At 40.4% G+C, this 72,089-nt stretch overlaps 1 pseudogene; it reads left to right on the forward strand.

Moving 5' to 3' along the window:
- The first annotated feature begins 20,409 nt into the window (after nt 1-20,409).
- Nucleotides 20,410-55,963, forward strand: LOC110300862 (interferon-induced transmembrane protein 2 pseudogene; annotated as a pseudogene).
- The last annotated feature ends 16,126 nt before the right edge of the window (nt 55,964-72,089 follow it).

The following is a 72,089-nucleotide window of genomic DNA, read 5'->3' on the forward strand; positions in this document are numbered from 1 at the left end:
TGTAGGGAAAGCAGACAAGGGAGTAAAGCAGGGAACAGCTCAGGAAAACCCACTTAGCCCTAAAGTCTGTTGAGTTTTGCTTATTATTTGTTTTGTCTTTGTTTTGTTTTTTCCTGGAAAAATTTGTCTTTTGGGGTTTTTTTTGGTTTGGTTTGGTTTGGTTTGGTTGGTTGGTTTTGAGACAAAGTCATGTACTCCAGGTTAGATTCCAACTTTCTGTCACTAAGTGTGATCTTGAAGTTAGAATTTCAGAGATGCACACTACCCAGTTTGCACAGTACCAGGGATCAAGCCTAGGGCCTGGTGTATGCTAGGCAAGCACTCTACCAACTGAGCCAAGTCCACAGAGCAAGGTGTATCGGTAATAGTTTCAGATGTAATAAAAACCCATGTATCTTAAACCACCTCAGCTATAGACATTCACTTGAGTGCTGATATTTTAATGGCACAAAGCTTAAAATGAAAAGATGAATATATCCACATGTACAATTGATGGCAGATAGTAATTCTGCCATCGATGTAGAGCATCAAAGACTGCCCAACATACAACACCCATACAAAGCCCAGATCAGGAACTCCACCCTGGCCCTGAGGAGGCTGAACTTCCTTTTATAAAATTCTAAAGTCCCAACTTCCCTCTAACCACCGGAATATTTGCCATATGGACCCACACCCACTTAGGACATTGCCAAAACCCCAACAAACTACCATGACTAAGATCTGTGCCTTCCTCTAGGTTCTATTTCCATGGAAAGCTTCTTATGCCTCTCCCTTGACATTTCAGAAAACAGAGGGAGAAAAAAAAAAGAGGGGGAGAAAAATATCTCTGAGAAAAGGCTGAATGTAGAGAAGAATGCGATTTTGGCAGATGTTTAAAGTGCCTGCTCACTCCCTCAACCAAAGCAAGGTTTGTTGCTGATCCAACACCACTTCTACTTGTATAAAAAATGGAGCTGGGGGGGGCACAAAATCAATGGATAAATAACCTTAAGGGCTAATAATCAAAGTTCTCCAAAGAGTCCAAAGTGATGCTAAGAATTCTGCACGTAGATCACAATAAACTGGAAAAGAGAAAGCAGAGAGACAGACAGGCAAGATAATCTGTCCAAGATCAACTCAGTAGAAGTCCAAAGACTGGGGCTTGGCAGTAAAGGTGTTTACCACCAAGCTTGATGACCTGAGTTCGGTCCCCAGGGTGGAAGAAGAGAACCAACCCTGACCTCTATTTGCAAGCTGTGCTGCATATATGTGCACCCACACAGTGATACATGAAATTTAAGTAGTGAAGTTCAGCCTTAATCCCAGAAGCCCAGTGAGACATCCATGCAGTTCTATATACCCACTGAGTCCTATAGGAGAAATTGAAAATAGCAGTACTCTTAAGTAAGCCTCTCTAGGGAATGGATGGAAACACAGAGCATTTTGAAACTAATAGCATCCCTTGGCTGACAAAGATATGTTAAGAAATGAGAATTTATGTGGAAATCTCCCTTGGAAAACAGAAGCAAAAAGTGAAAATATTAGTAAATTGATTTCAAATAATTCTTACAAATAAGAAAAAGATAACCCAACAGAGAAATGGGAAACCACAAAGAGGATATCCAAATGATTAAAGAAAATATGGAACATACTATTTCTGGTCACTAAGAAAATGAAAATTAAAGCCACAGCGTGTGCATCAGAGTGCACACAAGTCAGGACATGTGCATCAGAGTGCACACAAGTCAGGACGTGTGCATCAGAGTGCACACAAGTCAGGACGTGTGCATCAGAGTGCACACAAGTCAGGACGTGTGCATCAGAGTGCACACAAGTCAGGACGTGTGCATCAGAGTGCACACAAGTCAGGACGTGTGCATCAGAGTGCACACAAGTCAGGACGTGTGCATCAGAGTGCACACAAGTCAGGACGTGTGCATCAGAGTGCACACAAGTCAGGACGTGTGCATCAGAGTGCACACAAGTCACAACATGTGCATCAGAGTGCATACAAGTCAGGACGTGTGCATCAGAGTGTACACAAGTCAGGACATGTGCATCAGAGTGCACACAAGTCAGGACGTGTGCATCAGAGTGCACACAAGTCAGGACGTGTGCATCAGAGTGCACACAAGTCAGGACATGTGCATCAGAGTGTACACAAGTCAGGACATGTGCATCAGAGTGCACACAAGTCAGGACGTGTGCATCAGAGTGCACACAAGTCAGGACGTGTGCATCAGAGTGCACACAAGTCAGGACGTGTGCATCAGAGTGCACACAAGTCAGGACGTGTGCATCAGAGTGCACACAAGTCAGGACGTGTGCATCAGAGTGCACACAAGTCAGGACGTGTGCATCAGAGTGCACACAAGTCACAACATGTGCATCAGAGTGCATACAAGTCAGGACGTGTGCATCAGAGTGTACACAAGTCAGGACATGTGCATCAGAGTGCACACAAGTCAGGACGTGTGCATCAGAGTGCACACAAGTCAGGACGTGTGCATCAGAGTGCACACAAGTCAGGACATGTGCATCAGAGTGTACACAAGTCAGGACATGTGCATCAGAGTGCACACAAGTCAGGACGTGTGCATCAGAGTGCACACAAGTCAGGACGTGTGCATCAGAGTGCACACAAGTCAGGACGTGTGCATCAGAGTGTACACAAGTCAAAAGGCTTTTTTCTTTCAGGAACTATTGAGGTCATCAAGAGGAAGTGTTGCTTCACTCACCACGAAGATGGTTCTTCACATGTCAACCAAAAGTGAACACAGAGACATCCTATTTTCCCCCAAATTCCAGCTCTAGGTGGATGCTCCAAGGAGATTCACATATACATACCCAAAAAAATATTTTTAAAAATTATTACATTTTTGTAAGATCTTAAAATTAGAAACAACCTAAATAAAATCAGAATGGATAAACTGAGTTCTATGTGTATCATGGCGTGCCACACAGCTGTTAAATGAGCCATAATTGGAAGAGTCCCCACAGAACTAACATTAAAGAAAAAGAAATAAGGCAGGAAAGTGAATGTATTTATGACTATATTTAGAAGATCTCCCTGGTGGTGATGGCTAGAACTATGCTTACGACTAGGAAGAGGTTGTAGTGGGAAAGGAGGGGTCAAACAAGCTGATGGGGCTTTCTTTGTATCTGTACTTTGATTACACAGGTGTGCTCACCCAATATTGCAAGAATAGTTTCAGAAATATTGATAATACAGGAAATAAAACAGATGACCTTAAGAGCAGATGGTTCAACCCATTACCATTAAACAGATGCAAGTTCAGGATGAGTAGTGAGTCTCCAAGAGACACTCCCTGCTGTAATGTGGTGCCTTGAAGCGGCCCCCAAAGACACCAGGGCCCACCTCTCTGCAGTGTCTGAGAGTGTGTGCTAGAATAGTTCCATTCCCTCTCTTTGCTCTGTCCCAAGTAATCAAAAGAAATTATATGTTACAAATGTGAAAACACCAAGAAAAACTTAGTATTTTCTTTAAAGAGTAACGAAGAAAGGTCCAGGGAGACCGCTAAAAGTGCCTGTAGGCATGGGTTCCTGGGTTCTGATCCTTAACACCAAGGTTTTAAAAAAAAAAATGTTCCCTCAAGGCTGAGGCTATGAAGACTGACAACTCCCTGGGTCTCATTAGCCAGCCAGTGTAGGAAACCAGTCATCTCCAGACTGAGAGACTGCGCCTCAAAAGTAAGGGGGAGACTAGTCAAGAAACACTTCTGATTCTGACCATTGGCCTAGACACACATACACACGTGTATCCACACACTGACTGTAATGCATACACACATGTACACACACCAAAAAAAGCACATAGATACACATAAACCCACTAACACATGCACTCATACACACATGCAAGCAGAACCATAGACATTCTTCATATCTGGGTCACTGGGCATCCTATAACAAGGAAAAAAGGAGATGTTAAAAGGAAATGGAATGCTCAGGTTTATGATTAGAGAACAGGTATATCTGTCTTCCAGACACGAGTTCTGACACACCTAACCAACTGCTTGATCTCAGACAGGAATGAAAGATACCGTTGGAGTAGCTAAAATTAAAGTGAATGCTTTTTAAATCTTTTAGCTCCATTTATAAAGGTAGGCTTTGAAAAACTTCATTTTGTGAGGTATTCAATGGGGACCTGGAAAACTGCTCTTAGCATTTTAACATAAATTAAAAATCATTTAAGCAGACCTCTATTCAGCTCCTGCCAACTGCACATTTATTTTTCTGGTCAAGGAGGCTTTGCTATTGCAAACAGAGGGGGAAATGAAGGCATTAGAACTTGGGCATATCAGTTAAAAAAAGAAAGGAGTGAATGTGGATGTTGGATTAAGTTGGTCTCACGACCACAGTTTCATTTTTGTAGGCAAGAAACTGCCCCCTCTCCCCTCCCCAGCAGGGCTTGCTTTAAACCTTGCTGCAGATTTAGGTCGCAGGATCTGGAAGGGTTGCAGGTGTGAAAATAAAGCTCAGACCCTATTGAGAGCTCCGTGGGTGAGCCCCCACAGCTGCAGGAGCTAGGTGAGGAGGGAGCTGGTCCCACCTGGATGGAGGGATGAGAGACTCCGTTCTGAATAAGCAACACCATACAAGTGGGGGATGGGAGACTGGGAAATGGAAGCTAAAACGTTACTTGCTAATTCTAAACATGTGTAGCCTGTGCATCGGTGAGTTGAGGTTGGCAGAGGGTAAAACACAACTTCGGTGACAGCTATATTGACTTTTCCACTGGCCCCCACTTTGGAGTCTCCATTTCCTAATTCCAAAACAACAGAGAGGGTAGTCATCTCTCGTGTCTGAATACACTTGACATCCGTGTTTTCATTGAGAGACACTCATCCTCTCTGGGCCTGCAAACCATCAGTCTCACTCGGGCCCACAGCCTGGAGAAATTTATAGATCCACAGTCTGGTGGAGTCAAAGACCACAGACTGCACCTCTTCCTTTCCTTCTTGGCTCCCTCCCCTTCCCAAAGCATAAGCAGCATCTGAATAGAATGTGGCACCAGTGACTCCACTCCACCCATTTTCTCCTATTAATAGAATATGGCATGGCAGAGGAAAACCCATGAATGTCAAGTCAACAGCTAACTCGGTTCAAGATGGCCCATCTGGAGTCAAAGTCGATCAAGAGTCTCTCCATCAGAGGGATAAGGGGAACTGGGAAAGAATGTTGCCAACTACATAATTAACAATAATAATAATAATTTGTCTTCTCCAATTGGAGGTGGGTATAATGCACATCCATATAAGTATTTACCATAATACCTTCCAATGTTTAAAAATGTATTTCAAATTATATATGTATGTGTGTGTATCACATATACATATATATTTCACACACACACACACACATATATATATATATAGAGAGAGAGATGATAGAGATAGAGATAGAGATAGAATTTACATTATCCAAAATGCATTCTTAGCTTGAAATGGGACATAAAGGTGACTAAGTAAATTATCCCTGTGTACAAGCAGATAGAAAGACAGGTTAACCTAACAATACTTTCCCAAGCTGTACACCATGAAAGCATAAACATCATCTGTTAGTACTCCGTGTCTTCTCACAGTACCATCCCATGTCTTGTCCCATTTGTCAACATCTGAAAACATAAGTATCACACTTTCAGGATTCTTTTGAAGTTAAAGGTCTATGTATGATCTAGATTCTGACTGTGTGCCATCTCATGGCATTCAGGAGGCAGAGAGGGGTAGAAGCCAGCTTTTCACAGCTATGATGGCTAATGAAACTAAAAATCCAGAAAACAGTTCAGGAAAACCTTCAGAACCCAGTTTCCATGGTCACGTAGGATACCTCCACCAAAGTGATGATAAGTAACCCTTCCTTGAATCCTACTGCGGTGGAAAGACAGTGTGTCTGATGTCACTCATCATTGGACTGTGCTTTACCAGGTACACCAACTATCTGTCTGCTTGATGTTGGCTTGAAACGCTGGAAGCAAGATCAGACAGCAACTTGGACTAAAGAAACAATATCACACAGCAACTTGGACTTACTCTTATTTATGTAAGGAAATACTACTGATGGGCTGTCCACCTCAGAGAAACAGAAACACATTCACACATATCAGAGAGATTTGGGGGTGTTCTATCCTTGACCGAGAGCAGGTGTGACCTGGAAAAGGATATGAAATGGTTTTTATAGATAATAAATTTTAAATACAAGTGTCTACTTATATCAGTCTACAAACAGAATAGGAGAATGGGCATCTGTAAATCTCAAGTAATTTAGCTAGAAAGTGGGGATGAGCTGTTCTACTAGAGATAAACTCTAGAGTATAAGTAAATCTGAGTAGAAAACCAGATACAGGAAGGATGTATGTAGAAATTCTAATAATGCATAGAAGGTCTTCTCAAAGAAGTGAAATGGGAATGATTTGGTTATTTTTAAAAAAAAGAAACTTCCTCAAAGAATTTGGATTTATAGATTAATAGTTTCCTTACCAGTGGAGATAGTAACACCTCAACTCCTCCTGGGGAAATTTCAGAATACCATGCATAGAAACCACAAGCTAAAAGCCTGTAGAATGAAGAGCTGCTCACAGGATAAATGTGAATTGATTGCAATCCATCATCATCACCAACACTGGATGCAAGAGTTGACCGAGGAAAATAGGGGAAAAAAGAAGGGTAGAGTAGATAAACCTATCTATAAGACCTCTATCTATAAGACATGAATACAAACTGTCATCAATCATAGCATGAAGAGAACAGAGCTCGGATTACAGAAATAAGAGTTGGGGGCCATTACATCTCATAAAAACCAACAACCCAATTAAAAATGGAATACAGAACTAAACAGAGAATTCTGGACAGAGACATCTCTATTGGCTGAGAAGCACTTAGAGAAATGTTTAAGTTCTTAGTCATCAGGGGAATGCAAATCAGAACAGCTCTAAGGTTCCATTTTACACCCATAAGAATGGCTAAGATCAAGAACTCAAGAGACAGTACATGCTGGCAAGGGTGTGGAGCAAGGGGAACACTTCATTGCTGGCAGGAGTGCACAAACTTGTATAACCACTTTGAAAATTAATTTGGCAGTTTCTCAGAAAGACCCAGCTATATGCCTCACTCCTGGACATATACCCAAAAAATGCTCCAACATCCCACAAAGACCATGTTCATAGCATCTTTATTTGTAATAGCCAGGAGCTGGAAACAACCTAGATGTCCCTCACCTGAAGAATGGATAAAGAAAATGTAGTATATCTACAAATTGCAATACTATTTGGCTACTAAAAACAAAGGCATCATCAATTTTGCAGGCAAATGGATGGAACTTGATAAGATCATCCTGAGTGAGGTAACCCAAACCCAAATGGACATGCATGGTACGTACTCACTGATAGTGGATATTTGTAGCTACTTGTATTCTAATTATGTTCCCCCCAAAATTGTTTGCACAAGAACGTCTGCACTTAGTTTCTGGAAACCTGTTCCCAGACGGTTCTGATTGGTAAATAAAGATGCCAACAGCCAATAGAGGGCAGACAGAGGTGGAATTTGAGGTTTCCCAGGCTTGTGACCCAGAGGAGGAGGAAGAAGAGAGAGTGTGGAGGAGAGGAGAGATGCCATGCCAGAGGTGAATGCAAGACAAAGACATGGTCACCATGTGAAGAGTTGGGAGAAATGTGGCCCAGAGCATGGCCCAGTTGGGCAGCTCTCTGGGTCCAGAGCAGCCAAGATAGAACACAGAATTAGTAAGCAATAACATGAGATTGACTTCCTGGAGGTTTAGTCAGTGGCCCAGCCATTGAGCTGTTTAAACATATATGAATAAAATAAACATATAAGAATAAAATATAAAGGCTGTGTGTGTTTCATTTGGGAACATAAAGCATTGAGGCAGGTAGTGAACCTGCTGGGGGTTCATTAATATTTAATTCTACAGATATTAGCCATAAAGTACAGGTACCGTGCTATACTCCATAGATCCAAAGAAGGTAAACAAGAAGGAAGGCCCCAAGCAAGGAAGCTTGAATCTCCCTTAGAAGGAGGAATAAAATAGTCATAAGAGGCAGATGGAGGAAGGAATTGCAGCCCGAAGGGGACAGGAACTCCACAGGAAGACCAACAGAGTCAACTAACCTAGACCCTTGGGTCTTTCAGAGACTGAAACAACCAAAGAGCAGACACAGGCTGAACCTAGGCCTCCCCACTCGTATGTAGCAGATGTGCAGCATGATCTTCATGTGGGTCCCGAACATCTGGGACATGGACTATCCCAAAAGCTATTGCCTGTATGTGGGATATGTTCTTCTAGCTGCCTTGTCTGGCCTCACTGGGAGAGGAAGTGCCTCGCCTCACAGAGACTTGAAATGCCAGGGTTGGGGAATACTCAGAAGGGCTTCCACCCCCTCAGAGAAGAAGGGAATGAGAAGTGGGGGAAGGGTTGTGTGTGAGGTAACCAGGAAGGAGCAGAGAGTGGGATGTAAAATGAATAAGTTTAAAAAAAAGAGAGTGAAAGAGTTGGAGGTCAGCTACATAATAATTTAAGAAATGTTTGTTAATGTCCATAACACAGAAAAACTTACTATAGCTCACTAGAAAGACAAACTAAAAGGGATATTTCTTTTGATGTCAATATAAACTATTTTTAAAAAAATTTAATAGTGACTCAAATATTGTATTGAATATTGAATAAAGCAAAAAGTTGTATTTATAAAGGGGTCTAAATAAGTTCATAAACTAAGTATCAACTCAAGAGGCTATAGGGAATAATTGAGTAATCCTAGACAAGAGGCACCATTAAAGTAAAATGTAGAATATAAACATGAGATGATTTAAAACAAGCTGTCTCTTCATTAATACTTTTTATAAAAACTAATGAAACAAACTTTGTCAAGTTTAATACAGACAAAGGAAATACAAGTTAACCAATGTTGCTGCAGAATAAAACAATAGGAATATTTTTAAATTATAAGCAGGTTAATATAAGTTTATACTAAACAAACTTGAAAATTAGTTAAGTCTATGATTTAGTAGCAATTGAGCAGCTAAAATTAACTCAAAAGAAAAATGATTCTCTAAAATGACTAAACAATCATGAAAAGTAGCAAAAGATGATCAAAATCCTAAAGAGGACATGAGGCCCAAACAACCATATAGATGTGCTGAATGAAAAACTGGAGCATGAGCCGGGCGTGGTGGCGCACGCCTTTAATCCCAGCACTCGGGAGGCAGAGGCAGGCGGATTTCTGAGTTCAAGGCCAGCCTGGTCTACAAAGTGAGCTCCAGGACAGCCAGAGCTATAAAGAGAAACCCTGTCTCGAAAAAACCAAAAAAAAAAAAAAAAAAAAAAAGAAAAACTGGAGCATGGAGAATTTCTGAAGTGTTTACTCTGGTGCAGTACATAGAAAAGGATGGAAATTTTCAGTTTGTTCTACAAATATCACTTGGAATTCTAACCAGATAAAAATAAAGAGAAACATACACACACCAACAAAACCCAAAGTCAAGCAGAGGCAAAATTTCCTTCCAAGAAAGTGTGGGTAATTTAATCCAGTAGTTCAATAAGAAAATTCTAGCATTGAGCAGAAGTCTTCTCACAGAGAATCTAGGGTAGGCTAAGTCTTTATTTTTGTGTAAATCACTACTTTGATAGCTTAGGTGAGAAAAACATCATTATATCATTAGTAGTGAAAAGGTACTGCTAAAATTGATCATTCTTGACTAATTTTTCTTGCACAACTTGACAGAAGTCAAGAGCAGAAATATAAATGAAGCTTCCAAGGAATCATGAGGACTGTTCCTGTTCCAACAGGTAAAGACTCTACCACTCCTTGATCCCTTCACTACAAAATATTTTATCAAGCCAGGATGGACAAGCCTGGGAATGGTGCCTACCTGTAACATCAGCATCCAGAAGATGATGGCAGGAAGACACAAGTTAGTTCAAGAACAGCCTGAGCCACATAGCCAGATTCTGCCTCTTAATATAAAAAGTAAACGGAACAGAAAGATACAGGACCTAGGAGGCAGAAGAGCAAACATAGGAAAGAGACTGATCACAGTTCAAACTCCAGACAGACAGACATACAGGCTGCCAATCCAGGGAGAAAAGAACAGGCATGGGATAGAAACAGGGTAGAAGTGGGGGCTGAGGAATAACTCTGAGAGGGAAAAGTAGACTGACAGAACCAGAACAGAATACATGGAAGAATGATGGGTCACAGGCAGTTTCATGGAAACTAAGGACACAGAAAATTCAGCCAAGAAAATGAGCTAAGTATTATCCCTGAAAAAGAATTGAGTCATAGCATACTACACAAATCAGATACAAATGCTATTTAAAGACAATATATATTATATTATATTTGTATTATTCTGTTTTAATTGATATAATCAATATTTATATAATCAATAATATCAATATACAAGATACACTAGTATATATATATATATATATATATATATATATATATATATATACCAAAATATATATAAACCAAAATTAGGTATAACTTGTTTGAGAGGATAAGGAAATCAACTTTGCATGGTGGGAAGTCAAAAGCTAGTGTCTACGAACTAAAATTTGTCTAATGGTTTGGGTTATAAATGCTACAAGACTAGTGCACACCTTTAAAGTAGTTTTTCCACATGCTAAAGCAATATATATATATATATATATATATATATATATATATATATGATTTTATCTTTTTATTCATTTATTTTTTATTAGATATTTTCTTTATATACATTTCAAATGCTATCCCAAAAGTTCCCTATACTCTCCCTCTGCCCTGCTCCCTTACCCACCCACTCCTGCTTCTTGGCCCTGGCATTCGCAGACACTATTGCATATGCCAGGAAGATTTTGCTGAAGGGACCCTGTTATAGCTGTCTCATATGAGGCTATGCCAGTACCTGGCAAATACATAAGTGGATGCTCACAGTCATCTATAAGATGGAACACAGGGCCCCCAATGGAGAAGCTAGAGAAAGCACCCAAGGAGCTGAAGGGGTCTGCAACCCTATAGGTAGAACAACAATATGAACTAACCAGTACCCCCAAAGCTCGTATCTCTAGCTGCATATGTAGCAGAAGATGGCCTAGTCTTTCCATCACTGGGAAGAGAGGCCCCTTGGTATTGCAAACTTTAAAGTACTTTTAAGAGTTGACAAGATGATAAAGTAAGCAGAAACACTTGCCACCAAACAGAAAACCTGAGTTTGATCTTGGGGCCCATGTGGTGGAAGAAGGGGCCAAAGAGATGTCTCAATGGGTCTCAGCACTTGACTCAGCCCATGAACTGAATTGAATTCCTGAGACCCACATGATGAAAAGAGAGACGTGGTCCTGAAATTGTCCTTTGACCTCTACATGTATAGGGTGACATACAAGCACAATCACACACTTGAATGGGATTTTAAATTTCTGAATAAATGCTTTCATGTATTTCTTTGATAGTTAAAATTAAGGCCAGATGAAATGGGGCACAGCTTTAATCCCAGCACTTGGGAGGCAGAGGTGGGAGGATCACTGGGCAAGTTGGCCCTGGCAAATTTGAGGCCAGCCTAACCTACATAATGAGTTCCAAGACAGCTGTCTTAGGGTTTTACCACTGTGAACAGATACCATGACCAAGACAACTCTTATAAGGACAACATTTAATTGGGGCTGGCTTACAAGTTCAGAGGTTCAGTTCACTATCATCAAGGGGGGAATTTGGCAGCATCCAGGCAGACATGGCGCAGGAAGAGCTGAGAGTTCTATATCTTCATCTGAAGGCTGCTAACAGATTACTTGCTTCCAGGCAGCTAGGATATGGGTCTTAAAGCCTCACCCACAGTGACACACCTACTCCAACAAGGCTATACCTTCTAATAGTGCCACTCCCTGGGCCAAGCATATACAAACCATATCAACAGCCAAAGCTACACAATAAGACCCTATCTCAAAAAAAAATTAAAATTAAATTCAGATTTTAGAAGATACAATTACAATTCCCAGTAAAAATGTGGGAAATGTAGGTTCTTTTAGGCATCACTAGCAACTCTACAGAGAACTGACAGTATGTGCCAAGCTGTTAAGTTATTCTATCACTTAGGACCACAGCCTTATGGAAAATTATCTTAATGAAACAATGATAGAATAGCACTTCCTTTAGAATAGAATTATAGAGTAGAATAACTTCCTACTCCTGAGAGTGTGGTAAGGCTGGTAAAACACACCCACCGTGGTGCCTATCATGCAAAAGGATAATTTGGACCTAATATGTGGGGTTTTTTTTCTTTTTTTTTAATTGAGTATTTTATTAATTTGCATTTCAAATGTTATCCCCTTTCCTGATCCCCCACAGAAACCCCATTCCATCCCCCCTCCTGCTTCTATGAGGGTGTGCCCCACCCACCCACCCACTCCTACCTCCCTGCCCTCACATTCCCCTACACTGGGCCATCAAGCCATCATGGGACCCAAAATCCTCTCCTCCCATTGATGCCCGACAAAGCCATCCTCTGCTACATATACTAGTGGAACCATGGGTCCCTCCATGTGTACTCTGATTGGTGGTTTAGTCTCCGGGAGCTCTGTGAGGTCTGGTTGGTTGATATTGTTGTTCTTTCTGTGGGGTTGCAAACCCTTTCAGCTCCTTCAGTCCTTTCTCTAACTCCTCCATTGAAGACCCCGTGATCATTCATTGATTGGCTCTGAGCCTCCACCTCCGTATATGTCAGGCTCTGGCAAAATGTGTAGCCACCCAGTGTGGGGTTCAAACCTACAACCCTGAGATTAAAAGTCTCATACTCTACTGACTGAGCTAGCCAGGCAACTCTAATATTTGTTAATGATGGCAAATGCCCATTGCTGCTTCTTATAATTCCCGTGTCTAACTTTTGATTGTTATTTGAGACAGTATTCTTTCTGCTGATATATTTTTCAAGTCTACTCTAAAACAGTATACTTTGATACTCCAATACACATGTGTATACCATGTTTAACAATTACATCAAGAGGCCACATCAAGAGATTAACCTGTACCATCTGGGTCTATATAGGTAAATTCCAGGAAACACACACACAAGCAAACCCAACTGATGGCCTGTTTCTCAGAATATATCCATATCACTGTGTTAGACTTGACTGAACTGATACAAATTTATATATAAATTGAAAGCAGCTGTGGGTAAAATGTTCACAGTATAACAAGGTTATTATTTTACAGGCCTCTATTATTTTTTTCCTGCTTTTTTTTTAATGTTGTCTAACTCTTTTGCACTATGTGTTCTAGTTTTAGTTCTGTTGCTATGGCTTGAAAGTTCTCCTTTTTCCTTTATATAAGAAGCACAAGTATTTGGGGGGGGGGGGGGGGCAAAACCCACCATCATCGTCAAGAAGGCCCTTACCTGACATAGTCCACTGGACTTCCCTAAACTCAGCTCTCCTTTCCTTAACTCCACACATCTCTCCCTGTCCACCGGTCTCTTCTGTCTGTACCCCAGGAGATTAGACAAGGAAATCAGGAAACCACACAAAACAAGAAAAAGGAGAGACCCATTTACACATCCAATAGGCCAGGGAAAAGAAAATCCAAATCTGCTCCAGTTCTCTCATTTCACCTTAAAGGAAAGAGCCTCAGATGTCCAGGAAAATTCCTTCAAAGCCTAAAATCTACAGGCTCTCTATATGGGAGGTGACCAGCGTGAAAGAAAAGCAGCCACTACCACAGAAGATCTTCTTTGTTCTTGCTCTCCACAGCCCTTCAGGAACCGCTCGATAATGTGCAGTGTTATTACTGAAAATGTTGGCCCTGGCAAGTTTACTCTAGACTCTATCACTGGCTGTTCACAAAATAAAATCATTTTTAAAGCCTATGGGGAGAGCCAAGTGCAAACCACAAATCAGAAAACCACCAAGGCGGGCTGGCCTGGCTGCCAGAGTTTAATGTGAGCTAATGGGAGGACACAGAGATGTGAGAATTTGATTTTACGATACTCCATGTAACATTTGGCAACACGGAGGGGCTGGGGCCAGCTCCCCTATCCTTAAGCAAACATTTGAGGTGACACATCAGTCTCTCATCTGTTTTAATTCTGTCACCCAGTGGGTAGAGAGCCAGCCTGGACTCCTCGTTTCCAACATGTAGCTTGCTTTGGATAGTTCCAGACTTGTTTAATATTGATTCCTATCAAATGAAGATGGGCAGGTGGGGAGGGGGCCAGGAAAATAGGATGAAGCTGTTTAGTGGCAGCCAACCAACCACCCTGGAGTCCTCTTCACACTTGGGATTTATTTCACGGGTGGTGAATAGAGCTAACTGAAGCAACATTCTTTTTACGAGTGAAAACTAAGCCCAGTAAGAGAGGCAATCACAGAAGAACTAGATCAGGTTCCTACTCACACTGGATGGAAGTGGAGCTCAGGTAGAGCTCACTTCCCACCATTTGCTTGAAGAAGACCAGTGGGAAAGAGAAGGAAGGGAGACATTGAATCTCTGCGTATAGAGAACCTGATGGGCTAAAAAAGGGAGAAAAATCTGATTTAAAAAAAAAGTCCCATGGACAGTGGTGTGTAAGTGGATGCTGTGTCCCACAGAACTGTTGTTTCTGTTGCCAGGGCAAAGATCTGAGGATCAGATCTCTCTTCCTCTTCATGGAGAATGAGATATTCCCTATAATGCTAAACTCTGAAAAAGATTACCTGTACTGGCTAGTTTTGTGTCAACTTGACACAGCTGGAGTTATCACAGAAAAAGGAGCTTCAGTTGAGGAAATGCCTCCATGAGATCCAACTGTAAGACATTTTCTCAATATAGGATTTGAAGTCTTAGCTAGAGCAATAAGATAACTGAAGGAGATCAAGGAGACATAAACTAGAAAAGAATTCAAACTATCTTTATTTGCAGATGATGTAATAGCATACATAAGTGACCCTAAAAATTCTACTGGGACACTTCTACAGCTCATTTAAAAAAAAAAAAAAACACTCATTCAGCAAAGATGCTGGCTGCAAAATTAGCTAAAAAAATTAATAGTACTCCTATATACAAATGATTGAGAAAGAATCAGGAAAAGATCACCCATCACAACAGCCTCAAATAATAGAAAATTCCTTGCAGTAACTCTAAAAAAGGAACTGAAATACTTGTATCATCAAAACTTCAAGACTTATGTCCGTGGTCTGTGTTACCACTGAAGGCCATTTAGATGTCCATGGTCTGTACTGCCACCTGAAACCATGTTAATGTCCATAGCCTATGCTGTCCCAGGGGACCATGCTACTGTGTGGCCTGCACTGCCACCTGAAGTCACAAAGATGGGGAACAGGCTTTGGAGGGCCATGAAATAAGTGTGGTGAGGTTCATAATGTGAGGCTCCCAAATAATCAATAAAAATTTTATGGGAAAAAACCTTCAAGTCTTTGAAGGAAGAAATTGATGACAATATCAGAAGATGGAAAGATCTCTCGTGCTCATGGATCAGTAGAATTAACATAATAAAAATGGCAGTCTTACCAATAGCAATGTATACATTCAATGTAGTCCTCATTAAAATTCCATCACAATTCTTTACAGACCTTGAAAGAACAATTCTTAACCTTATTTGGAAAAACCAAAAACCTAGGATATCTAAGACAATTCTGAATAAAAACTGCTGGAGGTATCACAATTGTACTCCAGAGATAAACCACATAGTACTGACATAAAATCAGGCATGTTGATTAATGAAATTGAATTGAAGACCCAGATATAAATTCACATACCTATGAACACCTGATGTGTGACAAAGAAACTAAAAATACATTGAAAAAAAAAGAAAGCATCTTCAACAAATAGTGCTGGTAAAACTGGATGTCTGCATGTAGAAGAATGCAAATAGATCCACACTTTTTACTCTGCACAAATTCAAGCCCAGATGGATCAAAGACCTCAACATAAAATTAGACAAACTGAACCTGGTAGAAAAGACAGTGGGGAATAGCATGGAACACATTGGCATAGGAGACAACTTCCTGAACAGAATACTAATTATGCAGACAGTAAGATCAACAATCAATAAATGGAACCTCATGAAACTGAAAAGCTTGTGTAAAGCAAAGAATATCATCGTTCAGACAAAGAAACAGCTTTTATAGAATGAGAAAGAAGTTTTACCAACTCCATACCAAAATGTATCAAGAACTCAAGAAACTAGATAGCAAAACAAAACAAAACTGAAATAATCCAACTTTAAAATGGAGTACAGATCTAAACAGAAAATTCTCAATAGAGAAAACTCAAGTGGCTGAAAAATACTTAAATGTTAACATCCTTAGTCATCAGGGAATGATGCAAATCAAAATGGCTTTGAGATCCCATCTTACAACTCTCTGAATGGCTAAGATCAAAAACACAAGTGACATCATACTGGCAAGGATATGGAACAAAGAGAACACTTCTCCATTGCTGATGGAAGTACAAACTTGTACAGCCACTATGGAAATCAATATGGCAGTTCCTCAGAAGGTTGATAATTGATCTACCTCAAGATCCAGTAATTCCACTCTTGAGCATCTATCCAAGGGATGGTTCATCCTACCACAAGGGTACTTGCTCAATCATGTTCATTGCTGCTCTATTCATCATAGCCAGAAACAAGAAACAACCTAGATGTTCCTCTACAGAGGACTGGATGAAGAAAACATGGTACATTTATACAATAGAGCATTATTCAGCTGTAAAAATAAAATGACATCATGAAATTTGCTGGCAAATGGATGAAACTAGAAGAAATCATCTTGAGTGAGGTAACCCAGACCCAGAAAGGTAAATATAGTATGTATTTACTTATATGGGGATATTACCCATTAAATAAATGATAACCAACTTAAAATCCATAGACCCAGAGAGGTTAGATATGGAGGAAGGAACTAGAGTGGACACACGGATCTAATGGGAGAGGTAAATAGATATTATGAGTGGACTTGGGACAAGGGAGGATGGGAACGGGAGAATCATGTGGGGAGGGGAGATATGATTGAGGTGGAGATGTAGGATAATAGAGGTTACAGAGTCCAAAGTGACCATCTCTTGTCACCACTGAGGTTTTCAGTAGTACAGCTGGGTTGCATTCAATTGTGTTGTTGGCCAAATGGGTCCAATGGAAGTCCCCAAACAACCAAGCTGTTGTTAAGACAATTGATGACTCTGCAAACTGATCGCAGCAGGGCCCCATTGCCAATGGAAACACACGCATAACTCACTGAAGATGGAGAAATAGTGCTGGTGTGTATATTATAGTGTCCGTGGTGCAGGAATATATACTCTCCCAGAAACCAAAGGAGAAACATAAACACCAACCCATGTATAAAATATTCAACCTAAAATCTGTCCTCACTGCAAGATATGGTAAAACAGCAGTAACACAGAGCTTGTGAAATTAGCTAACCAATGCCTGATTAACTAAAGGTTCACTCCACAAGATGGAACTCACACATCTAAGACTATGTGGTTGATCGACAACCAGAGACTAGATAGCCCAAAGACCTAGGGTAAAACCAAACACTATCAGTCCTTTTTCTAAGTATCAACAAAATGACTCCTAATGATATTCTGCTATCCTCATGTCAGTGGCTTATTTAGTCATCATCAGAGAAGCTTCCTCCTGAAGCAAATAACAGATACAAAGATCCAACCAAGGCCAGACTTTACACACAGAGAAAGTTCTTCAAATACACATCTCTAAATGGAATATCTCTACAAAATCCCTTCCCACAGAGCTCAGGGAACTCTGCAAAAGAGCTTCCTGCACAGGAAGAGTGCAGGAGCTAGAAGGGATGGAGGATACCAAGAGAACAAGGTCTTCTGAATCAACTCATATAAGCTAGGCTTATATGAGCTCACAGAGACTGAAGCAGCAAGCACAGGGCCTACAGGGGTCTTCACCAGGTTCTCTGCATATATATTATAGCTTCCAGGTTAGGATGTTGATGGGGCCCCTGAGTATGGGGCTCAGTGGATCTCTGATCTGTGAGCCTGCTCTTTGAACGCTCTTCCCTCTATGAGGTTGCCTTGTCCAGCCTCCATGGATTTTGCTTTATCTTATTATATTTATTTTGTCATTTTCAGTTATTATCACTTAGGATGGAAGGTAGACAGATGAGAGGAGTAAAGAAGGGAAAACCTTAATCAGAATATATTGTATGAGAAAGAAATCTATATTTTCAATAATTTTTAAAGCTGGCAGATTTCACCCAGAAAAAAAAATAGAAATTACACCATGCCATTTAGCAGTAACTTGAGCCAAGAATCAGAAGCCATCCTTACAATTACACTGTGTTCTTCTTTTAAAGATTTATTTTATAGTCAAGTGGTGATAACACACGCCTTTAATCCTAGCACTCATGAGGCAGAGGCAGGTGGATCTCTTAATTCAAGGCCAACCTTGTCAACATAGTGAGTTTCAGAACAGCCAGAGCTACACAGAGAAGCCCTGTCTTTGAAAATAAAATGATTTTAGTTTATTCTGCAGCTCTGTGTGTGTGCGTGTGATGGGGGTCGGGGTTGGGGTTTCTGAAGAAACCAGAAGAGGTTGTCAGGTTCCTTCATTCTGGAGTTACAGGTAGCTGTGAACTGTGCTGTGTGAGCACCAGAAACCAAACTCAGAGCTTCTTAAAAAAAAAAAAAAAAAGAAGCAAGGACTCTCAGCTACTGAGCCATCTCTGTGACCCAGGCACCATAGCTTTATAGCAACTCTGTCTTCATTGTCTTCATGGATTTTGTGTACCTGCCTTCTCCTTGTAAGCATCTAGATTTCTTACTTTACTAAAATCAGAGACCTTATTTAGAAGGAAAACTGAGGACTTTACCTTATGCTATACCTGCAGAGCATCACTTCTCCTCACAATCCCCCAAAAATAAGCTTATGGGGGACTAGAGAAAGCAGAAAGAATTAGAGGTTGGAGCAATGGTTCAGAGGTTAGCTGCTTCCACCTTCAAGGACTCTGACACTCTTCTGGACTCCAGGAGTACCTGCACCTCCTTGACATGTCCACAGTCACACCTACACATGCTTACCTGTAATTTTTAAATGCTATATAAAATCCTAAATTTTTTATTTTAAAAAGTTGGATCTTGTTAGCAACATCTCCACCATCTGATCCAGGGCCCTAGCATCAGCACAATGTGTTATTACTAGCTGCCAAGATGCCAAGACACATTCCCCCTGTCACCAAGAACAGCATATCCTCCCCACGAGCATGTTCTACACATCCCCTTATTAAAAGCCAGTGTTTGCTTTTCCTGCTCTCCTTTTTCTTCCACCCTTGCCCAGAGTCGGCCTCTGTATAACCCTGTTTGATAAACCTCCCACGTAAGATCTGTCGCATGGTGTGACTTTGTGGTGTCTGAGCCTTAGATCATAACATCTTAAACACCTTTTCATTCTCATACTGCTATTCCTGGGTCTGTGTATAATGGGTATCTTATAAGCATTTTCTGAAGATTTTGTTTTACTCAATTTATTTTGGAGGGGGTGTTGAGATGAGTAACTTTATATATGAATTGTTTAAGTTAAAATGTGAATTTTGAGATAGAGCCAAGATGCCTGCACTACTTACTCAAACCTCCTGTTGTGAGCTAGAGGCAAAGAGTCTCCCTCACCACTCCCCACTCTGTTCTGAATATTTCACACTGAAGAGGTCAGCTCAGAGCCATTGGAAAATTCCACCAGGCATTCCTCCCCTACTGGAAGAGATAGGTCAGAGTGCACATAGGCCAGAAGGAAGAGGCTAATTAAGCCCCTACTACCTCATTCCCTAAAGACTAATCAGTCTTTAAAAAGGCCAATCATATTGTGACTAGTTTCTGATTCTCTATTCCACCCCTGGAAACTCTAAAAAATTCGCTGAATGGACTACCCAAGGTTGTTGCCTCTCCTTCAGGTACAGGATGACGACCCCAGTATACTGGAACAATAAATTCCTCCTGCTTTTGCATCAATCCCTGGCTATGTGTTGTTCAGTGGTGGTGGGGTTCCTGGTAAGATAAGGCTCGTCAGAGTCTTATAACACCAGACCACAGCAATAGCCATTCAGTGCTCAATGAGAAACACTAGCACCAGGCCAGTGCCCTCTCCTGCCCTTTAGCATCAGCACCGCAGCCAGCATGGAGGAGCTGTGGAAGCAGAACCAAGCCAGAGCTGGGCTGCTGCACTTCTTCAAGGAGTCTACAGAACCTGTAGTATTTCCAGAGCAACTTTTAGAAGGCAGGTCTGGTCAGAAGATGATTTTACAAAGTGGTTTCATGAAAGTGGAAGGGAAGATGGTAGAGCAGAGCTGTGAGAGTGGGCAGACATGTATATTTGGCAAAGAATGGCAAACCTAGAGACACTATGAAGGGTATGTGAGCAATATGGGAGAGTATAGCATTACTGACCATTGGCCTAAAGCATGGAGGCACTGCATCAGGAAGGAGAACACTTGGCCATAGAGGTCAGCACCAAAGGCCGGAAGGTATGTGGAAGCTTGGAACTCTCACGAATCTTGCCCTCGTTTACTCTTCTACCTATAAATTCTGTCTGACTCTGGGCAACAGCAGAATATCTGAGAGATGATTCTCGGTGATGGTCCAGTATTTACAGTGCTCCAGAAACCAGAAACTCTGAACCATATCAATGACTGATTGTAATAAATATTTTCAGTTAAAGCTATTTGGGATGTGTGTTTGTGTGCATGTCCTTGTGCATATGTGTGACACACTGCAGTTTTTAATGCCAGTTGAATGAATAAATACACTCTGGAGAGTTGAAAATGGTAGAGGAACAGAGCAGCGCTTGAGTGGGGGAGAGAGGCAGAACTAGAGATGCCATGCCCATGACAGGTGTGGGAGAAGGCTGTGGTGGGTGGGAGAGCATGCCATTGCTGAGTAGGACAGGTAGGATGGTGTGCAGTAGTCTGGAACATTCTCAGGCTCTGACTCCAGCTGCACAATAGCCCTGGCTCCAAGCAATGACAAGATGCTGGAGATGGAAAACAGCTCATTTTCTGAATTAGAACTCCTTGGAAAGGCCTCCAGGGTCCATGTTGCCTCTGGGGGCCATGTTGGTATCTGTGATCCATGCTACAGCTAGAGAATGTGCTGGTATCTGTGGTCCATGCTGCTGCCCCAAGACATGTTGATGCACTAGTCTGTGCTATTGCTAGAGGCCATGTTGAGGCCTGGTTCATGCTAACACCAGAGGCAGTGTGGATGTCCATGATTTGTGCTCCCACTGAAGGCCATGCTGATGTCTATGGTCTGTGTTACAACTGAGTGTCATTATGGTGTCTGTCTTAGTCAGGGTTTGTATTCCTGCACAAAATGCCATGACCAAGAAACAAATTGGGAGAAAAGAATTTATTCAGGTTATACTTCCATGTTGCTGTTCATCACCAAAGGAAGTCAGGACTGGAACTCAAGCAGGTCAGGAAGCAGGAGCTGATGCAGAGGCCATAGAGGGATGTTCTTTACTGGCTTGCTTCCCCTGGATTGCTCAGCTTGCTCTATACATCCAGAGATGGCACCACCCACAAAGGGGCATCTCCCCTTGATCACTAATTGAGAAAATGCCTTACAGCTGTATCTCATGGAGGCATTTTCTCAACTGAAGCTCCTTTCTGTGGTGGATCGCTCTGGGGCTAATTATATTTGAAGTTAATTCAGTTCTCCTGTGAGTGGCTTTGAACAAAGAATGAGTCAGCACTCAGGTGATTTCCTGTAAACCTGCTTCCCACCTTAATTTGTAAAATAAAGGAGAGCTGATGGTTGGGCAGATAAAAGGGAAGGTGGAGTGGAAGGTGAGAAGGAAGAAGGCTTATTAATTGAATAAATGTCTGTGCCTCCTGGTAGAGAGCACAACAGATAGTTGGTATAACAGGATGGCTGCTCTAGGCAGAGCTTAACAATTAAAAACTCTCTGCTTGCTATAGGCAGATATTAGTAGAAGTTTGAATTAATTGCTTTAAAGATGGTGTAAAGATATATTGCTCTAATAAGTCTTACAGGATACTCATATTCTGTCTAATGTGGGCTCCACAGGAATTTTGGGTTTAAGTCCAGGAGAGGGAGAGGGAGAGGGAGAGGGAGAGGGAGAGGGAGAGGGAGAGGGAGAGGGAGAGGGAGAGGGAGAGGGAGAGGGAGAGGGAGAGGGAGAGGGAGAGGGAGAGGGAGAGGGAGAGGGAGAGGGAGAGGGAGAGGAAAGGAAAATAAAAGTGTGAATAAATTGTTTTAAAGATGGTATAATAAAGTCTGCAGGAGACTCATATTCTGTCTAACATGGGCTCCACGGGGATTTTTGGTTAATATCCTGACATGACAAATTAGAAAGGCCTAAATCGGCTAAAATATGTGTGATTTTGAGTACTGTGGGTGTTTTATTGTTCCTCTGGGACAGAGGGCAAGCTACAGGTTTTCCTGGCTGAAGGATTTGCTGATTTGGGGAGAAGGTTTTGTCTTTGTGTTTTTGGAAAAGGTGATTAAGGCGTTTACACCTTCCAGAGTTATATGGATGAGATTTGATAGAGGGAGACCCCCTGAGAACTAGATTCCAGAGAATCAAACAAAAAGGTTATACTGATGATACTAAAATTTTGTTTTGAGATTTATATATTACAGAATATACAGCATTGGTGAATGTCATCGTCAGACATGCTGAACTGACCTGCCTGAACTCCTGATGTCTTGGTTTTTCATACGGATCCAGTCAGGACACAGACATCAGAGACTAATGCAATCATTGGTGGGGGCTTCTTAAGGCCAGCTAACTCCCCCATTTCCCCACCCTCCCCCCCCCCCCTTAAAATATCTCAATGCCCATATTCAGCTTGAAGAAGTTATGAAGATTCGTAGTCCCAGTTCCCTAAGCTTTGGGGCTAGGGATGGTTAGTACAGGTTGTCTATGATACTAAAAATTTTGAAGTACAAGGCTTAGACCCAGTCCTTCAATTGCTATTATGATAAACAGATCTGAGATGTTTAAGCCTGTGAGCTAAGGGTCAAACAGGAAATTCATGGCTCTGAGTTTACTGTTAGGGTGTTTTCAGTTAGTTTTAATCAGAAATGACTAAGAGTAGGTAAGAGAGAATAGTCCAGATTACTTCACATAGTTAGTTGGTTTTCAAAAATGTCAGAAGTCCACAGAATGTGGCGTTTGATGTTATTTATTCACTTGTTGTTGAGACCAGTCAGCTCCTGACAGCTTTCTTGGATTCAAAGAAGAAATTGAGCATCTGTGAGTTACTCCAGTTGTGGTAAAACAGCCACTAGGCAAGAATTGCCTCATTCCTCTGCAGATATAATACTGTCCAAAGAAAGGACACAATTACAGGTTAGAACAGCTTGATTCTGCTGACACAGAGTAGGCTAGTCCTTAATATTCCTGTTTCTCTAATTCTGTCAGATGACCCTGGCCAGTAGGCTGAAGACTGATGCTCCAACCTATTGAAGTAAGTTACAGACTGTCCAAGTGACCAGAGGTCTCCATGAATTATCTAAGTTTTGGAAGCTGTGTTGGGCTTCCTATATATTTTTAGTTAATATCAGTTGTTCTTGGATTTCTGATGGAATTGAAAAACTACATAGTCTCCTAGTGAACCCAGGCTTTTTACTTTGAGAGGAACAGATTTGAGAGAATGGTTTTCAGATGGCATTCAATCTAAAGCCAAGACATAGCCAGGTGCAAAACTATAGTCTTTTAAGTAAGGATAGATGGCAGAGGTTTTTATTTAATTAACAAAGATGATGGACTGGGTATTAGGTCTCTTGTACTTTATAAATTACAAAATAATAATAGTTATGTTCAATTATATCTGAGATAAAATAATCTTTTAATTGGACAAAAAGGGGGAAATGTTGTAGAAACCCTGGGGCTGATTATATTTGATGTTAATTCCGTTCTCCTGTGACTGGTTGAGAACAAGGAATGAGTCAGCACTTGGGGTGATTTCCTGTAAGCCTGTTTCCTACCTTAATTTGTAAAATAAAGGAGAGCTGATGATTGGGCAGATAAAAGGGAAGGTGGAGAGAGAGAAGAAGGAAAAAATGGAAGAGGGAAAGGACCGAGAGGAGGAAGAAGAAAAGCTGAGCAGAAGCACATGGCCTAGAGAAACCACAAGTTCTAAGGGGTCTCACAGATGGAGAAGATGGTAGTGTAGCGGTAGATCTGCCCAGTCTAGGCCCACAGCATGTATTCATATGAATTGAGTCGTGTTTTCATTCAGGGGCTTATTTGGGATGAAGAATTACCGCAACATCTTTCTCTGTGATAACTCCAGTCTATGTTAAGTTGACACACAAAACCAGCCAGTACAGTGTCTATGGTACATGGTGCAGCAGAGAACCATGTTGAAGAAGCTGGCCACTGGGAGTTTAACCATGCTCCAGTGACTATATGGACCATACAAAACAGTCTTGGTATTTTTTATTTTCTTTTTCTTTTTTTCCTTTTCTTCTTCTTTTCTTTGGGAGTAGCCACAAGGGAAGAGGGTGGACCTGAGAAGACTGGTAAATAGTGAATGTTTTCAGGATGGATTATGTGAAACTCCCAAATAGCCAATAGAAATATTACAGTGAGAAAATGGGAGTTTGATGCTGCTTTATCCTAAAACATGTTCATGGTTCAGGCTCCCCATTCAGCGTCATCACCCAAAACTTCTGCTCCAATCATAGTAGTAAGACAGCAACTGGCTAATTCATGCACAACCCTAGGGCACTGTGGAAATTCAGCTAACTCCAGCTGTGACGAGAGTCTGCATAGGATGAAGTCACAAGCGTTCTATAAAGAACATATTGAAACTCCAAATAATATTTAAAGAATTGTCCTGTTCAGCTAATCCATCATTTTTTGGCCATTCTTCATTTGGAAACACAATAGAGGAGAACCTGAGACTGCACAGTTTGAAGTTTAGCAACAAAAAGATTGGGGGAAAGTAAAACAGTAAAAGAGGAGATATTTCCACTCCCAGGGAAGAAAAATATAACCTCATAGTTAGAATCACTGTACCAGAATTAAAGAATGTTTCCTTGAGTCTTGTAAATAGACTTTTAGTGTAATTATACTCAAGGACAGGGTGATGGCACTGGAACACAAGAACTGTCTGCCTGTACCCCCAATCCCAGTGAATCCCATCATGAAAGAATGCAATAGGTGTGCTTAAACCAGAACTCAGGATACATGAGAGTGGTGCAAAGCTTCTTTCTTCAAGGAAGATCTTCCTCCTGGTCTCAGCAGCCACCCTAATGGAAGAGAATTAATTTTATATAATAGCATAAGCTCAGCAGTTACATAAGTTGGCCTTTTCCTTTCCCAGTGGGCTGAGAATGTCAGGAAATGGATAACATGAAATCTCATCTCCATTAGAATTTGAAAAGAGATTTAAAAAGAAAAACAGACATCTTTAACGATTAAAAATTGTGGACACACAAGATTTAGGGCCATTTCCTAAAATATTCATCCAGAATTAACAATGGCAACTATACCAAAACTAAAATGAGACTTTTTTTAAATCTTTGCTTAAATGGAGAACAAGCAAGCTTCATTCGCTGTTCACCTTGATTAAATCAGAGCTAGAGAGAAGGTGGCCTGGTAGAACTTCAGAATGAGAAGTTCAAGGTTAACTAATGAAGGGACAAAGACTTTAATTTCAGCTGAATGGCACTCCCACATCTCTGTCAGTTTCACACTCTATTAGAGCTTCTGGAACAAAGAGCACAAACCCTCCTACTGGGAATCCTTCTCTGGAGTCCTGGGTCCTATTGTTGATTTTATCCTAAAGGGCTTGGGAACACATTTTATAAACATGAAAACAGAGAGCAGATAAGTGTGAGAAACATCCACTGACAGAGGTCACTGGCAGCAGCACACACACTGGATTTCTTTCCAGATGATGTGGGTGGATGCATTTCTGGTTGGTGAGTTTAGTCAGATGGAGGTTTGGAAATGACACTCATTCATCCCTGTCTGAAGATGTGAAAATATCCAGTTTCTCAGGGCAGTATCTTCTGCTAGATTATATAACGATTCTGCTCACCTGCTCACACAACCAGTAACTTGGTTTCAGCTTGAGCACAGAATGCTCTCTCAGGACAAATCGTCAGTGGCTTCTGCTTCCGAGGGCTACCTACTTCAAGTGAAACATGAAACTGGCAATTGCAAACCATGTCTGGTTTCTCATTGGGCTCAGCACAGCTAAGCCTGGCATCAGAAACAGACCTCCAGTGAACTATTGGCCAAATGGATGCTGTTGTTATTTTCTCTCTAAATAGAAATGAAATAATGAATAATATGATATCATCATGATGGATTTTGCACATGGCTAAAATCTAAAAGACAGGACATTACCTCTTGACCTCCCAGTACATGTGAAGCACATTGTGTGCTAGGAAAAACAACATGAAATGTAGTATCTTCACAAAAGCTGTATGAATGGAGCAGCTGCCTGTGAAACTGGGAAAGGAGAAAATTCCCATCCATTCACAGAACCCTGACAAAGACAGTTATTAATAACCAACATCGTTCTCACTTTAAATCAAGGAGGAGACTGTGTAAAATGCTTCCTTTAAATCAATAGACGAAAACTGCCATGTGTTAGTGTAAGACCTTTCCAACTACTCATATGATTAACTCAGCCTGAGAGAGTCTCTATTGTCCAGCATGGATACAATAGACAGGTCTAATATACAATGGTTTCCTAGGGATCTGATTGTAGCTCTGAGGTTGAATTTCCCATGAGAAATGATGGCTATGGTAAGTCAAAATTTTACCATAAAGTATAATAAAGTTAATAGTAGACTTGTAATTGATTCAGTAACTATCAGCCATCTGGAGATGACACACTTAGTACAAACCTATATATATATGAACTCAGCAATCTATTTGGTACATCGTTATGGAGGTCAGCCACATGTTAAGTGCTATGATGAAAGCTAGGATGTGAGCAAGGCAGGCTGAGCGTTCTTGTGGAGGGGAGCACAGACTTACCAAGCCAGACGTGACCATGATCTCTTTCACTGAAAGGGTACCTGCATCAAAATAACAAAGTTCTTAGATCCATTTTTCTCTTTTTTTTTTCTGGAAGTGAAATAATTTATTCATTCTCTTATTAAACATTATCCTATTTTCTTAGAATGCAACATTGTTGACTATATATGGGATGGATCCCCAGGTAGGACAGTCTCTGGGTGGCCTTTCCTTCCGTCTCTGTTCCAGACTTTGTCTCTGTATGTCCTCCCATGGGTATTTTGCTCCCCCTTCCAAGAAGGACCCAAGTATCCATACTTTGGTCTTCCTTCCTCATGAGCTTCATTTGGTCTGTGAATTGTATCTTGGGTATTCCAAGCTTCTGGGATAATATCCACTTATCAGTGAGTGTTTAGCACATATGGGTTTTTTGTTTGTTTGTTTGTTTGTTTGTTTTGTTGTGATTGGATTACCTCACTCGGGATGATATTTTCTAGTTCCATTTACCTAAGAATTTCATGAATTCATTGTTTTTAATGACTGATTTCCAGAGTGGCTGTACCAATTTGCAACCCCACCAACAATGGAGGAGTGTTCCTCTTTCTTCATATCCTTGTCTGAGCAAAGCAATGGATTTGGTTGCAAATGAAAGCAATGCTCCAAGAATTCTTATGACTAGACACAATACATATAGAGCATGTGTGAACTGCCTTTACTTTGCTTGAGTTTTGTTGCTATTGTTATTCTCCATCTGTCTTCTCTCTCCACAGATAAAATTATGCACAGATTGGAGCAGATTTAATGTTATGAACCACAGAAGGCTAATTCTTTTCTTGAGCCTTTGGCACCAAGTAAATCCAGACAGACAGATATCATCATCATCATCATCATCATCATCATCATCAAGAGATCGGTGATGTCTGCTTTCTCAACTCCATTATATCCACCAGATGTTTATATCAGAAAATGGCTGCACAGACTTACACAGAGAACATCCCTTTACACAAAGTTACATATATTGAGTAGCTACTGGAGCAGAAATTTTAGAAAATGCAAATATGCTGACAAATAAAGATGGGATGGGCTCTATGAACATGTAATAAACTTCTAATAAAATAACTGAGCAAACTCACACATCTGTGAACAGATGGGATGCATTATGAAATACGGGTCACTGTTGCAGCAACCTCTGACCCCTGGATGTTGCTTCTGGGACAAGGTTGAGTATAAAGGACCTCTGTGAGTTTACTTTCTCTGTCAGCATTCAGAGAAATTGTTTTCAATCTCCTTAAGATGAACTATTGGCATAGACAGTCTTGACCCACACCCATAAAAATGATGCACAAAACACCCCAAATCTTTGACCCGGGGAAAAAAGGTCTTAATGCTTGTATTTGTTTGGTTACTGGAAACATAACATTTCCATGAATGCATTTGCTTTTTGCCAGAAGATTTTCTTTCTGACAAATACAAGACAATAATGTCTGAGTGGACTCCTCAATGTCATTTTAGGAAGTATTTTCAAAAGGGGTCAAGCAGCTACAGAAACACAAGACAGAATGTGTTTTGAAAGTGGAATTTTCAGAAGGCTCCATCACCAACCTCTATATGAAGCCAATACACAGAGAACCCATTTGAAGGAGAATATAGATGCACTAAAGGGTATGGTGTGAACGTGTTTTACTAAACTCCAGATTTACAGTAGAACTTCTCCTCTTTCTACCTATTGACTACTCTTCAAGTTGATAGTCTAAACTTCTCAAACGGATTCTCTGGAGGTGCTCAACATTTGACAGGGGTAACTTAGGGAACAAGCAGGAAAGAGAAAGCAGTTCTGCAGCCTCTAAGAGAAGTTTTCAGGGAACTCAGGGAGTTGGACAGAAATAGACATTTATCACACAATCCTTGGTGTTGGCTATTCCTGCATTTGTTTGGTCACATGATCTAGGACATGTATTGAATTAGTCAGATGAATAGATTCCCATCTTAAGACAGAGGCAAAAGGCAATATCTGTTTCCTCAAATTGTTGTATGATCTTCATAAACAATGCTTAGTATAAAACTCATACAACAGTGGTCACCTGTAGTAAGTACTCAGGTCCTTGGGGTCTCAGGAGAGCAGGTAAACCTGCCAGGCCTATAGACAGCAAAGATAAGCAGGGCTAGCAGAGGGTCCTTGTAGTCAAGGAAGGGATGCTCTTAGAGGGACAACAGAACTAAGATGCCTCCCTGTGCCAGGCTCAGCACCAACCTAACTGATGGGAAGGTGACAGTCTCCATTTTAACCAACCTTTCTATTATGGAGCAGATTCTAATTTTAGAATTTAGAACTCAGAAAGAAGTTACTGAAATAGTTTTTTTTTCCTTTTGCATTCCTCCCATTTTAAAGCTATTTTAATTTTATGTTATTTCTAAGAGAGATTTTATGTCTTTATTATCAGTCTTCTTTCATTTGTTGAAGTTCATTTACACTGTTTTCTTTACCATGCAACCAGTTTCCTTTAATCTCTTGTTCTTTTCTCTCCATCTTTATAAAAATCTCCTTCCTTTCCCTTTTTTGTTTAGCCTTCCTTCTCTCCTGTTTCCTCTACTCTTTCTTTTATGGATGTTACCCTGAATTGCATTCTTCTCTCTGAATGGTGAGGAAGACTCAGCCCCAAGAACAAGCTACTCTAGGGAAGGTGGGCAGGCATGAGCAAAACAGAGCACAGGAGCGTCAGCAATGTGAAAGCTCAGGGCAACAGAACTCCTGGAGAGATCATAGACCCTCCATTGCTGAATTCAAGGATGCTAAAACAGCTGAAATGTCAACCAAAAAATTCAAAGGCCTATTTAGAAAATTGTTGATAATTTGAAAGAACAAATAAGCAAATGAATTAAGCAAGTAGGTCAGTTCACAAAGTATGTAAGAAAGTCAGTGATGTAGAAAGGGGGAGGGATAACATGAGTGAAAAAAAAGTCAGGAACAAAGTCAACATCTAATAAACTCCAGAAGGGTTAGGAGTAAAAAATGCCAACTACCAGGTATAGTGTATATACCAGGTATACTCCTTTGTATATAGTATATATACCAGGTATATACTCCTTTGATTCCAGCACTCAGGATGCAGAGGCAGGGGGAACTCTGACAGTTCAAGGCCAGTCTGGTCTATATAGTTAGTTCCAAGATGGCCATGGCTGTGTAGAGAAATCCTATCTCAAACAACAACAACAAACAATAAAAACAAACAAAAACAAAAAAAATAAAAACAAAAAACAAAAACAAAATAAAAATACCACCAACTAATCAAATAAAGCACGAACAATAGACTAAACATAAAAAAGAATATCAGGGATTGAATACAAAGTTGAATAAATGCATTCAGGTACAATAAAGACAAAACATGCATGACTGTAACTTCAACAATGTGTAGAACACAATCGAGAGACCAGACCTAAGAAAGCCTATTTCACAAAATGATAAAGAAAATTTCCAAACGCAGGGGAAGACATGAGCAGCCAAACACAAGAGGCACTGAGGACCCCAAGCAGACAAAACTGGAGAAAGACTCTGATACTTTACAGTCAAAACAAAATTAAGACTTGCAAGAGAAAAACGCCAACTCACAAAAGCAAAACCATCAGATATGAACTGTGGGTGCCTGGCTCGAGACTTTAGAGGAGAAGAATATTAATATGTGGCCTAGAAATTGTTATTGTGTTATCTTCGCAAAGAATGTGGTTACTTTCTGCCCTTGTCCTTTTGGATTCTTTTTAGAATCTGCCTGAGGCTAAATTGAAGAGTCATGGATTAATAGCTGTGGCAGAGGAGATTTCCAGTCAGCCTAGTATTGATTGTGTTGCCAGTCTTCTGCAGATCTAGAATAAAAAGGAACAAAATGAGCAAAGAAAAATACAAAATGTACAGTTTGAGGAGAAAAGGAGACCCAGCAAGTGTAAACAGATTAAAGAAAAGCCTGATGTTGACTGGAATAGAGGAGCAAGATTCCACCCAGTGAAGCTTCCAATTTGTGAAAAGAAATTAAAGAAAAGTTAAAAGAAATTAAAGAAAGACGTAGGGTCGGATGTGGTGATGTACATCTTTAATCCTGGCACTCAGAAGGCAGAGACTGGCAGATCTCTGAATTTGAGTTCAGCCTGGTATACAGAGCAAGTTTCAGGACAGCCAAGTTTAGGCAGTGAGGAAACCGTTAAAAGATGTATTTGAAAGAGGGGGCCATGTTCCAGCAATCAGAAGAACTTAGAGCTTCCATTATGTGGTTCTAGCTTTAGAGTCAAGAATAGAAAAACTGATTATTTACTCTCCCTCCATGACTAAGGAAAGCATCTAAGGCCAAGCATGTATCACTTTTAATATGATTTCTTCTAGTTCCATCATGAAATTTTCATGATGAAATTTTTAGGGTCAGTTATGTATACTATTATATATCATCTGCTAATAATGATACTTTGACTTCTTCCTTTCCAATTTGTATCCCATTGATCAACCTTAGTCTTATTGCTCTAGCTAAAACTTCAAGTACTACATGGAATAAATACAGAGAGAGTGGCCAGCCTTGTCTTGTTCCTAATCTTAGTAGAATTGCTTTGAATTTGTCCTTTTGAGAATGTCTTCGTGATTCTGTGAATTTCTTCACTGTCTATTGTTATGCCCCCCTTTTCTGATTTTATCAATTTTGATATTCTCTCTCTGCCTTTTAGTTAGTTTGGATAAAGATTTGCTATCTTGTTGACTTTCTCTTGGCTGTACTTACTTCTTTTTGTTCTAGAGCTTTCCGGTGTACTGTTAAGTTGTTAGCATGACATCTCTCCTTTTTTTGTTAATATAAACACTTAGTGCTATGAACTTTTCTCTTAGCACCACTTTCATTATGTCCCAAAAGTTTGAGTATATTGTGTGTTCATTTTCATTGAATTCTAGAAAGCCTTTAATTTTTTTTAGTTATTTCTGTCTTGGATCATTTTTTATTCAGTAGAGACTTATTCAGGTTCCATGAGTTTTTAAGCTTTCTGTTGTTGATATTCAGCTTTAATCAGTGGTGATCTGATATGATGTAGGAGGTTGGTTCAGTTTTCTTGTATAGTGTCAGAGTATGTGGCCACTTTTAAAGAAAGTTCTATAAGGTGCCGAGAAGAAGGTATACTCTTTTGTGTTTGGGATGGAATGTTATGTATCATCTATTAAGTCCATTTGTCTTATAACATAAGTTAGCTCCAGAATTTAGTTTTTGTCTGTATGACCTGCCCATTGGTGAGAGTAGAGTATTGAAGTTTCTCACTACCAGTGTGTGATGGGTAATTACATGATTTAAACTATAGTAATGTGAAGTGAGAATTTCTGACTTCATTGGAGGTTCAATTGTGTCCTGTGGTGTTTTTTCTGGAAGCTGTCTGGTGAAAGAACATGTGATGTTTTGCTGGAGCAGACACTTGAGAGGACATGTGATGTTTGGAAAGAGTATAAGTACAACCCAACAGACAGTGCCTTTACTCTGGCATTGGTTTGCCTTGCTTGTCTTCAAAAGGCTTCACTGATGTTGATCTTCACTTGTCTTGTGAAGAGCCTCATGATTTCTTCTGGATGGAACCACTGCTGCTGTTTTGTGTTTGGTGTTTTCTAGTGGACAAAGATTGGAATCTTCCCAAGGAACTACTTCTAAACAGGTCCACATCCCCCTTGTCCTATTAGCCATCTTCCTTCCTACCTTTGGTTAGTGAGCTGAAAGGGAGGTTGAGGCATTTAAAAACCCTTATTAAAGTAGGTTTTAAAAAAATATAAACCCCAGACCAGCACCGGGGTAGCTAGGGCGCAGGGTCGGCTGACACTCGCCAGCTACCCACAACACCCGCCACAGGATCTTAAGACTTCTGGTGAGTGGAACACAGCTTCTGCTCCAATCCAATTGCGCGCGGGACCTGAGACTGCATTAGTTAGGGAAGCAGAAAACCGGCCTGAGTAGGGCCACAAGCCTCTTCGGGTCTGACCAGCACCTGGGTAGCTAGAGCCCAGGGTCAGCTGACACCCGCCAGCTACCCATGACACCCACCACAGGATCTTGAGACTTCTGGTGAGTGGAACACAGCTTCTGCTCCAGTCCAATCGCGCGGGACCTGAGACTGCTTTGGTTGGGGAGGCAGAAATCCGGCCTGAGTAGGGCCACAAGCCCCTTCCGGTCTGACCAGCACCTGGGTAGCTAGAGCACAGGGTCGGCTGACACCCGCCAGCTACCCACGATACCCGCCACAGGATCTTAAGACTTCTGGTGAGTGGAACACAGCTTCTGCTCCAGTCCAATCTCGCGGGACCTGAGACTGCTTTGCTTGGGGAGGCAGAAATCCGGCCTGAGTAGGGCCACAAGCCTCTTCCAGTCTGAACAGCACCGGGGTAGCTAGAGCGCAGGGTCTGCTGACACCCGCCAGCTACCCAAGACACCCGCCACAGGATTTTGAGACTTCTGGTGAGTGGAACACAGAGTCTGCTCCAATCTTTAAACAGTGGCAACAATAAAAACTAATCCCAGAGATTACCAGATGGCGAAAGGTAAACGTAAGAATCTTACTAACAGAAACCAAGACCACTCACCATCATCAGAACCCAGCACTCCAACTTCACCCAGTCCAGGGCACCCCAACACACCGGAAAAGCTAGACCCGGTTCTAAAAGCATATCTCACGATGATGGTAGAGGACATCAAGAAGGACTTTAATAACACACTTAAAGAAATACAAAAGAACACTGGTAAACAGGTAGAAGACATTAAAGAGGAAGCACAAAAATCCCTTAAAGAATTGCAGGAGAACACTGCTAAACAGGTAGAAGACATTAAAGAGGAAGTACAAAAATCCCTTAAAGAATTGTAGGAGAACACTGCTAAACAGGTAGAAGACATTAAAGAGGAAGTACAAAAATCCCTTAAAGAATTGCAGGAGAACACTGCTAAACAGGTAGAAGACATTAAAGAGGAAGCACAAAAATCCCTTAAAGAATTGCAGGAGAACACTGCTAAACAGGTAGAAGACATTAAAGAGGAAGCACAAAAATCCATTAAAGAATTACAGGAAAACACATCCAAACAGGTGATGGAATTGAATAAAACCATCCAAGACCTAAAAAGGGAAGTAGAAACAATGAAGAAAACCCAAATTGAGGCAACACTGGAGATAGAAACACTAGGAAAGAAATCTGGAACCATAGATACGAGCATCAGCAACAGAATACAAGAGATGGAAGAGAGAATCTCAGGTGCAGAAGACTCCATAGAGAACATCGACACCACAATCAAAGAAAATACAAAATCCAAAAAGATCCTAACTCAAAATATCCAGGAAATCCAGGACAAAATGAGAAGACCAAACCTACGGATAATAGGAGTAGATGAGAATGAAGATTTTCAACTCAAAGGACCAGCAAATATATTCAACAAAATTATAGAAGAAAACTTCCCAAACCTAAAGAAAGAGATGCCCATGAACATACAAGAAGCTTACAGAACTCCAAATAGACTGGACCAGAAAAGAAATTCCTTCCGACACATAATAATCAGAACAACAAATGCACTAAATAAAGATAGAATACTAAAAGCAGTAAGGGAAAAAGGCCAAATAACATATAAAGGCAAGCCTATCGGAATTATACCAGATTTTTCACCAGAGACTATGAAAGCCAGAAGGGCCTGGACAGATGTTATACAGAAACTAAGAGAACACAATTTCCAGCCCAGGCTACTACTATACCCAGCCAAACTCTCAATTAACATAGGTGGAGAAACAAAAGTATTCCACGATAAAACCAAATTCACACATTATCTTTCCATGAATCCAGCACTTCAAAGGATAATAACAGAAAAAAAACCAATACAAGGACAGAAACCACTTCAAAGAAAAAGCAAGAAGGTAATCCCTCAACAAACCTAAAAGAAGACAGCCACAAGAACAGAACACCAACTCTAACAACAAAAATAAAAGGAAGCAACAATTACTTCTCCCTAATATCTCTTAATATCAATGGACTCAACTCCCCAATAAAAAGACATAGACTAACAGGCTGGCTACAGAAACAGGACCCAACATTTTGTTGCTTACAGGAAACTCATCTCAGAGAAAAAGATAGACACTACCTCAGAATGAAAGGCTGGAAAACAATTTTCCAAGCAAATGGTAGGAAGAAACAAGCTGGAGTAGCCATTATAATATCTGATAAGATTGACTTCCAACCCAAAGTCATCAAAAAAGACAAGGAAGGGCACTTCATTCTCATCAAAGGTAAAATCCTCCAAGAGGAACTATCAATTCTGAATATCTATGCGCCAAATACAAGGGCAGCCTCATTCATTAAAGATACTTTAGTAAAGCTCAAAGCACACATTGCACCTCACACAATAATAGTGGGAGACTTCAACACACCACTTTCACCAATGGACAGATCATGGAAACAGAAACTAAACAGGGACACAGTGAAACTAACAGAGGTTATGAAACAAATGGATCTGACAGATATCTACAGAACATTTTATCCTAAAACGAAAGGATATACCTTCTTCTCAGCACCTCACGGTACCTTCTTCAAAATTGACCACATAATTGGTCACAAAACAAGCCTCAATATATACAAAAATATTGAAATTGTCCTATGCACCCTATCAGATCACCATGGACTAAGACTGATCTTCAATAACAAAATAAATAATAGAAAGCCAACACACACGTGGAAACTAAACAACACTCTTCTCAATGATACCTTGGTCAAGGAAGGAATAAAGAAAGAAATTAAGGACTTTCAAGTTTAATGAAAATGAAGCCACAACATACCCAAACTTATGGGACACACTGAAAGCATTTCTAAGAGGAAAACTCATAGCTCTGAGTGCCTCCAAAAAGAAACTAGAAAGAGCACACATTAGCAGCTTGACAACACACCTAAAAGCACTAGAACAAAAGGAAGCAAATTCACCCAAAAGGAGTAGACGGCAAGAAATAATCAAACTCAGGGGTGAAATCAACCAAGTGGAAACAAGAAGAACAATTCAAAGAATCAACCAATCGAGGAGCTGATTCTTTGAGAAAATCAACAAGATAGATAAACTCTTAGCCAGACTCACTAGAGGGCATAGGGAAAGTACTCTAATTAACAAAATCAGAAATGAAAAGGGAGACATAACAACAGACCCTGAAGAAATCCAAAACACCATCAGATCATTCTACCAAAGGCTATACTCAACAAAACTGGAGATCCTGGATGAAATCAACAAGTTTCTAGACAGATACCAGGTACCAAAGTTTAATCAAGATCAGGTTAATGATCTAAACATTCCCATATCCCCTAAAGAAATAGAAGCAGTCATTAATAGTCTCCCAGCCAAGAAAAGCCCAGGACCAGATGGGTTTAGTGCAGAGTTCTATCAAACCTTCAAAGAAGAACTAATCCCAGTTCTTCACAAACTATTCCACAAAATAGAATCAGAAGGTACTCTACCCAACTCATTTTATGAAGCCACAATTACTCTGATACCTAAACCACAGAAAGATCCAACAAAAATAGAGAACTTCAGACCAATTTCCCTTATGAATATTGATGCAAAAATCCTCAATAAAGTTCTTGCTAACCGAATTCAAGGACACATCAAAACAATCATCCATCCTGACCAGTAGGATTCATCCCAGGGATGCAAGGATGGTTCAATATACAAAAATCCATCAATGTAATCCATTATATAAACAAACTCAAAGACAAAAATCACATGATCATCTCGTTAGATGCTGAAAAAGCATTTGACAAAATCCAACACCCATTCATGATGAAAGTCTTGGAAAGATCAGGAATTCAAGGCCCATACCTAACCATGATAAAAGCAATATACAGCAAACCAGTAGCCAACATCAAAGTAAATGGTGAGAAGCTGGAAGCAATCCCACTAAAATCAGGGACTAGACAAGGCTGCCCACTCTCTCCCTACCTATTCAACATTGTACTTGAAGTCCTAGCCAGAGCAATTAGACAACAAAAGGAGATCAAGGGGATACAAATCTGAAAAGAAGAAGTCAAAATATCGCTTTTTGCAGATGATATGATAGTATACATAAGTGACCCTAAAAATTCCACCAGAGAACTCCTAAGCCAGATAAATAGCTTCGGTGAAGTAGCTGGATATAAAATTAACTCAAGCAAGTCAATGGCCTTTCTGTACACAAAGGATAAACAAGCAGAGAAGGAAATTAGGGAAACAACACCTTTCTCAATAGTCACAAACAATATAAAATACCTTGGCGTGACTCTAACTAAGGAAGTGAAAGATCTGTATGACAAGAACTTCAAGTCCCTGAAGAAAGAAATTAAAGAAGATCTCAGAAGATGGAAAAACCTCCCATGCTCATGGATTGGCAGGATCAACATTGTAAAAATGGCTATCTTGCCAAAAGCAATCTACAGATTCAATGCAATCCCCATCAAAATTCCAACTCAATTCTTCAACGAATTGGAAAGGGCAATCTGCAAATTCATCTGGAACAACAAAAAACCTAGGATAGCAAAAACTCTTCTCAAGGATAAAAGAACCTCTGGAGGAATCACCATGCCTGACCTAAAGCTGTACTACAGAGCAATTGTGATAAAAACTGCATGGTACTGGTATAACGACAGACAAGTAGACCAATGGAACAGAACTGAAGACCCTGAGATCAACCCACATACCTATGGTCACTTGATCTTTGACAAGGGAGCAAAAACCATCCAGTGGAAAAAAGACAGCATTTTCAACAAATGGTGCTGGCACAACTGGCGGTTATCATGTAGAAAATTGCGAATTGATCCATTCCTATCTCCTTGTACCAAGGTCAAATCTAAGTGGATTAAGGAACTCCACATAAAACCAGAGACACTGAAACTTATAGAGGAGAAAGTAGGGAAAAGCCTCGAAGATATGGGTACAGGGGGAAAATTCCTGAATAGAACAGCAAAGGCTTGCGCTGTAAGATCGAGAATCGATAAAAAGGACCTCATAAAGTTGCAAAGCTTCTGCAAGGCAAAAGACACCATCTATAAGACAAAAAGAACACCAACAGATTGGGAAAGGATCTTTACCTATCCTAAATCAGATAGGGGACTAATATCCAATATATATAAAGAACTCAAGAAGGTGGACTCCAGAAAATCAAATAACCCTGTTAAAAAATGGGGCTCAGAACTGAACAAAGAATTCTCACCTGAGGAATACCAAATGGCAGAGAAGCACCTGAAAAAATGTTCAACATCCTTAATCATCAGGGAAATGCAAATCAAAACAACCCTGAGATTCCACCTCACACCAGTCAGAATGGCTAAGATCAAAAATTCAGGTGACAGCAGATGCTGGCGAGGATGTGGAGAAAGAGGAACACTCCTTCATTTTTGGTGGGATTGCAAGCTGGTACAACCACTCTGGAAATCAGTTTGGCGGTTCCTCAGAAAATTGGACATAATACTACCAGAGGATCCAGCAATACCTCTCCTGGGCATATATCCTGAAGATGTTCCAACCGGTTAGAAGGACACATGCTCCACTATGTTCATAGCAGCCTTATTTATAATAGCCAGAAGCTGGAAAGAACCCAGATGCCCCTCAACAGAGGAATGGATACAGAAAATGTGGTACATTTACACAATGGAGTACTACTCAGCTATTAAAAGGAATGAATTTATGAAATTCCTAGCCAAATGGATGGATCTGGAGGGCATCATTCTGAGTGAGGTAACATATTCACAAAGGAACTCACACAATATGTACTCACTGATAAGTGGATATTAGCCCAAAAACTTAGGATACCCAAGATATAAGATACAATTTGTTAAACGCATGAAACTCAAGAAGAATGAAGACCAAAGTGTGGACACTGTGCCCCTTCTTGGAATTGGGAACAAAACACCCATGGAAAGAGTTACAGAGATAAAGTTTGGAGCTGTGAAGAAAGGATGGACCATCTAAAGACTGCCATATCCAGGGATCCATCGCATAATCAGCTTCCAAACGCTGACACCATTGCATACACTAGCAAGATTTTGCTGAAAGGACCCAGATATAGCTGTCTCTTGTGAGACAATGCCGGGGCCTAGCAAACACAGAAGTGGATACTCACATTCAGCTATTGGATGGATCACACGGCCCCCAATGGAGGAGCTAGAGAAAGTACCCAAGGAGCTGAAGGGAACTGCAACCCCATAGGTGGATCATTATCATGAACTAACCAGTACCCCAGAGCTTTTGACTCTAGCTGCATTTGTATCAAAAGATGGCCTAGTAGGCCATCACTGGAAAGAGAGGCCCATTGGACTTGCCAACTTTATATGCCCCAGTACAGGGAAATGCCAGGGCCAAGGGGTGGGGGTGGGTGGGTGGGGGACTGGGGGGGGAGTGTATTGGGGACTTTTTGGATAGCATTGGAAATGTAATTGAGGAAATTACTTAATTAATAAAAAAAAAACAGTCATGGAAACACCTGGAAAAAAATATAAACCTACAGTACTGTTTCTTTTATAAGAGTGTATGCCTTTGTATTTGAGGCATGGATGTTAGGAATTGAAATGTCATCTTTGGTGGAATTTTCCTTTGATGAGTATGAAATGTCCTTACCCATCTCTTTTGAATATTTTTGGTTTGAAGTCTACTTTGTTAGATATTAAGATGATTATATCAGATTGCTTCTTATGTTCATTTGCTTGGAATATCTTTTCCAACCCTTTTACCCTGAGGTAATGTTTATACTTGATGTTGAGGTATGTTTCTTGGATGCAGCAGAAGGATGGATCCTGTTTTTTAATCTGTGTCTTTATTTTAGAGTTGATTCCATTGATATTGAGATATCAATAACCAATGATTGTTAATTCCTGTTGTTAGTAGTGGTGGTATACGTGTGTGTGTGTGTGTGTGTGTGTGTGTGTGTGTGTGTGTGTATGTATGTATTTCCCATCTCTTGATTTTGCTGGTGTGAGATTATTTATTCCCTGTGTTCTCATGGGTGTAGTTAACCTCTTTGGTTTGGATTTTTCCTTGTATCTGACCATAGTAAATAAAACTTCATTTATATTAACCTTGATTGAGAGATAAAAATTATTAAGGCCTTTTATTTATATCTTTAATTATTGTAATCTTTATAAATCTTTAAGTATGCCTACTAAATTTACAAATTGTGAGGTACAGAAATTTCATATAATAGTTTTACAAATCTTGAGATAACCTTTATATTTGATGAAAAAATCTTAGCCAAATGAAACCAATATTTTTTGTTTGCTTTGTTTTTCCTGTCACAAAATCATAAGGCTCACCTGTCATAAGACAGACAAGAAACATTTAAATAACAATGCTTGGGTCTAGAAGAGGGCAAGTCATATCCCAACTCCAAAGCCATATTTTCAATAAGTATAAAACAGTATTTGGATATTATCCATATTTAAGACTTGAATGCAGTGATGAGTGATGGTAGAGGCCATAGCAGCAGTAAAGATTGTTGATTTTCACAAGCAGGGTCCCCATCCTCCCTGCTCTCACCACCACACCCTACCCTGGGTCATGGTTTGTTGGTGGTGGTTGTTGTTTCATTTTTGTTTTTGTTCTGTTTGCAAGATTACAACCCTTAAGTGCTTTCTACTGCCCACCCTTCCACCTGCCAAAGATTGTCTGTGGGGTATTTTATCCTAGCTAACACCTAGTACAAGACCAAGATGTGCCAAGGCCCCAAGGAATGCTTTCAATTTGAATTGTTGGAACAAACTGCTGCACCAAGAAGAAACCAACAGGCACCTGTTTGGGGAAGCCTCCATCAGTTAATTCATGAAAGACTTCTAAGACATCTGGTATTGTTTCTGGTGGGATCCTGTCTCAGGGATAGGGAGTATAGAGATGTTCCTGACAAGGTACAAGTAATGCTGAACAGGGCACTAGCAAGACATTTTTGTTGCCTGGTTCTTAGTTTCCTGTGTTTTGTTTGTCTAATGCCCAGAGCACTAGCAAAAAGTCATTCTATCTTCTGGTTCTTAGATGCTGGGAACTGAGCATCTAAGGGCATATATGGAAATCTGTCGATACCTCCTAAATCTATGAATTAAGGTGGCCATCATATTTGTTTTTTGGACTGGTCTCTTTTGACTGTGTGAACATCTGCATTCTGTGTTCACTGGTTTTGTTTTTTGCTGTGCTGTTTCAATCTGCTGATGTCACCTGCCACCACTACCACCACTATGGCTGCCCAGATGCCCAAAAGTTTTTGCACAGTTTTGTTTCTCTTTGTCATGAATGTTGTCACACTGATAAGAAAAACAACACATAATAAAAGTTGTCAAAGCATGAAGTCATCTTCCCTACAGATCAATAACTAAATGGCCAATTACCTTTCAATATACCATTTTGCTTGGCCAAATGTTGGGAGCAGAGTGTCGTGCCTTTTAAACTAGGCAGCTGCTAGCTTATGTTGGTTCTGTGCCAATTATAAAAAAAATGTATGCTCTAGGTAAACACCCATAAACCACCTCCCACTGTGGAGAATTAGTGAAAGATGCCTCTCTGGTTCACCACCAAGAGAGAAGAGACACCACAAGGCTTAAAGAAAGGATGAATTAGTGTATGTGTGTGTGTTTGTGTGTGTGTGTGTGTGTGTGTGGCCAAGGTTTTGGCTCAGCAAGCTCCAACCACCTCTTGCCTAGGAGCCTTTGTTCAGCACACAAAAACACAATTATAAATGACAGCTCTGCATTTGACATTAAGCATGAGATGCAAAAGAAAAAAGAAAAAAAATCTCATGTAAAAATGTATCCGAATGTGTATTTTCCCCCCAGTAAATTTCATTTTCAGCTTCTGCAGAGTGGTGTTGAGTGGTTTAATTAAGCTCCGTGATGTGAGCCAGTCACTCACACTCATTCTCTATTGAGAAAGGAGCCTTAGGTAGCTTAGCAGTTTGAGCACAATTAGACCTTTCTCTGGCGTGTAGGCAATATGTCAGACTTAGTGCCCACCCCCCCCACCCCCCGCCCCATACTCCTGGCGGAGTTATACACTTCTTTAACGCAGAACCAGGCTGGTGGGCTGGAGTCTTCTATGCTTTATTTCTATCATTTGCATTTGATTTCCCTTCAATCCTCTGAGCTCAGATCTTTACCTTCTCTTGACAATGCCAATAACAGAACACTTAAAGAGATTCGTGGATTTCTTCCAGACACCTGCCATCAGCTTAGAGGCTTTAGAGTAAATAGCTCTTATTAGAGAGCTCTCTCTGTTCATGGCCTCATGAGGAGACATTCCTCAGCACAGGGCTTCACACAGCATGTAGTATAAACGTACAGACTGTGTAATGCTTCATACCAGAAGGCCTTTAAGAGAAGCCAATGTCAAAAGCATTTCAGCAGCCTGAGCCTTAATGTAAAATTGAGTTTTTCATATTTCTAGACTTTCTACTTTGGTGGTAGTGCTGCAGTGTGTGTGTGTGTGTGTGTGTGTGTGTGTATGTGTGTGTGCATGTATGTGTGTGCATGTATGCATGTATGTGTGTACATGTATGTGTGTGCATGTATGTGTGTGTGTTCAATGTTCAAAAAAGAGTGGTTAGCAATGTGTTCTTTAAAAGATCTAGTCTTAGGGGCTGGAGAAATGGTTCAGAAGTTAAGAGGGCTTGTTGCTCCTCTAGCGGGCCTGAGTTAGTTCCCAGCACCCAGGTCAGGCAGCTCATAACTAACTACCTGTAACTCCAGCTCCAGGGATCTGACAAACTCTTCTAGAGTTCACAGGCTCCTGCATACACAGAAGATGTCTACAAACATATATGAGTACACAATATGCATAAATTAAATAAATACAGACACATAAACATATCATAAATAAATGTATTTTCAAACCTATCTGGTCACAGTAGAAGGATGTATAGATAATGTTCAACTACTGATCAGATACCTCACAAAGTTCCAGGAATAGAAACCAACAGTCTTCTGATGAAGATTTCTGATACCTATTTATTGATTTATGATTAGTAAATTGTGTGCAGAGAAAAAAAAAAGAAAGCAACAGTCAACTAGTTACACTTAAGGACACTTGCTGAGTTCTAAAGCGTATCAGTATAATAATAATAATAATAATAATAATAATAATAATAATAATAATAATAGCAATATAATAATAAGTAACCTTTTAAATATTAATTCTTAATTTGTTTACAAAGAAGCACATGTCTTCCTCTATCTGAGGTTAACACAATGAAGGTAGCTGAGTTTGGGTGGCTTCTGTATTTTCAGTGTTTTGTGAGTCTCCTGGGGTCTTGTCCTTCCCATTTTATTTTGTGTGAAAACAGAAGAAATATGCATTCAGTTGCAGGTAATGGGAACTCAAATGAACCATTTACTGAACATAATTTAGGGTAAAGTAAGTGTGGCTAGTATCAGGAAAATAGAAAGTGGATGATGGTGGAAGAGAAGAGATGAGGGGACAGGGAAGCTAGTAGTGTGTGTGTGTGTACACATGTGTGTGTGCACAAGTGTGTGTAATACAAAAGGGAGGGGGAGTGCTGGAGTGGGAAGGTGTGGCCTCCCTTCCCCCCAGCCTGGAACCTGCCTGCTCAAGGGTGGAGCTACCGGCTCATTCGTCCTGCCACGCCCACTGCTGGAACCTGCCCTTGCTGCCTGGAGGCACACACGTGTTCGTCCTGCTACTGGACCCTGAGTTACTTGGTGGGAAATTGGGTTCCCTCCCCCTTCCTTTATAAACTGAGTGTCTGGAAATATTAAATTGAGTCTTGATCAGAATGTTGTCTTGACTCCATTGTTTCTTCCGCCCCGACTAGATTCCTCTCTTTGCAGGGAACTGCCATTCTCAGTGAACCGTTCGTGTTGTGGACCGCGGGCGGGCCGCAACAGTTGGCGCCAGAACTGGGACCTGAAGAATGGCAGAGGGATGTTAAGAGAAACGACTGCTGTGTGGAGCTCCACAAGAAAGGAAAGAATCTTCGTATCGGAGGAGCATCGGAGCAACGGACAGGTACACATGCTAGCGCTAGCCTAAAAAATTTCAGTTTTGTAAAGTGTTGCTGAGGATGCGGTAGGATACGAACAAGTTTGAAGCAGTGCTGACCCAACACTGGTTCTGCTTGGGGTCAGCAGTTTCGTTAATCGGAACTAGATACGGAGACAGGCGGTGTGCCGCAGTTTTTTAGAAAACTGCTTAGGTGGAAGAAAGAAGGGTTCAAAATCATGGATCAGGCGATTGTGTTTAGTTTTCAGGAGTTGCTTAAGGAAAAAGGAGTAAGGCTTGAAGTACAATTAGTAAGAAATTTTTTAGATAAGATAGATAGCTGTTGTCCATGGTTCAAAGAAGAAGAAACGATAGATTGTGGAACCTGGGAGAAAGTTGGTGAGGCCCTGAAGCGAGTTAAAGTTTGAGATTAAGCTTCAGAGGCTGAGTCTCTTAAGATATTTCTAGTTTAGATAATGATTAATGTGGTTCCTATCCTAAATAGTAAAATTTAAGATAAGATAAAAAGCAATGCCTCTTTACTAAAGCGTTAAAGCTTGCTTTAATAGGTATCATAGGTATTAATTGATATCCAAACTTCGTAATATGATAATAATGCTTCTAATATTGATTTTAACAGTGATAAATTGTTTTAAACATAGGTTTTGCTTTCCCAAAGTTGTAGATATTATCCTAACCTTGCACAAAAACTTAAAAATTATGGTTAAAACTGCCATTGTTCCATTGACTGCAGCTTGCAGTTTGATTGCAAATTTAAGATTAATGCTCAGATTAAAAAGTATTTTACCTTTGAGTCAATACAGGGCTCTGGGCAGTCCCAGAGCGGCTTGTGGCCTTTTCTTTTGTTTTGCAAACAATGCCTAAAAAAGTTTTTCCCTGTGTTCAAGAAAATTTCTTTTTAACAGTGTTACAGATCTATTCAGATGTTTAAAATAATGCTTAAATTCAAAGATTTTTGCTTCTAGTAAACTGGTAATCACTAGAAAATTTTGCCTCTATGTATGGCTAATATAGCTTTACATTATGTAAGAAAAATGTTTATTGTTTCTGCTTCTTTACAAGAAGCCAAAAGTTTTAATCTTTCAGTATATATTGTTTCCTACGTGGAAAATATTTTATTAACTAATGCTTCTCAAGGGAAGTTTACCTTAAATCCTTGCTCTCACCCAAAAGATTCAGAGACAGTATCCTTTTGTTATTTGGTGTTTTGATTTGCTGCAAAAGGTTTTACAAAAAATAAAGAAAGCTTTTATAATTGTTGTTAATTGGTAATTAAAAATTAGTTGTGCCCAAGACAATTCTTTGGCCAGAAAAAACATTATTGTAAAGTCATTTTTCTCATCCTCCCAGCCGATCGTTGGCCACGTGGGCCCAACTAGCTGCTGTGGGGCGGAGTCTTAAGACACACAGTTGCCCCTATTCCAGCACAAATAATCTAGTTGTGTGCTGTAGATGGTGTTTTAAAATGCTGAACAATCAAACCTTAATTTATATATTAATAGTCAATGCTATATCTCTGAGCTCATAATTACTTAAAATTGTTCGTCCCTCAGATACTATTAATTCTCAAATTTACAATTGCTTATACATATTTCTAGTTAATAGATAAATAAATTATGCACGTGTGACTCTTAATAACTTTTCAAGCTTTCTAGTTACAACCGTTCCTTAAGAAAAATAATTGAAAGTGCAATTAGTCACTGCCCCTTTACAGCCAAATATTTAAAATGTTTTGTCCAAAAAGTTATTAATTCAAAAGGTTAGATATTGTAAAATTTTAAACTTTAACCTCTTAAAAGACAAAAGAGAGAAATTGTATCCCCATATATACTATTTAGTGCATTTCCATGCACACTATTTAAATCATACCTTTATTTTCAAAATTTGAGATTAAAATGTCAAATTTAATAAATGCTTTTTAGTATCTTAAAAGGGTCTACTTATTGGCTTATAAATTGATCCTAAAACAGCTACCTTATTAGGAAAGGGAAAAACAGGTTCTCTCCACAGAACTCTACAGAAGCATATTGGTAATTCGTGTGCTGAGCTGACAGGTAAGTTAACTCAGTGTCCTGATTAAAAGGACTAAAGGATTAAATTCATGTTTTAGATCCATCCTTGCTTGTCATTTTTCCAGTTTGGACTAGCTTCTAGCCTTTTAACTTTATGGCAATAGTACATCAGAGACTGTATATTCAGACTTAGTAAAATTAGTCATTTAATAGAGTCATAATGATTTTTCACTCTTCTTCAGTGTGACCAGCCATTCTAACTCAATCTTAGACTGGTCTAATATTCAGTTCAATTATTAGAGATTCCTATATTCTAAATTACCTAGCAAAGTTAATTCAGAGCATTTCCCCCAAGGTCACCAAAGGCTCACCTCGCCTTTACCTTATTTGTCCTAAACTTTTTGCAAACTGACATTAAAGGTCAGTCTGCAGCGGAACGCCACTGGCACCCAGTTACTTCTAATTCTTATGCATTGGTAAAATGGAAGGACGCCCTGACTAATAAATGGAAGGGTCCAGATCCAGTTCTAATCTGGGGAAGAGGCTCGGTTTGTGTTTTTTCACGAGATGAAGATGAAGCACGGTGGCTACCAGAGAGATTAATTCGTCAGGTAAACACAGATTCTGTCTCTCCTCGTAAGTATCATTCTAAAGACTAAAATTCCTCTTGAGCTGGGAGTGGAAGCTCTCAAAAAAAAAAAAAAAAAAAAACACTGTTTCCTCTGAGCCAATTCCCCTACAAGAGGCCGGAGATTAACTTTAGCTTTACAATTTGCATCTAAATAAAGTACCTTGACTTCTCCAAACAGAAAATTTACATTACTACACTCTCATTGTTTAGTATTCTTCCTTCTCTCAAGCAGGTCAATCTACATTCTCCGGTTCTCCGCCCCGCCCCTAAGAGCAAACAGGTGGTTCTGCTAATCTCCCTTCCAGGGACATCCCAGCATGTGGCTTTTCAGTCTAAGATAAGATTTAGATTTACCAGGAGAGCTAGGGAAGTAGAAATTTCATATATATTTACAAAGATTAGTTCTTATTTTGATAGATATAGGCTTAGTCCCTTAGCTGGCCTCTGGCTTTTCACCCTTGCTGTTACTGCAAGGTGTCCTTAGTTCCTCAGGCTACTGGGAATAACAGAGATGAAGAGGAAAGACTTTCAGCTCCTAGTTTAACCAAAATTAATGGTGTTAATACTGACATAATTCTTGTCTAGGCCTTGCTAAATCTGAGGTTGACAAGTCTCACATAGAGACCTCGCAATAACTCAGAATTGCGATACTGATTCATAATCATATGAATACGGTATGGGTACCGCTTGGCGCAGGAGATTACTGCAGAGGGAAGGTCCAGTTTGACCGTTTCTGAGTTCCCTGTGCGACACACCTGATTTGAAAGAGGTTGGTATCCGATTCCAGCTAAAAACCAAAAATACTTAAGGCTCTGCCTCCCCTCCCCAAAAGATACCAAGAGCCACAGATGTGAGTCGTTACAATGCTCACGGGAGGAATCAGGCTAATGTCCACCCAAGTCAAGGTTAAGGCCCACTCATCTACGGATGAGAAAATCATTTGATCACCTCTGTTAAGCATTGCCTATTTAAACTTAATTAATAGGGGGGAGAGAGATTGGAGACCTTGCTGTCGTAAGGGCAAGCCCTTCACTGCCTCCCACCCAAAAAATAAAAAAGCCAATTGGCCTTGTACTAGGAGCCAGCCAGTCTTAATCTCTTCTCACTGTTCCCCTGCCTGTCACCCAAAATTGTGGATAATTATCAGTTCAGTGTTATTCTAAAATTGTTTAGCTAAACTCAGCCAGGGTTCCAACGCCCTACTTAAAAGGCAAACAGGTAGCTACCTATTCAGCACTAATTAGCATTATAAAGTCAGAGCCTTCAGCCCAGTGCTGGTATTCAGTCAGTGCTTTTAAGACAGTCTCAGCCAGATACAGTTTACCATTAGAATAGTTAGGGAATCCCACGGAAATAGGTTTTTTCTTTAGCCCTAGGAACTCAGGCAGAACTATTGAACATAGATAATTTTTCTGCCACAGGCCACCCCCTTTTTTATTTTTGTTTTGTTATCTAATGGGGGGAAATGTGGCCTCCCTTCCCCCCAGCCTGGAACCTGCCTGCTCAAGGGTGGAGCTACCGGCTCATTCGTCCTGCCACGCCCACTGCTGGAACCTGCCCTTGCTGCCTGGAGGCACACACGTGTTCGTCCTGCTACTGGACCCTGAGTTACTTGGCGGGAAATTGGGTTCCCTCCCCCTTCCTTTATAAACTGAGTGTCTGGAAATATTAAATTGAGTCTTGATCAGAATGTTGTTTTGACTCCATTGTTTCTTCCGCCCCGACTAGATTCCTCTCTTTGCAGGGAACTGCCATTCTCAGTGAACCGTTCGTGTTGTGGACCGCGGGCGGGCCGCAACAGGAAGGCACAATGGTGACTCGGGTGGCATACATAAGGAGGTGCTGGGAGGAGCAGAGGGAAGCAACCAAAATGATTTTGAAAGCTAACATAAAAATTAAAAACACACTAATAACAAAGCAAGAAATCGCTATATAGAAAGACAGATGAAGACAACCAGGGGCAAAAATATTTTTTAAGTAAGTGATAATCTGATAGATAGGGTGAAAGACAGAAGGGGGAAGTAAAAAAGTAAAGACGGACAATTTCGCTTTCCACTTTAAATATTCTCCAGTTAAGATTAAATCATGATCATATGTTAATTTGAAAAAAATAAAATAAAGGAAGGCTGGAAAGATAGCTTGGTGATTAAAAGCCCTGGCTGGTCTTCCAGAGGACCCAGGTTCAAGTCTCACTACCCACTTGGAAGTTCACAATCAGCTGTTAACTCCAGATCCAAGGGATTTGTCTCTCTTCAGGGAGAATGACACCATCTTCTGGCTTACGTGGACACCCGGCACACATGTGACATACAGACGTATATGCAAATGAACAAACATTAAATAAATAAGTGATAAATAGTTTAAAAAAAAACTTAAGATGAATGCTTGCACCTAGTAAGAGATCCTAACAGGAAAAGTCACTAGAACTAAGTCAGGAGATAGCTTTGTTCACGCCACTCCTCTCTTGATGTTTGAGATTGTAATCTCAGGCTGATTACAGGGTGACTTGGAAGGTTGAACTTGTCTTCTGTAGTTCTCTCTCTCTCTCTCTCTCTCTCTCTCTCTCTCTCTCTCTCTCTCAGATCATAGACTCTCCCCCTAGAAGCTCCCACATCTTATTTCTAAGATACCTCTGACAAAGGAGTGGTCTTCCCTGTAATAGGCAGTCCCACTGCTCAAACTGGGGGAAAAAAATTACCTATCCTTGGTGGTATGGTTCAGGTGGTACAGTTCTAGTGGTATGGTTCTGGTGATTTGGTTCTGGTTTTTAAAAAGAGAAATGGGAGTTTACCTCATCTTCTTGGACTGCTAAATTCACAAGTACTTTAATAAATTTCAGGGAAATTGTCACCAAATCAGAAGTGAGAGATCTCATTTAAAAACAAAAGGTTTTCCCTTCTCAAAAGACTGTTCAATCTTTTCATAAGAAAAGCTATTTTTAATGACCAGGTATAGTGGTGCAGGGTAGGTGGCCCTCTGTGAGTCCAAGGCCTGCCTGGTCTATAGAGAAAGTTCCAGGACAGCCAGGGCTATACAATAAGAGTCTGCCAAAAACAAACAAACAAACAAAAAAACAAACAAAGCTATTTTTAAAAGCAAACAAACTCCCATGCATTCTGAAGGAAGCTTTGATCCAGTCTAGTCAACCTTGAAACAAGTATCTCTCTATTTGGGGGTATATATTTTGACTCCTAATGGCCTTGAGCTCACTACAGAGAAAGCTAAGTGGGTTTGTCTCCATGTGAAGACTTAACAATCGTCTTGAAAGCTGAGTCTTCTCAGAGGACAAGAGAAACATTGCCAGCTTACTGTTGCCCATCATTTCTTTTCTGACACTACCTCTACTGAGTCACATAATTTCAGATTTCCTGCAAGTTATCCACACAATTTCTAAGTATTTTAGGACCTTGCTACACAAAGTACCATTTATGCCAGCTTCATCTTGGAGCTTGTTAGAAATATGGACTCTTAGCCCTGTTCTCAAACACACACATTCTGCTTCTTGGTAAGTCTTGGGAGAGGGCTAAAAAGATGGCTCGGTGTGTAAGAGCATTTGCTAGCAAGCACCAGGACCTGAGTTTGAGTCCCCAGCACCCAATTAAAATGCAAGACATGGAAATATATATTCATTCAGTCCCAGGAACTTTTAGGGTAGATGGAAATAGAAGATTCATTGGGGCTTGCTGGCTGCCAGCTTTGTTCATTGAACAACCCTGACTTGAGAGAGTAAGATCGAAAATTATAAAAATACATCTGAAGTCTTCCTCTGGCATCTGTGCTTGTGCAGAGGTATGCATGCCCCCCACACCTGCACATATACCATACACACATCACACACACAGACACACACACACACACACACACACACACACACACACACACACACACAGACACACACTGTAAAATAAATATTCCCAAGAGTTGCAACAACACACCAAAGTTGGAGTAATGGTACTATAAAAATCATGTAGTCCCCTTAAGTTCTGGTTCCTGAAATCTAGCAACTGGGCCCATATTCCTCCAGCTTAGAATTTGGAGAACTAAGCAAGTAACATGGATCCAGAGAACAAAACTTCTATTTATCTTACTTCCATTCCATTAACGCAAATAGCAACAGCCCAGTGAAAGTCATTGGCTTAGACATGTGAAAGATCAGAGAAATGCCTGATTTCTCTTTTCACCACACTACAACAATCTGAATATCTCCGTGTATGTTAAAGCATAAGGATCAGGATTTGCTTGGACTCATTTCCATAAGTGCTGGCCTCATTTCTAGCAAATGTGGACTGTGGAAAGATGGAGGCCAACATGTGGCTGGTACAAAATAAATATACTATGTTAATTTTTTAAAGTGATAATCAGGCTCTGGTTGCATACTGAGGTCTACTCCTGTGGATTGATCATTTAGAGAGGCACTCCATACTCAGAGGTTTATCTGCCCCACAAGTAGCACACACCCCTTCTTGGCATTTTTCTCATTTCCTCGAAAAGCCTTCTCTGCACAAGCGTCAGATCAGAAGCCAAAGGAAACTCAGCTCAATTTGCCCTGCTCCCCATGGAGCTCCCAGTGACTGCAGGCTTTCATTCCCTCTTCTCCCACATTAATTTCACTGTGCATTAGTCAGCATCCAAGTTTCCCCAGGTTTCAAGGGGAAAGAGCTCTGGGGCAGTCTAGACTGAGCTAGCAGGCTGATGGCTGCTTCATCTTCATGGGCAGCTGTTGTACACTCCATACTTTAGTTTTGTGTTCTACTTCACTGGATACTATCAAAGAAAACCATGACTAGACATATATAGAAGCATTATAAAGTCTTCAAAGATAAGCTCTACAGTATAGGGAACACAAGGCTTTTGTCTCCCTTTACCACTATGAACCTTCCTCATTGCTGGGTCATAATGCCTAGCAACTTAAGGATAGAGAACTTGTTTTAACTCAGTCAGCAGGAAGGCATGAGTGTAGGAGGGTCATTGGCCATCACATTGCACTATGGTCAGGAAGCAGAGAGGTGAATGCCTTGGCTTCTTTTCCTCTTTTAATTTAGTCTGGAAGCTCAGAGATTGAATGACAATGTGTCTGTTCAAGGTGAATTTTTCCTCTTTAGTCAAAGCTCTTCATGAGCATCCTCATGAACACACCCATAAGCATGTCTTCTAGGTGATTTTAAATCTGGCCAAGTTGACAAACATTTAACCATGACACCCCTTTTCAACTTCACACCTCAACCATATGACTCTTCACTGCAGCATTCCACTTTAGTTCTTCATGGATGTTTCATAATGCAAAATGTATTTAAGTTCAGCTGTTTCAGAGCCCCCAACATCTTAGCAGTTCAAAGGCTTCTCAAAGTCTAAACTTCCTCTGCAAGTCAAGGTAATCTCTTCATGATGAGCCTGCTTTATTTCTATTTTTAAGTTGCATACTTCTACCATACAGTGGTACAGATTAAACATCCTTACCAGTTCCCATTTCAAGAGGAAGGAATAGAAGACTAGAAAGGCAGGACCACTTGCAGAGGTGAGTGGCACAAATGTCCCCTGAGCACCAGTGTTTCACTCTGGCCTTGCTTCTCAATCTCGAAGAGCCTTGAAGGACCCCAGGAGCATCCTGCCTTTTCCTAAAAACCTTTGGGGGGACCCAAAACTAATCAGCTTGGAATCCTGCCTGACCGCCCATCCTGGTTAGAATCTACCCACCACACTAGCTGGGTGGGACTGGGACACAGCCTGCAGAGTAGTGTCCATCAGTGAGGCACAGCCAACAGCATAGGGTACACTGATACCCATTGTCTAGTTCATGTGTCTCCCCCCCCAACTTCCAGAGAAATCCTGCTGCCAAAAGAATTATCCAGCGAACACCAAGAAAAACCAGATGCCTGATGCCTGAAGGATGGCTTAAGAACACAGTCAACAAGATCCAGGTCAATATGATATCACCAAAGCCCAGCTATCTTGCTACAACAAACCCTGGATATCCTAATGAAACTGAAGCACAAGAAGATAATCTTAAATCAAATCTTATAAAGATGTTAGAGGCCTTTAAAGAGGACATGAATAAATCCCTTAAGTAAATACAGGTAGAGGCATTAAAATAGGAAGCAAATAATATAAAGACACACAGGAAAATACAAAAAAAAAGAAAAAAAAACAGGTGAAGGATATGAATAAAACTGTACAAGAACTTAAAAGGGAAATGGAAGCAATAAAGAAAAAAAAAAACTGAGGCAATCCTGGAGATGGAAAACCTAGGAAAGAGAACAGGAACAACCGATGCAAGCATCACCAACAGAATACAGGAGATGGAAGAGAGAATCCCAGGTACAGAAGATACAATAGAAGAAATAGATATATCAGTCAAAGAAAATGCAAAATCTAAAAAGTCCATGAGACAAAGCATTCAGGAAATTTGGGACACTATGAAAAGACCAAACCTAAGAATAAGAGGAATAGAAGAAGAGGAGGAGGAGGAGGAGGGGGAGGGGAGGAGGAGGGGGAGGAGAAGGAGGAGGAGGAGAAAGATCCCTAGCTCAAAGGTCCAGAAAACATCTTCAACAAAATCATAGAAGAAAATTTCCCTAAGCTAAAGAAAGAGATGGCTATAAAGGTACAAGAAGTTCATGGAACACCAAACAGATTTGACCAGAAAAGAAAATCCTCTCATCACACAATAATAAAAACACTAAACATACAGAACAAAGAAAAAACTAAAAGCAGTGAGGGAGAAACAATAAGTAATATATACAGGCAGACCTATTAGCATTACACTCGATTTCTCATCTTAGACTCTAAAAGCTAGAAGGGCCTGGGAAGAGGTCTTGAAGACCCTAAGACACCGCGAATGTCATTACAGACTACTATACCCAGCAAAACATTGAATCAACATAGATGGCAAAACAGAGATATTCCATTTAAAAAAAAATCAAACTAGAAGGAAATACTAGAAGGAAAACTCCAACTCAATAAAGCTAACCACATTCAAGAAAACAAACAAACAAAAATAATAATTAAAACACAATAAAAGAGAAACACATTAAAACCAATAGACAAGAAACACACACACACACCAACATCTAAACAACTGGAAGTAATAATCATTGCTCATTAATATCTCTGAACATCCATAAACTCAACTCTGCAGTAAAAAGATACAGACTAACAGAATGGATATGTAAATAGAATCCATCATTCTGCTGTATACAAGAAACACATCTCAGTAACAAAGATATGTTGGGCAAGAAAAAGGTTTTTCAAGCAGATGGACCCAAGAAACAAGCTGGAGTAGCTATTCTAATATCTAATAAAATAGACTTTCTACTAAAAGTAGTCAAAAGAGACAGGGAAGAACACTTCATACTCATCAAACGGAAAATTCACCAAGAGAACATCTCAATTCTGAGCCCCAAATGCCAAGGCACACACATTCATAAAAGAAACACTACTAAAGCTTAAATCATACATCAAACCCCACACATTAATAGTAAGAGACCTCAGAACTCCACTCTCACCAATGGACAGGTCAATGAAACACAAATAATGACACTAACAGAGGTTATGATTCAAATAAACCTACCATAACTATAGAACATTTCACCCAAACACAGACAAATATACCTTCTCAGCACCTCACACAACCTTCTGCAAAATTGACCATATAATCAGCAAACCTCTGCAGATACAAAAATATTGAAATAACTCCAAGCATCTTATCAGATCACCATAGATTAAAGCTGCACTTCAACAACAGAAACAACAGAAACCCTAAAAACTCTCTACTGAACTGAACAACTCTCTACACAATGATCACTGGATCAGGGAAGAAATAAAGAAATTAAAGATTTTCTAGAATTCAATAAAAAGAAGAACACAACATATCCAAACTTATGGCACACTATGAAAACAGTGTTAAGAGGAAAGTTCATAACACTAAGTGCCTTCATAAAGAAATTGGAGAGTTCTCATACCAAGGAACTAAAAGTGCACCTGAAGTCTCTGTAGGAGCAGCGGGAGGAAGGAGCAAACACATCTAGGAGGAGTAGATGGAGGTAATCAAACTCAGGGCTGAAGTCAACCAATTAGAAACAAAGAGGACAATACAAAGAATCAATGAAACCAGGAGCTGGAACTCTGAAAAAAAAAAATAGACAAACCAGTAGCAAAATTAACTAAAAGGCAGAGAGAAAGTACCCAAATTAACAAAATCGGAAATGAAAAGGGAGACATAACAACAGACACTGAGGAAATCCAAAGAATCATTAGGTCTTACTTCAAAAGCCTGTACTCCATAATTTTGAAAAATCTTAATGAAATGGATAATTTTCTATACAGATACCAATTACCGAAATTAAATCAGGATCAGGTAAACTATCTGAATAGTCCTAAAAATCTTAAGGAAATAGAAGTGTCATTAAAAGTCTCCCAACCATAAAAAGACCTGGGCTACATCAATTTAGTGCCAAAGTCTACCAGACTAGAGAAGTTAGTGTCAATATTCCCCAAACAATTCCATGAAATAGAAACAGAAGGAACACTGCTAAACTCATTCTATGAGGTCATGGTGATCCTGGTACCTAAATCACACAAAGACTCAACAAAGGGAATTTCAGGTCAATTTCTCTTATGAACATTGATGCAAAAATACTCGATAAAATACTTACAAACCAAGTCCAAGAACACATCAAAAACACCATCTACCATAATCATGTAGGCTTCATCCAAGGAATGCAGGAGTGGTTCAACGTACAAAAAAAAAAAAAAAAAAAATCCATCAACATAATCCACGATAGAAACAAACTGAAAGAAAAAAAACCACATGATCATCTCACTAGATACTGAAAAAGCATTTCACAAAATCCAACAGCCCTCATGTTAAGAGTCTTAGACAGGCTAGAGAAAGGGCGGGTCTACAGAACCAGAATAGTAGCAGCCATCCTCCAGACGGGGCGATTGTTCCAGAGTCAGTACCATAAGCCACAATTCTCAAGCCTTCTTGCCCACCAATGCTGGACTTCCTCCAAGCTATGAGACAATCAAAGAGGAGTATGGGGTGGCTGAGCTGGGGGAACAACAACTCAGTTGTTGTGAGGACCACCAGGATCAACATGCCCAGAGAGGTGTCGGTGCCTGACCATGTGGTCTGGTCCCCGTTCACTCTTCTTCAACACCTGCTGCCTGGGCTTCATTGTCTATGCCTACTCTGTGAAGTCCAGGGACAGGAAGATGGTGGGTGATGTGATTGGAGCCCAGGCCTACGCCTCCACTGCCAAGTGCCTGAATATCAGCTCCCTGATCTTCAGCATCCTTATGGTCATTATCTGCCTCATTATTTTCTCTACCACCTCTGTGGTGGTCTTTCAATCATTTTCACAAAGAATGCCGCATTCTGGATTCTAGCTGCCCTGTGTTCCACCGTCCACATCTGGTCCTCCCCCTAGGCTGAAGCCATGAACTTTTTACCCTATGCATATGCAAATGTCACCTTCACATATCTGTCCACAGTGGATTCAATAAAGTGCATGTGGTGGCAACCCTGACAAAAAGAAAAAGAGAGAAAGAAAGAAAGAAAGAAAGAAAGAAAGAAAGAAAGAAAGAAAGAAAGAAAGAAAGAAAGAAAGAAAGAGAAGAGTCTTAGAGCAGAATACAAGGGGCATACCTAAACACAATAAAAGCAATATACAGCAAGCCAATAGCCAACATCAAATTAAATGGAGAGAACTTAAAGCATGTCCACTAAAATCGGGAACAAGACAAGGATGCCCACTCTCCCCCTATCTATTCAATATAGTCCTCAAAGTGCTAGCTAGAACAATAAGACAACTAAAGGAGATCAAGGGGATACAAATTTCAAAGGAATAAGTCTAAGTATCTCTTATTTGCAGATGATAAGATAGTATACATAAGTGACCCCAAAAATTCTATCAGAGAACTCCTACAGTTGATAAACACCTTCAGCAAAATGACTGGATACAAAATTAACACAAAGAAATCAGTAGCCCTCCTCTACACAAGTGTCACAATAGTCACAAATAACATAAAATATAACTCTAACCAAGTAAGTGAAAGACCATATGACAAGAACTTAAAGTCTCTGAAGAAACTGAGGGATATATCAGAAGGGGGGAAGATCTCCCTTGCTTGTGGATCAGTAGGATTAACATATTGAAAATGACCATCTCACCAAAAGCAAACTACAGGTTCAATGCAATTCCAATCAAAATTCCAATACAATTCTTCAAGATCTTGAAATAATGATCCTATACTTTATAAGGAAAACCAAAAAACCCAGGATAGTTAAAATGATCCTGAATAATAAAAGAACTTTTGGAGGTATCACTATTCCTGACACCAAGCTGTACTACAGAGCAATAGTAAGAAAAACTGCAGCTGGGCATGGTGGCACACGCCTTTAATCCCAGCACTCAGGAGGCAGAGGCAGGCGGATTTCTGAGTTCGAGGCCAGCCTGGTCTACAAAGTGAGTTCCAGGACAGCCAAGGCTATACAGAGAAACCCTGTCTCGAAAAACCAAAAAAAAAAAAAAAAAGTGCATGGTATTGATACAGACAGGTGGATAAGTGGAATAAAATCAAAGACCCAGGAATAAACCCATAACCTATGGACACTTGATTTTTGACAAAGAAGCCAAACCATAAAATGGAAAAGGGAGAGCCTCTTCAACAAATGATGCTGATATGACTGAATGTCTGCATGTAGAAGAATGCAAATTTACTTATATTTATCACCCTGCACAAAACTCAATGAATCAAAGACCGCAACATAAAAACAGACATACTTAATCTAATAGAACAGAAAGTGAGGAATAGTCTTGAACTTGTTGGTATAAGACACACCTTCCTGAACAGAACACCAATGGCTCAAGCACTAAGGTCACAAATTAATAAATGGGACTTCATCAAACAGGAAAACTTCTGTCAGTCAAAGGACGTTATCATTAGAACAAAATAACAGACTACAGATTGGGAAAGATCTTCACCAATACTACATCCAACAGAAGGCTAATATTCAAAATATATAAGGAGCTCAAGAAGCTAGACACTGACAATCCAAATAACCCAATTTAAAAATGTGGTACATAGCTAAACAGAAAATTCTCAACAGGGATTCCGAGCGGCTGAGAAGCACCTAAAGAAATGTTCAGTGCCCTTAAGTCATCAAGGAAATGCAAATCAAAACAACTCTGAAATTCCACATTACACCCATCAGAACGGCTAAGATCAAAAATTCAAAGGACAGCACATGCTGGCTATATTGTGGAGCAAGAGAGCACGGCTCCCCTGCTGGTGGGAGTGCAAACTTGTACAAGCACTCTACAAATCAATTTGGCAATTTCTCAGAAGACTGGGAATATTTCTACCTCAAGACCCTGCTATACTACTCTTGGGCATATGCCTATAAGATGCTCCACCATTCTACAAGGACACTTGCTCAACAATGTTAAATGCAGCCTTTTTTGTAATAGCCAGAAACTAGAAACAACCTAAATGTTTCTGAATTTAAAAATGGACACAGAAAATGTGGTATAACTACATAATGGAATACTACTCAGCCATTAAAACCAAAATATCATTAATTTCACAGGTAAATGGATGAAACTAGAAAATATCATCCTGAGGTAACCCAGACCCTAAAGGACATGCATTGTGGGGTGCCGCATGTGAGGAAATAAAGGGGTGGGAGAGATGACCCACAGAAAGATATTGTCTCACTGAGGACAGAGACGACGGGTTCTCAGTCTTGGACATCCCAGATGCTGCTGTAAGCCATGGAAGAGCTGTTGCCAGCTCAAGAGCTCTAGCCATGTTGTACTTCTGTACAATGTATGACTTCTGTAAGCCATGGTGGCTGACCTTGAGAAAATGCTTCCCCAGACAGTTGTTTTGACCTGGGAAACCATTCTATTGACATTCTTAACTCAGGCTCTTTGCTTTTAGATGAATTTTCACTTCACAAGAGCCTTTGAAAATCAGGTCTTGCCCTCAGGGGACTTTTCCTGTCTAGTGAAGAACACAGGTTTTCTCTTTAATGGAGCCAATGTGTTCAAGAATAGCCCCTTTTTCTGATTGTCTTGCCTTCGTGTTATACTTGCTTATACTCCTTCCCTTACCAAACTACCCATTTTTCATATCTTTCTGCTCCTCTCAATGTAGAGCTGACTAAATGCAGTGAGAGCCAACCATGCCACTGCCTGGATGCTCTGTTGTCTCGAAATTTCATTTGGCAAAGAACTTAGTCATTATTTTTAATTTAGTCTCAAATTTTCAGGACATGAGCAGAAGGCAGCCAGGTTCTGTCAGGAATGGTCTGTGACCAAGTGTTCAACAGAATCATTGCTCTTTTCTGAAACTTCATGAGCTAAATGTCTACATTTCTATCTGCATTCTGGTTCCCCAAACACTCAACAGAATGACCCTTTAAGCTTGTGTCAGTTTGCCAAACTATTCTCTGTGCTTGCCTGCCTCTGTTCTATTAGTAGTTCTTCCTCTGCCTACATCTTCAACTTCTCTACTCTTTTCTCTTAGACATATCTATTCAACTTTCTTCTACCTTAACAAAGTTTTTGTCATGACTTCTTAAATGGTGTGTCTCTATCAAATCTCTTCTCTCAGAGCTTAGGGAACCCCACAGAAGAGGAGACAGAAAGATCATAAGAGTCAGAGGGGATGGAGGACACCAAGTAAACAAGCCCCCCTATATCAACATAAGCACAGCTCAGATGAACTCACAGAGACTGAAGCAGCATGCACTGGGTCTGCATTGGTCTACACTAGGTCCTCTGTGTTTATACTATGGCTTCCAGTTTAGAGTTCTTATGAGATTCGTGATTGTGTGAATGAGTGAGTCTGTGAATCTTGTTCCTTCTGTTGCGCACTTTTCCTTCTGTTTATTGGTCCTGTCCAACTCTGATGTGATAGTTTTTGTTTTATCTTATTATATTGCACTATCATTCCCTAGAAGCCTGTTAGCTTTCTAATAAGAAACTGAACGAGTGCAGATCCAAATGGGAGAGGAGGGCAGAAGGAACTGGGAGTAGTAGAAGGAAGGGAAACCATAATCAGGAGAGAAAAAATATGAGAAAAAAATCTACTTTCAGCAAAAAGAAAAAATATAAAGATTAAAAATAAATTGTATCATCTGGAATAACAAAAAAACTAGGATAGCAAAAACTCTTCTCAATGATAAAAGAGCCTCTGGTGGAATCACCATGCCTGACCTAAAGCTGTACTACAGAGCAATTGTGATAAAAACTGCACGGTACTGGTATAGCGACAGACAAGTAGACCAATGGAATAGAATTGAAGACCCAGAAATGAACCCACATACCTATGGTCACTTGATCTTTGACAAGGGAGCTAAAACCATCCAGTGGAAAAAAGACAGCATTTTCAACAAATGGTGCTGGCACAACTGGTTGTTATCATGTAGAAGAATGCAAATTGATCCATTCCTATCTCCTTGTACTAAGGTCAAATCTAAGTGGATCAAGGAACTCCACATAAAACCAGAGACAGTGAAACTTATAGAGAAGAAAGTAGGGAAAAGTCTCGAAGATATGGGCACAGGGGGAAAATTCCTGAATAGAACAGCAATGGCTTGTGCTGTAAGATCGAGAATCAACAAATGGGACCTCATAAAATTACAAAGCTTCTGTAAGGCAAAAGACACCGTCAATAAGACAAAAGGGCCACCAACAGATTGGGAAAGGATCTTTACCAATCCTAAATCAGATAGGGGACTAATATCCAATATATATAAAAAGAACTCAAGAAGGTGGACTCCATAAAATCAAATAACCCCATTAAAAAATGGGGCTCAGGCCCATTGGTCTTGCAAACTTTATATGCCCCAGTACAGGGGAACGCCAGGGCCAAGAAGTGGGAGTGGGTGGGTAGGGGAGTGGGTGGGTAGGGTATGGGGAACTTTCGGGATAGCATTTGAAATTTGAAATGTATACAAAGAAAATATCTAATAAAATAATAATTAAAAAATGGGGCTCAGAGCTAAACAAAGAATTCTCACCTGAGGAATAACAAATGGCTGAGAAATACCAGAAAAAAATGTTCAGCATCCTTAATCATCAGGGAAATGCAAATCAAAACAACCCTGAGATTCCACCTCACACCAGTCAGAATGCCTAAGATCAAAAATTCAGGTGAGAGCAGATGCTGGCGAGGATGTGGAGAAAGAGAAACACTCCTCCATTGTTGGTGGGATTGCAAGCTTGTACAACCACTCTGGAAATCAGTGTGGTGGTTCCTCAGAAAATTGGACATAGTACTACCGGAGGATCCCTCAATACCTCTCCTGGGCATAGACCCAGAAGTTGTTCCAACTGGTAAGAAGGACACATGCTCCACTACGTTCATAGCAGCCTTATTTATAATAGCCAGAAGCTGGAAAGAACCCAGATGCCCCTCAACAGAGGAATGCATTCAGAAAATGTGGTACATTTACACAATGGAGTACTACTCAGCTATTAAAAAGAATGAATTTATGAAATTCCTAGGCAAATGGATGGACCTGGAGGGCATCATCCTGAGTGAGGTAACCCAATCACAAAAGAACTCACATGATATCTACTCACTGATAAGTGGATATTAACCCAGAAACTTAGAATACCCAAGATATAAGATACACACATGAAACTCAAGAAGAACGAAGACAAAAGTGTAGACACTTTGACCCTTCTTAGAATTGGGAACAAAACACCCATAGAAGGAGTTACAGAGGCAAAGTTTGGAGCTGAGACGAAAGGATGGACCATCTAGAGACTGCCATATCTGGGGATCCATCCCATAATCAGCCTCCAAACACTGACACCATTGCATACACCAGCAAGATTTTGCTGAAAGGACCCTGATATAGCTGTCTCTTGTGAGGCTATGCTGGGACCTGGCAAACACAGAAGTGGATGCTCACAGTCAGCTATTGGATGGAACACAGGGCCCCCAATGGAGGAGCTAGAGAAAGTATCCAAGGAGCTAAAGGGGTCTGCAACCATACAGGTGGAATAACAATATGAACTAACCAGTACCAGCGGACCACGTGTCTCTAGTTGCATATGTATCAGAAGATGGCCTAGTCAGCCATCATTGGGAAGAGAGACCCCTTGGTCTTGCAAACTTTATATGCCTCAGTACAGGGGAATGCCAGGGCCAAGAAGTGAGAGTGGGTGGGTAGGGGAGTGGGGGATGTCTCGGGGACTTTTGGGATAGCATTTGAAATGTAAATGAAGAAAATACCTAATTAAAAGATAAATAAATAAATAAATAAATAAATAAATAAATAAATAAATTGTGAGAGTGAGTTGGTACCCAGGGTACCTCCCTCTTCTCAGAGAAGAAAAGTAGGAGGGGCTATGTGAGGGTAAGTGGGAGGAAGGAGGCTACAGTCGGGATGTAAAGTGAATAAATTAATTAATGGAAAAAAGAATAAATTGTAACATTTTTGTAATGATGCAAATCTGCCTTTATGACCTGTGCTCTGTTTCTTGCCATCATATTCGATTCCTTCGGGTCCCTGTTCACCATAAGCTATAGAGAACAACAAATACAAAGGAGAAAAGAAAAGAAGCATTTTGTCTTTTGTATGTTTGTTTACTATGGTTAAACTTGGTGACTATGCCATTTCCTTTTGTCCATCAAGGAAAATTATTCCAATTTATCCACATGCCTTATTCCCTTTCTGTCAGCTTCCTGTCGATATTGCACACCAGCACTTTCAAACGTCACATACCACCCACTGGAATGTTCTAGCAAAGCTCACCTATGTTCCCATAGCCAGGAAAGCCAGGAGATTTATCAGCTTTCATCTGATATGGCCTCATTCTTACACTTGAATATACTACCAACTTCTTTGCTGAAACGTTTCTTTCTCTTGAATTCTAGGCCATAGCTTCTACTATTCTGTCTGACCATTCCTTCTTAGCCTCGTGGAGTTGCTCCCCTTCTCCTACTCGGGTAAACATTGCTGGTCACATGATTCCATTCACCCATATATTTTCCTCTCACTTACCTGCAGTCTGAGTAATCCCATTAACTTCTATGGCTGCGTATCACTCATGCGGATGAAAACTCATGTCCTACTCAGTGTCATGGCACACTCACTTCTCTAAGGCTTGAAGGACACACAGCCATCTGCTTATTGCATGAACTACTAACACCTCAGACTTAATATCCTGAATTGAAGATTAACTTATTTCACCACCAAAAGTTGGTAAATATCAATTGGGAGTGATGGCACATGCCTGATATGTTGCCATGCAGGAGGCTGAGGCAGGACAGTGTGTTCAAAATCAACCTGGAATACAGAGTAAGTTTGATCCTTGTCTTGGTTATATTGAGAGAGAAACTGTCATATAAAAGAAGAAGAAAAATAAGCAAACAAACTAAAAAATGCAAATAAGGAAGAAAGGAAGGAAGGAAGGGAGGGAGGAAGGGAGGGAGGGAGGGAGGGAGGGAGGGAGGGAGGGAGGGAGGGAGGAAGGAAGGAAGGAAGGAAGGAAGGAAGGAAGGAAGGAAGGAAGGAAGGAAGGAAGGAAGGAAGGAAGGAAGGAAACTGGCAAATATCAATTTGCAGCTAGCAATTAGAGATACTCTTGAAAAGTAGTTCTCCATAGCATTTCTATCATGCATCAGATTATCTTTTAAAAGATGCTAATACATAATAAAGCTAGACATAGTGCCACACATATTTAATCCCAGCACTCAGGCGGTAGAGGCAGGAGGATTTCTGTAAGTTTGAGGCCAGCCTAGTCTATACAGTGAGCTCCAGGGCAGCCAGAGGTACACAGAGAAACTTTGTCCCAAGGGCAGTGGTGGTATATGCCTTTAATTCCTGTACTTAGGAAGCAGAGGCAGGTGGATCTCTATGAGTTTGTGGCTGGCCTGGTCCACAGAAAGAGATGATGTCTCCAAAATAAATAAATAAATAGACAGATAGATAGATAGATAGATAGATAGATAGATAGATAGATAGATAGATAAACAAACAAACAACAAGCAAATATGTGATATAATAATAATCTTTAAATATAGGTGTTAATGTAAGCTATATTAATGTTGCTCTAAAATAAGACATGTGGCCTTTGCAGGCTGATTAATCATGGGGGCGGAGCTCTCATGATTAGGATTCATATCTTAAAATAGATGTCCCTTTCCTACCAATGCAAGAATACAAGCCTCCTACCACATACACTGTGGTACACCGGCACACACCTAAATACACTAACTTGGAAGAAGACCCTCACCTGAACCCAGCCATGCTGACATTCTGATGTTAGACTGTTGTCTCCAGAACTGTGGAGTGTCTGTTCTGTCATTAAGAACCCACACAAATCTACAGATGGTGTTAGAACTGCCTACTAGGCTAAGATCTAACAGGGCTTCCCCATGAGCCCAAAGGCAGATAAGTTTCATTGTCCGAATTATAAATACGATTTCATCCTCCTAGTTTGCAATAGTCTCTTTAAAAGACTGACGGTTCATTTTTGTTTGATTGATTTTTTTTTTAATACAGGGTATCAGCTCTGATAGTCCACTATATGTTTGATATTCACTGGCATCTGCCTCACGTTGACCACAGGACTAGAGAAATAAGGAGAACTTTTACCAGCATGAAGTTCATACTGCCTACTGTGCCAAGAATCCAACTAAACCTAATTTGGGCTCACTGTTTCTGTTTTCACTGAATGTGTATAGGTATATGGCCAGGGGTAGGGGTTTGAATAAGTATGGCCCCCATAAACTCATTCATGTGATTGAATACTTGTCCTATAGGGATTAGCACTATTAGGAGGTGTGGCCTTGTTGGAGTGGGTGTGGCCTTGTTGGAAGAACTGTGTTGCTGTGGAGGTGGGCTTTGAGGCTTCCTATACTCAACATAGGCCTAGTGTGGAAGTCTCCTGCTGCCCACAGACCAAGATCTAGAACTCTCCCTGGGCAGTGGTGGTGCACACGTTTAATCCCAGCACTTGGAAGGCAGAAGCAGGCAGATTTCTGAGTTCGAGGTCAGCCTGGTCTACAGAGTGAGTTCCAGGACAGCCAGGGCTACACAGAGAAGCCCTGTCTCAAAAATACAAAACAAAACAAAAAAATCTAGAACTCTCAGTTCCTTTTCCATAACCATGTCTGCCTGCTTCCCACTATGATGGTAATGTATTAAACTTAATGAAAGCCAGCCTCAATTAAATGTTTTCCTTTATAAGAGTTGCTGTGATCATGATGTCTCTTCTCAGCAATAGAAACCATAAGAGACCATCCTTCGTAGCAGCTACAGGAATCACCACTGCTTAGAGACTGCTGGACCACTTGACATCTGCCTGCTGGCACAGAGAAGGCAAGAAAATGGCCAACATGCTACATAACAGTTTGGCACTGATTTGGCAAAGGATGGAAATGGTTAGGTAGATTGAAAACCAGAGAACGGCAGTGAGCAAGCGGCCAAGAACAGAGACAAGAAGCCCTACATGTCTTCAGCTGCTTCAATCCCCGGGAAAGGCAGAAAATCATCAGCAGTGTTGGAATCACAGAGGTGTGACTCACACCCATGAGCTTCCTGTTGACCACAGGAGAGACTCCCATCGGTAAACAAGGTTTCCTACTTGTGTTGGACATATAGAACATGTGAAAGATCAATAAAAATAAGCAAAATTTATCTCTCCCTAGTATTCTCCATTGTAGGTAAAAAATACAGTTTGCCATCATCCAAGTGAAAACCCTGGAAACCACTTATACTCTCTTTCCTTTGATTTCTTCTGTCCTGCTCCATCAAATCGGCAACTGAAAATTCCCCCTCTATAACACCTCTGGTTTAAGTCCCTGCATCATTAGCATCTATATAAATGGCCTTATCTCAGGTTATGGTCATTTTGCCCCTGGACCCATGCTATAGTTAGCTGGTGCATCTCTTTGCCTTGGGTCTTCTTTCTTAAAATTATTATTTACCTTGCTTATCACCCTATAACTCTTTGGGATTCCAGACTGCCCACAAGATAAAGCCCATGTTGAAATGTGTGATATAAAGCCCAACCCACTCTGCCCTGTATCTGTATCTCTAACTTCATCTGCCACCTTAGACATGTGGGAACCTCTCCAGTTCTCTGAAGCTCAAAACCATTTTACTCTCCCTGCCTTTGTTTACACTACTGAATCTGTCTAGAATGTTCTTCCTTCTCCTGGTGAATATGGCACTTGGTTTTCAGGTTATTCATCATAAATACAGCTACCTTCCTAGTGCTGTGATTCTTTAATAGAGTTCCTAATATTGTAGCGACCCCCCCCAACCATAAAATTATTCTTATTGCTACTTCATAACTGTCATTGTGCTACTGTTTTAAATCATAATGTAAATATCTGATATGCAGGATATCTGATATTTCACTACCATGAAAGGGTCACAACCCACAGACTGAGAACCTCTGCTTATAGGGGTTTTTTTATGCTCTTTGTCATCACACATTGGAGCCTTTGTGGGATTCTGTGTGCACTTCAGATGACACACACTCATCACAGATATGTATCTGCATGTTTATTCTCTCCACATGAGATTATCTGATCATTGTGAAATAATGATATGTCCTCTTGATACCTCACACCTTTCATGAAGTTGGTCTGAGCAGCCACTCAAAACTCCTTGCCAAAGACAGTAGATGAAGGAAATAAAACATTTCCTTACTTAGAGCCAGTCAGGTTCATTGGACTGAGATAAAAGATTTAAAAGTAAAATACCGATGATTTATGAATCACAGTGAAAATATTGCATTCATCTTCAAAGTAAAACATTTAAAAAAGTTTAAATGCTAATTTGGTTGGCTTTTAGCTAAAGGCAGACCTCCTTGGGGTGAACAAACTTAGTGTTCATGTTCTCTAGTACTAGGTCATCCTGGGAAAAGGCTCAGAGAACAAGTTGAAGGTTTGTATTTATTGCTAGGAGTCACAGGGAGCCCAAGATACTGATCCATTTAGCTAGGAGTTAGGTAGTCTTCATGGAAATGTGTCTGGCTGTGGCTGAAGATAGGGCTCATCCGTTTAGAGGATTTCCTTTTCTTCCAGAGGAAACAAGTTCTCCAAAGATGGATGTTGGACTGGTCACAACCATGTCACTCCAGCTTCAAGAGATCTGACACCCTCTTTTGATGTTGGTGGGTACACACACACACACACACACACACACACACACTAAATTAACTTTTTCAACATGCATGGCTATTATATTCTAAGGCTGATGTCCCCGGCCTCTTCTGGAATCCATATACTGGAGTCTAATAGCCATCATAATGGAATTGAGGGTGGATTTTTTTTTAGGAAGAAATCAAATCCTGAGGACCCTACCTTCATGGGTGAGATCGGTGCCCATTTTAGAAGACGGTCAGGTGAACTGTTTCATGTCCTTCTCCCATAAGAGGATGCAACATGAGGATGCTGCCTCTGAGGCAGAGAGAACGCCTCCCAAGAAACCATATCTTGCTTGCACCTTCACTGGTCAGCCCCTAGATTTATAAGCAGTAAACATCCATTGTCTATGAACTACTAATCTAAGTACTTTATTATATGTGACTACATGAAGACCACGATTTAAGCCAACATTGCAAGAAGATGTGGATGGGTTTAGACTCAAAATGAATCTCAAAGCAATTCTTTATGAAGGGAGCGGTAATTCATCAGAGAATACCTGTAAAGATAAACATTTACAAAGGCAACTACAGTTACAAACATATGGCATGAAAATTAAACTCAGTAGATTAAATGTATATATTTTGTGCATGTTGTTTTGTATGTGGGGGGCTTTCCATTTGAGAATACAGAATGTAACATAAAAGGAAGTGAAATGCAGTACTTGGGAGGAGCTGGAAGGAGGAAAAGAGGGGGGAAATGAAGCCATTATATTTTAATTAAAAATTATATAAAAATTTGGTGTGACATTTTTGCATCCCTAAATTTCAGATCAAATTCAAAGGTCAGTGATAATGAGTCATAGGTCAGACCAGAATCTGTGCACTCCCCCTGAGGTCTGTACTCTCAATTCTTACCAGCAAGTAATTATCATTGAAATCAGGAAAGAAGTTGAACCCTAGATTTCTATAAAACCTGAACTAAAATAAAGGTCTGCAACATTTTAGACATAGTTGATAAAAATTTTTATAGCAGAGAGTGTTATTAAGTAAAGATTATCAGATTTCATTTACTGCAGAAAATTTAAGTTCTTTTTTCTAAATGAAAAAAAAAAGACCCCTGCTAAAATGAGTTTATCCACACTAGTCCATGTGTAGGCTCTGCCCCAGCTATGTGGAATCCACTTAGAGACAAACTGTATGAATGTACTTGAGACTGTGCATGTGTGGTTCAGAGTGTATGTACTCTGCTGGTGTTTGACAGTTCTTGAACCGTGTATAAAAACCTAAGGGACTGAAAGACTTAAAAAGTTAATGTAATCCCCAAAACAGGGTGGAGGCAGCTGAAAAACTGTAAGTTGTTCAAAAACCTATCTTGGATCAATGTAAGAGGAAAATCTGAGAACATTTTCTTTTAAAGAAGTAAATAAAAGGAAGCAGAGCTTGACCACTTCAGAGCTCAACTTGTGCCGAACGCTTTGTGTGGGATTTTCTCATTCCAACTCGTACCTCCCAGGACAAGCAGAAGAGCGATCTCTAAATCACGTTCATCCACTGAGAATAATATGTAATAAACAGCCCTCCTTGAGGAGATATGTAGGCCAGGGCAAAACACATTGTGTATCTCCCATTCTTCAAATCCCAAATGTTTATACAGATACTATCTAATGAAAACAAGCACTAACTGGCCACCTTGCTAGGGAGAAGATGCTGTGTGGCTTGGGAAATGGAAAGGGATCCAGAGATATTTATACCAATTGCTCACTGCACACATTGAATGTACAGCTCTTTGTCTTCCTGTAACGTTGACTAGTACACACCATTTCCTTTGTACACTATGACTCATTCACAGGGTAAGATTGGGTACTGGTTTCTCACAGCTGAGACCTTAGTCAAGAAAATGCCTGTGCCCCTGCTTTAGCAGCAACATTATTTTTATGGCAAATATGCCATCCGAGAGACAGTTCATAATATTTCTTTTCCAGACCATTCTATGTCTTTAGGTACCCAAATAGACTGGAAACTGATAGATTCATTCAGACAATAGTCTCAGAAAGGTCCCCCTCTCTAAAACATCAGTCTTTCATAGACTGTTGTACCACCTTCATGTCTTTTATAAGCACCCTCCAAGTCATTTCAGAGGCAAAGATGGAGCATGTCACTACGGCTTGGCTTTGCCCTGGAGAAAAGGCAGAGCAGATCAAAAACTCCATTTTTGCACCCTAGGTATTCAAAGCAGGCACTCTGTGGTTCTCTGCACATTCATCAGGAGCTGTGAGGTGCAAGGAAAAACTGAAATGACTAGCTGTTCTCTGAGCAGAGAGAAGGTGTTTCTCCAGGACCACCGCTCCACCTGCTGTGCTTTACTGAAATTCAACCTTCACATCTCTTAGCTACCTACTCCTGAGATCTGGCTAGCAAAAACATGGTGAGCTGGTTGTGCGTGCATACAAGGATATGTTGGTTCCTCCATAAATAATTTTTTGCAAATCTCTTAGGTTTTCTGTGTATAAATTGTGTTTAGCTTAACTATGTTGAAAGTATGCAAACACATTTGCTCTCTCTCTCTCTCTCTCTCTCTCTCTCTCTCTCTCTCTCTCTCTCTCACACACACACACACACACACACACACACACACACACACTTTAAGAAGCTATTTGGCAAGGCATTTTGTTTTTAACGTCTGTGAAGTGCAGCCTAACAGTGTTCTTACTGTAAGGCTGCCTGAAAGTGATCACTTTCCCGTACTTTTCTAGGACAAATTTATTTTCCCTATATGCTTTTGTTGGCTAGCAGCTCTGGCATGACCTGACTGACAATGAGCCAGAAGATCTGAGTTTGGGAAAAATGCATGGCTCTCAAGCCTTGGCACGGCAGTAGGTAAGAACAGACCAACACCATGCATTCAAGCGGAAACTTGTGTGTCGGATCTGCTCAGCTCACCAAAGGGCCTTGCTGACTTCAGAGAAAAAAACCAGCAGAACAAGAAGGAATAAAAACAAACATCCAAGGTCCTCAATGTTAAGACAATGGAATAATTGCTCCAAGTATTCCTTAGCATAGTTGGCTGATTACGGGATGAGACGGTATATGCTTTGCTGTTCTCAGTCTCCGTTCCATACCCAACCCCATCAAGGTCAAGCTTGATGCCATTCCTTTGCACTGAAAAGCAGGGAGCTGTGTGTGGTCTGTCATAGAAATCTGATTTGGGTATCAGCATTTGGAATTGATCTTTTAATCTAGTACTGCCAAATTCACTCACAGGCAATGCATAAAAGACTTTAAAATACTACATCCTGGGTCAGGGCTCTTTATGCGGCTTCCACTCACAACCCCTTCCTCCCAAAAAGTGTTTAAGTGATCTGGGCATTTAGGTATATAAGATGAATACACAAATCAAACTCTGAATGATTTTAAAAATTCACAAAAATTTTTTAAAAAATAATTCCCTTCAATGTGGGGAGATATGGAGAAAATTTTTAAAAAGATATATTCCAAACATGACATGCTCATTACACTGACAAACTCACTGTGCCTGTAATTATCTGCACAAGGATTGCACAAAATCAATCCCATCACTATTTCATCATAGATGAGGAAGGGACCTTGAGGCCTCTGTGCCTTCCGATAGGTCCACTGGCAGATACCGCGAGAGGGTCGTTTTCTTCAGTTAAGCTGCCCCTGTTCCAACAAACAATCTCCCAAGTTTGCTTGTGTAAGCAATTCTAATTAATCTCAGCAAGTCACACTACATACAACATGAAAGTCAGAGTCACTTGTTGAGAAAAGTAGGGGTTTCAGCAGGGCCAAGGAAGGAGGAGCAGAGAGGCGAGAGTCACCAGAATTCATCATTTGTATGAAACCATCAAGGGATTAAACCCTTAGCTCTGCATACTAATGGGTTGTAGATGCTTAATTATTTTACACAAATAATTAATGTTAGCTGGATATTTGGTGTAGATACAGAGTGCAGATTCAAACTTGATTGATATTTTGTCTTTGTTTTTTTTAATTTAATAGTTTTTATTAGATATTTTCTTCATTTACATTTCAAATGCTGTCCTGAAAGTCCCCTTTACACTCCTCCCCACCCTTCTCCCCAACCCACCCACTCCCACTTCCTGGCCCTGGCATTCCCCTGTACTGGGGCATATAATCTTTGCAAGACCAAGGGCCTTTCCTCCCAATGATGGCCGACTAGGCCATCTCCTGCTACATATGCAGCTAGAGACATGAGCTCTGGGGGTACGGGTTAGTTCATATTGTTGTTCCTCCTATAGGGTTGCAGACCCCTTCAGCTCCTCGGGTACTTTCTCTAGATCCTCCATTGGGGATCCTGTGTTTCATCCAATAGATGACTGTGAGCATCCACTTCTGTATTTGCCAGGCACTGGCATAACCTCACAAGAGACAGCTATATCAGGGTCCTGTCAGCAAAATCTTGCTGGCATATGTAATAGTGTCTGCATTTGGTGGCTGATTATGGCATGGATCCCTGGGTTGGGCAGTCTCTGGATGGTTCTTCCTTCCGTGTCAGCTCCAAACTTTGTCTCTGTAACTCCTTGATTGATATTTTGATGTTAGCATCATCAATGCTGGCAATAATACTTTGAATAAACACTCAGTACCAGACTGCAGAATTATATTTAGGGACACTTGAAATTTTGTTGGAAATTGTACTAATACCAAAACTGAAATCCACTAAATGATGTTTTATGAAACTCAAATCAGCCATTCAAACTGCAATATTTTAAATCAAACATTCTAACTCAATACAATCCAAAGAGATACAATTTGACACATAGGAATGACAGTAGGAAAATGCTAAAAATCATTTTTTCTGTAATTAAACCATTGTGTGTCTATAAGAGTGGAAACCCTTGCATGTTCAATAAGAATACTAAAAGTCATAGCATTGAATAGTCTTACATCTAGGCAGAGGTATTTGAACCAGTGTTCTCCACTGAGAGCAATGAAATAGCAAATACAAAATAAGAAGTGAGGACAGAAAACCAATCAGAGTAAGGGAAGCAACAGTTCTCACTATTGGCAAAGAATGTCAGTCTCCTTGGGTAGGGGCATGAACAATGATTAAATGTTATCTGCCTTATTTTTTTTTTATTGGAGACAACTATTTTAAAATATTGGCATAAACTAACATAGTGTTGTATTGGAAACCATGGGAAATTTGAAAATAAATCAACACTGACTTGGAGATAGACTCATTGCATAGTCCATCAGCACTTTTGCTATTAGAACAAACTACCTGTGGCTCCACTAAATGATGTTCCAGTGTGTAGATATTCCCATTACCAGTCAGGATTTTGGAGGAAGAAAAAGGTCGTGAGTTTGGCCTGGCTCGCTGTTTCTTTAGTTTGTGGACACCATAGTAA

This window comes from Mus caroli, unplaced genomic scaffold, assembly GCF_978045245.1.
Source record: "Mus caroli unplaced genomic scaffold, Mus_caroli_1 scaffold_10, whole genome shotgun sequence".
In the NCBI taxonomy this organism is placed as follows: domain Eukaryota; kingdom Metazoa; phylum Chordata; class Mammalia; order Rodentia; family Muridae; genus Mus; species Mus caroli.